Below are 67515 nucleotides of genomic sequence, written 5' to 3' on the forward strand. Positions count from 1 at the left end.
TCCCTCTTGTTTGTGGTTTGCACCCTGCCTAGTCTCTGTATTCACTCTGGACTTTATTAAACATATATTCTACTGACCTTTAGTCTCCTGCACCTGACTCACCCGTTTCCTGCTACCTTGAAATCCGTGACAATCCCCCTCATCAACATACACACAATGCCCCATAAGGACAAAGAAAAAACAGGTTTCTAGAATTTTAGCAAATTTATAAAAAATTAAAAAATTAAATATCACATTTACATAAGTATTCAGACCCTATACTCAGTACCTTGTGGGAGCACCTTAGGCAGTAATTACTGCCTCGAGTACGCCGTCATTGTAAATAAGAATTTGTTCTTTACTGATTTGCCTAGTTAAAAAAGGTTAAAATAAGAAAATATTTGGCACAACTGTATTTGGGGAGTTTCTCCCATTCTTCTATGCAGATCCTCTCAAGCTCTGTCAGTTTGGATGGGCAGCATCCAAACTGTTCTCTCCAGAGATGTTTGATCACTTTCAAGTCCGGGCTCTGGCTTGGCCACTCAAGGACATTGAGAGACTTGTCCCGAAACCACTCCTGCATTGTCCCTAGAATTTCTAAGCAAACGGCTGGAGGTAGGGCTTTCTCCTATAGAGCTCCATTTTTATGGAATGGTCTGCCTACCAATGTGAGAGACGCAGACTCAGTCTCAACCTTTAAGTCTTTACTGAAGACTTATCTCTTCAGTAGGTCCTATGATTAAGTATAGTCTGGCCCAGGAGTGTGAAGGTGAACGGAAAGGCTGGAGCAACGAACCGCCCTTGCTGTCTCTGCCTTGCCGGTTCCCCTCTTTCCACTGGGATTCTCTGCCTCTAACCCTTTTACAGAGGCTGAGTCACTGGCCTACTGGTGTTCTTCCATGCCGTCCATGGGAGGGGTGCGTCACTTGAGTGGGTTGAGTCACTGACGTGGTCTTCCTGTCTGGGTTGGCGCCCCCCCCCCCCCCCCCCCTTGGGTTGTGCCATGGCGGAGATCGTTGTGGGCTATACTCGGCCTTGTCTTAGGACGGTAAGTTGGTGGTTGGAGACATCCCTCTAGTGGTGTGGGGGCTGTGCTTTGGCAAAGTGGGTGGGGTTATATCCTGCCTGTTTGGCCCTGTCCGGGGGTATCATCGGATGGGGCCACAGTGTCTTCTGATCCCTCCTGTCTCAGCCTCCAGTATTTATGCTGCAGTAGTTTATGTGTCGGGGGGCTAGGGTCAGTCTGTTACATCTGGAGTATTTCTCTTGTCTTATCCGGTGTCCTGTGTGTATTTAAATATGCTCTCTCTAATTCTCTCTTTCTCTCTTTCTGTCTTTCTCTCGGAGGACCTGAGCCCTAGGACCATGCCTCAGGACTACCTGGTATGATGACTCCTTGCTGTCCCCAGTCCACCTGGCCGTGCTGCTGCTCCAGTTTCAACTGTTCTGCCTGCGGCTATGGAACCCTGACCTGTTCACCGGACGTGCTTGTTGCACCCTCGACAACTACTATGATTATTATTATTTGACCATGCTGGTCATTTATGAACATTTTAACATTTTAACATTTTGACCATGTTCTGTTATAATATCCACCCTGCACAGCCAGAAGAGGACTGGCCACCCCTCATAGCCTGGTTCCTCTCTAGGTTTCTTCCTAGGTTTTTGGCCTTTCTAGGGAGTTTTTCCTAGGGAGTTTTTCCTAGCCACCGTGCTTCTTTCACATGCTTTGCTTGCTGTTTGGGGTTTTAGGCTGGGTTTCTGTACAGCACTTTGAGAATATCAGCTGATGTACGAAGGGCTATATAAAAATAAATTTGATTTTGATTTGATTGTCTTGGCTGTGTGCTTAGGGTCATTGTCCTGTTGGAAGGGAAACCTTCACCCCAGTCTGAGGTCCTGAGTGCTCTGGAGCAGTTATTCATCAAGAATCTCTCTGTACTTTGCTCCATTTATTTTTCCCTCGATCCTGACCAGTCTCCCAGTCCCTGCCACTGAAAAGCATCCCCACAACATGATGCTAACACCACCATGCTTCACCGTAGGGATGGTGCCAGGTTTCCTCCAGAAGTGACGCTTGGCATTCAGGCCAAATAGTTCAATCTTGGTTTCATCAGACCAGAGAATCGTTTTTCTCATGGTCTGAGAGTCTTTTAGGTGCCTTTTGGAAAACTCCAAGCGGGCTTTCATGTGCCTTTTACTAAGGAGTGGCTTCCATCTGGCCACTTTACCATAAAGGCCTGGTTGGTGGAGTGCTGCAGATATGGTTGTCCTTCTGGAAGGTTATCCCATCTCCACAGAGGAACTCTGGAGCTCTGTCAGAGTGACCATCGGGTTCTTGGTCACCTCCCTGACAAAGGCCCTTCACCCTCGATAGCTCAGTTTGGCAGGGCAGCCAGCTCTAGGAAGAGTCTTGGTGGTTCCAAACCTCTTCCATTTAAGAATGATGGAGGACACTGTGTTTTTTAGGATCTTCAATGCTGCAGAAATGTTTTGGTACCCTTCCCCAGATCTGTGCCTCGACACAATCCTGTCTGGGAGCTCTATGGACAATTCCTTTGACCTCCTGGCTTGGTTTTTTCTCTGACATGCACTGTCAACTGTGGGACCTTATATAGACAGGTGTGTGCCTTTCCAAATTATGTCCAATCAATTTAATTCACCACAGGTGGACTTCATTCAAGTTATAAAAACATCTTAAGGACGATAAATGGAAACAGGATGCATCTGAGCTAAATTTCAAGTCTCATAGCAAAGGGTCTGAATACTTATGTAAATAAGGTATTTCTGTTTTTTATTTGTAATACATTTGCAAAAATGTCTAAAAACCTGTTTTCGCTTCATCATTGTGGGGTATTGTGTGTAGATTGATGAGGAATTTATTTGATTTCATCCATTTTAGAATAAGGCTGTAACATAACAAAATGTGGAAAAAGTCAAAGGGTTTGAAAACTTTCAGAATGCACTGTATATGTGTGTATTGTATGCTCCGTTTATCATTCCCTCCATCCTGAACAGTCTCCCAGTCCCTGCCGCTGATGTATGTATGTATGTCCTGAAATGCCTTTCCTTTTTAAGGCAATTAAATGGAATGTTCTGTGCTCTTAATGGAAAGATACACATTTTGAAAACAAGTCCCCTCACCTGCATAAAAAGCAATGCCTGCAGCCAGAGAAACAGCCCCACAGACCCACAGCTGGCAGCAGGAGTCATCCTGACTAATCATCAGTTTATTTGAATCACCTCGCAGCAATTACCCTCTCTCGTCTCATCTAAGGAACTCAGGCTCACCACGGTGCACTGCCCTACAGCATAATGAAATTAATAGATTACAAGTTGAAAGAGGATTGCAAATGGGGGCTCTTTGCAAAACATGTAGGCCAGGGAAGGAAGGAAATAGAGAGGGCAGAATCATTGAAGGGTTGCATATCTATTACATGTAATAGGCCCTTATATATGGGCGCACCTCCTCATGGAGAATTCTGTTTGACTCTTGACAGGCAGGGTGTTTGAGCCACAGTTTAGACATATGACAGGAAGAGAATACCCTATGTACTGATGCCCCAGACGCATATGTCATTTACACATATTCCATATTGATTCCCTGAATATTAGTGCAAAATGAGACATGTCTTACTTTAATAGTCAGTTGCATGTTTTAAACAGTTGAAGAAGACTTCATCAATGTGAGGAGAAGTACAAAATCTTGTGAGCTGCAAGCCCACCGGTTGATCTAACAGCTCAGATTCCTGGTCAGCAATTACATATTGGTCATAAAAAACTCAGAAGTCTACATACTATTTTCATATATTAAGGTTAATCAAATTAGATCAAAATACATAATGGGCAGCCAATTCACTACAATTGCTGCAAGGCTACTTGTGCACTGTTAGTGATGCTTGTTTGAATCATTCCTACAGAAACAAATCTACATTGTAGGTTATTAATATGTGGTTACCATTTTACCATGCAATTTCTGGGAAAATATCTAGTAATTTCTATGTGGAAAGAAAGGACTACCTTCCTTAACCTACAATAGTTTTGCTCTGAAAGAAAGATAACTCATACCTTGGAAGTAACCGTCAGAACTTGCGCTATCCGTGGTGCTGATGTCTTGTGTAAAATGCTACATGCTTCGACAGTCAGCTCCTCTCCTTATCTGATGTATTCATTCTCTGCACGGATAATGGAGAGGCTTCTAATGAATGAACACAAGGGCTGAATGGTCCATTTTCAATGTCAGAATGGGCAGCAGATGGACAGCACAGTAACCGTGAGATGGTTAAATGGTTTGAACTTCATTCATGTGTAGATATTGGCAACATGCAGCTTTCTACAGTAACCATGGGATCATAACATACCATATCTAGAGGTTCATGGCAGCTGGGGGACACATCTCCCACACCACAGCGGGCTGGTGACGCATCGGGGATGGCCAATGCAAATGAGTATGCTCCCTCATTCCCTGCCTTCACGTTTTGTAACGCTCTACTCTGCCACGGAGAGGGAGAGAGAGAGTAGGGAGAAAGAAGAGGAGCCGAGAGACAATTTTTAAAGATCGTTACAATACAAACGCATCTTCACTTCTTTAGGATATAGAATAGGAAATAATGTTCTAAATCTTCAGAGTACGTGGGAGAGAGATTCGATCCTGATAGCTTTCTGTATGGTTAAACGCAGTTCCAAAAGGGTTCCACATCTAAGGTAGGCTAAATGGTATTCAGATTTGTATTTTATCACAATGATTCTAGCTGAGTAAATGTGCGCTTTGCAACTTGTTTTGATTAATGACTGGTGTTTAATAATGTTGTTATGCATTATACATTACTCTTAGATTAAAGCTGACAAAAGCATAGTTTATTACTTTCCAAGGGGCAATATTCTCGAAAATGTGGCCACTTTATACTTAGAAATTACTGACAATGTTGACCAGAGTTAGAGAAACTGGTAGTTCCCGAAAGGATAGATGCAAATTCCATGTTGTGGTGGAAGCCTAGTGTATGTGCAAACTGTTGCTTCCCTTGGCTGGCCTGGTAGCTTATTATTTCCAAGAATCCCACGATGAGGTAGCCTGATTGTCCCAGAAGGTTATATCTATTGAACTGGGGATAATGTTGGAACAGTGGAAAAGTCATTCAATTGGAATTAGTGGCAATAAAAGTACAAAAAGAAACTGTCATGACAATAATTCTGTAATATGACATCTGGTCCAAATGCTGTATTTGTGCTGAAGGTCTAGAGATAATAGGACAGCGAAATATCTAATGTTAATGGATATCTTTAGCCTGTCATGCACTACCTGGCATTTATCCATTAGGCTACTATTACAGAATTAGTGGTGGTTGGCACTACCACTGTCTGCCCATAAGATTCACACAATGAGACAACAACGCCCCAGGTCTGATCGGCCCTAACAAAGAGAATTAAAGTGAACTCATCTAATTTAACTGATCAGGGTTTTGATTCCAGGCCAGTTTAGTTGGGCCCCTGGATCAGGGTTGAAGTTAGATCCGTAGAGGGCAATAAATAGCCTAAATACTTGCACCCACTGCTGCCTTTCATGTGGCCAACCTGTGGCTTTCATTTAAGCCGTAAAATCTTAAAAGGTTTTCCACTGTTTAGTCTTAATTTGCGTGTCATGCACAACCTGGCAGTCCTCCATTAGGCTATTATTATAGAATTATAGAAAAAACGTGTCTAAAGTGCTGTTCACAAACAGAATCAAACATAATAAGCAAGATTGTATAAAGCCTACACCAGTGGCGAACCTTGACTATTAGAGTAGGACCAGTGGGGGAAAATAATCTCCAAAGCCATCAAACTTCAAATTCATAAACCAAGATAAATAACAGAAACATCATCACTTAATACGCATTACATTATATCTAGCTCTCATGCAGGAGTAGGAATGCTTTTTGATGACATCATGAATTAATCAAACAGGCCTGAGCAACGCATCGGCTGTCACTCATGCTACCAGCAACAACAACAACAATCACTTAAACAACCTGTGGTAGCCTAAAGGCGCCCGCTTGCTTCCCATCCAAAACAGTTTGTGCATATATTATGACGACATTTTGTGATGTTTTTGTTCGTTTCGGTCTTTGACAAGGGTTTGTTCATGCACACAACATTTTTTCCTGAGACAAGCCAAAGTTCAGTAGCCAACGTCCACGGCCCTTCGTTGGTGATTGGTCAACAGTTGGGATTCTTCAATTAAGTATTTGTTGTCATTCAACGAGAGACGACACGTTTTCATGCAAATTTTTTCACTTGAGAAATACTGCACCAAACATTTTATTTAGAAAAATCGCGTGACAAAGACCTCAGCAAAAACGTCAAAATTAATTACTAATTATCTTACGTTAAGTCTGATTATTTTGAGGACGCGTATACTGGCTATGGCATCGCAAGAGGGACAAACAGTACTATTGCCGCTATTTTCTTTTATTCAAGTGGAGGTTCAAGTGGAGGGAGTATGCGAGGCACAGACATTCACTTCGCCAAGCCGAGTTCTGCTAGGAGCAAACTGAACCAGGTAGCCTTTACACCATCATTATCACACTATCACAAATAGCCTAGTAATGACAACAGCGACACATCAAAGATGACAGGCGTGTGGTGCTGAAAGGACAGCGACCGTAATCTGCTCACTCCGTTTAGGATAGAACACTTTATGTAAAACACACAGACACGACCGATAGAAAGAAAGCAGTCACACACAGCATACTGTTAAAAGAAACCCATTCATAATAACCCTGTAAGCCCCCAATCATAACAAAAACACAACCATTAAGCATTTACTTATCAAAATGTGTAACTATTACTTCCCATTGCAAACCTATTTTATCACGTTCAGCGCACAAAATAACCTGTGATCTAAAGTTTAAATGCAACAATGTTTCACACACATTATTTTCAAAGAGAGAGCTAACAGCATTCGACCTAAAAAAAAAAACAGTGCTGCTCACCAAATTATGATAATTTGATACTTAACTTCTTGTTGAAAGTTAATCTTGAAGGACGATGTTAAAAAGCGACCGTCCCTAAAAGCAACTTCTAATTTTGAAAATGACCTATGTGGCATCTATATGAGTCAGAAACATTTATTATGTTGTCAAAATTGACTACCAAGTGTAAATAGGATAATTTTGGTCATGAAGTCAGTCTCGTCCAAAACTGAGATTTGCAAGATGATAGAAAAAAAGGGTGTGTCACGGTACTGTAACAGTTTTCCTTCGGTTGGGTTTCTTTCAATCCTGCCTACATGCCCATAGTTGGCAACACCCAAGTAATCATCAATTCGGAACGCAGCTGCACAGCAACCCGATCTTAATGCCCATGGTCAGCTTGGTTTGACATTTGATATCCCTATGGTGCTAGTTAGGGACCATCAGTAAATTACACAATATTTAAAAATGGCAATAACTCCAAATTTCAATGACAAATAAACTATAAATTGTAGAAATTAATATACAAATCTCTATATATATTTTTAAAAGCTTTTATTTAAATGAGTCACCATTGAGACCAGGGTCTCTTTCACAAGGGAGCCCTGCATATACAAGTCATAGATCAATTCAAAATCAAAATCAGTAAAAAAAACTAACTAAAATACAGCACAACAAACAATCAAGAAAAACAGCCATATTCCCCAATCAATATTTTGTATTGCCCAAGCAGCATCAGAGCAACCAATTGCAGTTTATTTTGCAGTTGGCTCCAGCAATGAGGTGCATTAAAACTAAAAGGGGATTTACCTAATTTGGTGGAGAGGAACCTCAAGAGTTAACCAACCCTGTGAGCAGGTTTGGTATTTCATGTTTCTTTTTAAATACTATAATAATGAAGTTAGGTAAGTTGGAAGCTTGTTTAGTAAGCAAAGAGGGAGTAATGAATTGATCTATGGGACTTTTTTATTTCATCTTTATTTAATTAGGCAAGTGAGTTAAGAACAAATTCTTATTTTCAACAATGGCCTAGGAACAGTGGGTTAACTGCCTTGTTCAGGGGCAGAACAACATACTTGTACCTTGGGGATTTGAACTTGCAACCTTTCAGTTACTAGTCTAACACTCTAACCACTAGGCTACCCTGCCACCCCAATTTAATGAGGACCAGCCAAACTTTTGATACAGGATGCAGTGGTGAGTATTAAAACTGCCAACAGTGATAAAACAAATGGCGCTATGGTAGACGGCATCCAGATTGCATCCAGATTGGTGCTGCAATCTGGTATATGATGTCACCATAATCAAGAACTGGTAGGAAAGTTGACTCTACAATCTACTTCCTGATATTTAGGGAGACAAGATCTATTTCTAAAAAAGAAGTCTACTTTAAATCCTAGCTTTTTAACTAGCTCATCCGTATGTTTTGTAAACATTAAGTCTTTGTCAGTGCAAATGCCCAGATATTTGTAGGCGGGAACCCGATCAATGGGAGAACCATCCAATGAATAAATATGTAGATCATCTGAAACATTCTTGTGAGAACTAGAGAACAACATGTATTTAGTCTTGCCCCTATTAATTACCAGTTTTAAACCAACCACTGCTTTCTGTAACGTAACAAAGTCAGATTGTAGCTCTAACATAGCCTGGTCAACAGTTGGGGCAATGGCAAACATAACAGTGTCGTCTGCATACAGATGAATATTAAAGGATTTAACAGATAGACCAATATTATTTATGTCAATAGTAAAGAGAACAGGTCCAGTACCGACCCCTGCGGTACACCTTTTATAATATCCAGGAAACTTAACACCATCGGAGATCACACATTGAGTCCTGTCTGACAGATAATTTTCAAACCACTTGCAAGAAGCCTGATCCAGGCCTATTTCAGTCAACCTTTGAATAGGAACGTGATGGTCAACGGTATCAAACGCCTTGGAAAGGTCTATAAATATGATCCAAGTAATTTAACACATCCTGGAAAACAAGCATAGCAGCTGAAACTGTGCTATGTCCAGGTCTAAAACGGATTGGTGCACATTGAGAATAGAGTGAGAAGTTTAAAATGTTCCTAGCTGAAAGTTAGTCAGGGATTCTAAAACTTTGTAAAGGCAAGATCATTTGGAAATTGGACAGTAAAAATCAGAAGGATTTCCTCCTTTACGTAGAGGGAGGACATGTGCCGCTTTCCAGATCTTAGGGATAACATCACATCAAATCAAATCACATTTTATTTGTCACATACCCTCTATGGGACCGGCGGGACGAATTCGTCCCACCTACGTAACAGCCACTGCCAGCCTGTGGCGCGATTTTCAAAATCTTCAAAATCCTATTACTTCAATTTCTCAAACATATGACTATTTTACAGCCATTTAAAGATAAGACTCTCGTTAATCTAACCACACTGTCCGATTTCAAAAAGGCTTTACAACGAAAGCAAAACATTAGATTATGTCAGCAGAGTACCAAGCCAGAAATAATCAGACACCCATTTTTCAAGCCAGCATATAATGTCACCAAAACCCAGAAGACAGCTAAATGCAGCACTCACCTTTGATGATCTTCATCAGATGACAACCCTAGGACATTATGTTATACAATACATGCATGTTTTGTTCAATCAAGTTCATATTTATATCAAAAAACAGCTTTTTACATTAGCATGTGACGTTCAGAACTAGCATACCCCCCGCAAACTTCCGGGGAATTCGCTAACATTTTACTAAATTACTCACGATAAACGTTCACAAAAAGCATAACAATTATTTTAAGAATTATAGATACAGACCTCCTCTATGCACTCGATATGTCCGATTTTAAAATAGCTTTTTGGTGAAAGCACATTTTGCAATATTCTAAGTACATAGCCCAGGCATCACGGGCTCGCTATTTAGACACCCGGCAAGTTTAGCACTCACCATAATCATATTTACTATTATAAAAATGTCATTACCTTTTGTTGTCTTCGTCAGAATGCACACCCAGGACGTCTACTTCAATAACAAATGTTGGTTTGGTCCAAAATAATCCATCGTTATATCCGAATAGCGGCGTTTTGTTCGTGCGTTCCAGAAACTATCCGAAATAGTAAAGAAGTGTCGCGCGCTTGGCGCAATTCCTGACAATAAAATTCAAAGTATTCCATTGCCGTACGTCGAAGCATGTCAACCGCTGTTTAAAATCAATTTTTACGTCATTTTTCTCGTAGAAAAGCGATAATATTCCGACAGGGAATCTCCTTTTCGGCAAACAGAGGAAAAAATCCCAAAGGCGGGGGCGGTCGGGGTCACGCGCATAAGCTAGTGTCTCTTGATGGGCCACTTGAGAAAGGCGATAATGTGTTTCAGCCTGGGGCTGGAATGACGACATTCTCTTTTTTCCCGGGCTCTGAGAGCCTATGGACGACGTGGGAAGTGTCACGTTAGAGCAGAGATCCTTAGTAAATGATAGAGATGGCAAAGAAGTTCCAGAAATGGTCAGACAGGCCACTTCCTGTAAAGGAATCTCTCAGGTTTTGACCTGCCATTTGAGTTCTGTTATACTCACAGACACCATTCAAACAGTTTTAGAAAATTTAGGGTGTTTTCTATCCATATGTAATAAGTATATGCATATTCTAGTTACTGAGTAGGAGTGGTAACCAGATTAAATCGGGTATGTTTTTTATCCAGCCGTGTCAATGCTGCCCCCTAGCCCTAACAGGATACACATGGTTAGCAGCTGTTAATGCGAGTGTAGCGAAATGCTTGTGCTTCTAGTTCCGACCATGCAGTAATATCTAACAAGTAATCTAACCTAACAATTTCACAACAACTACCTTATACACACAAGTGTAAAGGAATGAATACGAATATGTACATAAAAATATATGAATGAGTGATGGCCGAACGGCATAGGCAAGATGCAGTAGATGGTGGCATTTATTACATCAATTTTTGCATTATTAAAGTGGCTAGAGTTGAGTCAGTATGTTGGCAGCAGCCACTCAATGTTAGTGATGGCTGTTTAACAGTCTGATGGCCTTGAGATATAAGCTGTTTTTCAGTATCTCAGTCCCCGCTTTGATGCACCTGTACTGACCTCGCCTTCTGGATGATAGCGGGGTGAACAGGCAGTGGCTCGGGTGGTTGTTGTCCTTGGTGATCTTTATGGCCTGGAGGGCAGGTAGTTTGCATGTTGTGCAGTGATGCGTTGTGCAGACCTCACTACCCTCTAGCCTTATGGTTATGTGCGGAGCAGTTGCCATACCAGGCGGTGATACAGCTCGACAGGATGCTCTCGATTTTGCATCTGTAAAAGTTTGTGAGTGTTTTTGGTGACAAGCCGAATTTCTTCAGCCTCTTGAGGTTGAAGAGGCGCTGCTGTGCCTTCTTCACCATACTGTCTGTGTGGGTGGACCATTTCAGTTTGTCCGTGATGTGTACGCCGAGGAACTTTCCACCCTCTCCACTACTGTCCCATCAATGTAGATAGGGGGCTGCTCCCTCTGCTGTTTCCTGAAGTCCACGATCATCTCCTTTATTTTGTTGACATTGAGTGTGAGGTTATTTTCCTTACACCACACTCCGAGGACCCTCACTTCCTCCCTGTAGGCCGTCTTGTCGATGTTGGTAATCAAGCCTGCCACTGTAGTGTCGTCTGCAAACTTGATGATTGAGTTGGAGGCGTGCATGGCCACGCAGTCGTGGGTGAACAGGGAGTACAGGAGAGGGCTGAGAACGCACCCTTGTAGGGACCCAGTGTTGAGGATCAGCGGGGTGGAGATGTTGTTACCTACCCTCACCACCTGGGGGCGGCCCATCAGGAAGTCCAGGATCCAGTTGCACAGGGCAGGGTCGAGACCCAGGGTCTCGAGCTTAATTACGAGTTTGGAGGGTACTATGGTGTTAAATGCTGAGCTGTAATCGATGAACAGCATTCTTACATAGGTATTCCTCTTGTCCAGATGGGTTAGGGCAGTGTGCAGTGTGATGGCGACTGCGTCGTCAGTGGACCTATTGGGGCGGTAAGCAAATTGGAGTGGGTCTAGGGTGTCAGGTAGAGTGGAGGTGATATGGTCCTTGACTAGTCTCTCAAAGCACTTCATGATGACGGAAGTGAGTGCTACAGGGCGGTAGTCATTTAGCTTAGTTACCTTAGCTTTCTTGGGAACAGGAACAATGGTGGCCCTCTTGAAGCATGTGGGAACAGTAGACTGGGATAAGGATTGATTGAATATGTCCGTAAACACACCAGCCAGCTGGTCTGCGCATGCTCTGAGGATGCGGCCGGGGATGCCATCTGGGCCTGCAGCCTTGCGAGGGTTAACACCTTTAAATGTTTTACTCACGTTGGCTGCAGTGAAGGAGAGCCCGCAGGTTTTGGTAGCGGGCCGTGTCAGTGAGCAAAGAAGTTGTTTAGTCTGTCTGGGACTGGTTTTTCTTTTGTAGTCCGTGATTGACTGTAGACCCTGCCACATACCTCTCGTGTCTGAGCCGTTGAATTGCGACTCCACTTTGTCTCTATACTGACGCTTAGCTTGTTTGATTGCCTTGCGGAGGGAATAGCTACACTGTTTGTATTCGGTCATGTTTCCAGTCACCATGCCCTGATTAAAAGCAGTGGTTCGCGCTTTCAGTTTTGTGCGAATTCTGCCATCAATCCACGGTTTCTGGTTGGGGAATGTTTTAATAGACGCTGTGGGTACAACAACACCGATGCACTAGGTAATAAACTCGCTCACCGAATCAGCGTATTCATCAATGTTGTTGTTCGAAGTTATGCGGAAAATATCCCAGTCCACGTGATTGAAGCAATCTTGAAGCGTGGAATCAGATTGGTCGGACCAGCGTTGAACAGACCTGAGCGCGGGTGCATCCTGTTTTAGTCTCTGTCTATAGGCTGGGAGCAACAAAATGGAGTCGTGGTCAGCTTTTCCGAAAAGAGGGCGGGGGAGGGCCTTATATGCGTCGCGGAAGTTAGAATAACAATGATCCAGGGTTTTGCCAGCCCGGGTTGTGCAATCGATATCCTTATGGAATTTAGGGAGCCTTGTTTTCAGATTAGCCTTGTTAAAATCCCCAGCTACAATAAATGCAGCTTCAGGATATGTGGTTTCCAGTTTACATAGAGTCGAATGAAGTTCTTTCAGGGCCGTCGATGTGTCTGCTTGAGGGGGAATATACACGACTGTGATTATGATCGAAGAGAATTCTCTTGGTAGATAATGCGGTCGGCATTTGATTGTGAGGAATTCTAAGTCAGGTGAACAAAAGGACTTGAGTTCCTGTATGTTGTTATAATCACACCACGTCTCGTTAATCATAAGGCATACACCCCCTTCTTCTTCTTACCAGATAGATGCTTGTTTCTGTCGGCGCGATGCGTGAAGAAACCAGGTGGCTGTACCGACTCTGATAGCGTGTCTTGAGTGAGCCATGTTTCCGTGAAACAAGGACTGTTACAGTCTCTGATGTCTCTCTGGAAGGCTACCCTTGTTTGGATTGCGTCTACCTTGTTGTCAAGAGACTGGACATTGGCGAGTGGTATGCTCGGGAGCGGTGCGCGATGTGCCCGTCTACGAAGCCTGACCAGAAGACCGCTCTGTCAGCCCCTTCTATGGCACCATTGTTTTCGGCCGCCGGCTGGGATCCGATCCATTGTCCTGGGTGGTAGGCCAAACAGAGGATCCGCTTCGGGAAAGTCGTATTCCTGGTCGTAATGTTGGTGAGTTGATGTTGCTCTTATGTCCAATAGTTCCTCCCGACTGTATGTAATAAAACCTAAGATTTCCTGGGGTAACATTGTAAGAAATAACACATAAAAAAAACAAAATACTGTATAGTTTCCTAGGAACACGAAGCGAGGCGGCCATCTCTGTCAGTGCCGGAAGTTAAATCTACATCAGAAACAATTGTGAAGTTAAAAATATAGGTCAGTGGTTCTGCAATAAGTGGGGCAGAGAGCTGCAGTATGAAGGGATCAAGTGAATCAGCCCCTATGTTGTTGGCACTTAGTACATCATAGACATCAAAGGTTTGAAATGAAAATAAAATATGGAAGTATGTTAATCCATCATTCTGTACAATCTGTTCTGAGGTGACTATCCTTTCAAACAGGTGGCCAGCTGAAGCAAAATGGTTATTAAAAGCATCACAAATTTCAATTTTGTCTAGAATGGGACTAGAGGCTGTCAAAACCTACTAGGGCAGGTTTTGTTTCAAAGATTTGACCACTTTCCAGAAAGGGGCTGGATTACCACCACTCTCTGATACACAATTCAAGAAATATAGTATGTTGATTTTTGTTTTTAACCAAGGATAAACCTCAATTTTTCAAATGTCTTAATGGCTACCAATCAGACGTAGAATCAATCCGTCTAGCCTTAAACCAAGCAAAATGTATTTCCTGTAATTTCTCAGATAGTTTATGCGGAAACCAAGGATTACATCAGTCTTTAACCCTTAGTTTTTTTGTTTGGCACGTTTATCTGCAACAGAAATAAAAGGTAAATTAAACAATGAAGGGCCTGATCCGAGTCAGTGATAGTTGACACAATCCCCCAGTCACTCAACCCCAGCTCAGAAAAAAATGTTTTGCTCATTAAAATTCCAAAAATGTCCCTTTGTAATAATGCGTGAGCGAGATTTAGGAAGTTTAATATGTCTTATACAAGCAATGGAACAAAGGTCACTGAACTAATTGGCAAATATCCTGTTGGTTGTAAACTTATGAGGGAAATTTGTTAGAATAATATCTAATAGATTATTCAGTGTTTAAATTTGGGGCGAGTTGGTTTAATTATCAGCTGAGTTAGATTTAGCTCAGTGCAAATATCTTTCAGCCCATCAGATACTGGAATCAACCAGTCTAGATTAGGATCACCCACTATCAGTAATTCAGATTGAGCATAGTTATCCTGTTAGGGCTAGGGGGCAGTATTGACACGGCTGGATAAAAAACATACCCGATTTAATCTGGTTACCACTCCTACCCAGTAACTAGAATATGCATATACTTATTACATATGGATAGAAAACACCCTAAATTTTCTAAAACTGTTTGAATGGTGTCTGTGAGTATAACAGAACTCAAATGGCAGGTCAAAACCTGAGAGATTCCTTTACAGGAAGTGGCCTGTCTGACCATTTCTTGAACTTCTTTTCCATCTCTATCATTTACTAAGGATCTCTGCTCTAACGTGACACTTCCCACGTCGTCCATAGGCGCTCAGAGCCCGGGAAAAAACAGAATGTCGTCATTCCAGCCCCAGGCTGAAACACATTATCGCCTTTCTCAAGTGGCCAATCAAGGGACACTGGGCTTATGCGCGTGACCCCGACCGCCCCCGCCTTTGGGATTTTTTCCTCTGTTTGCCGAAAAGGAGATTCCCTGTCGGAATATTATCGCTTTTCTACGAGAAAAATGTCGTAAAAATTGATTTTAAACAGCGGTTGACATGCTTCGAAGTACGGTAATGGAATATTTAGAATTTTATTGTCACGAATTGCGCCATGCGCGCGACACTTCTTTACTATTTCGGATAGTGTCTGGAACGAACGAACAAAACGCCGCTATTCGGATATAACGATGGATTATTTTGGACCAAACCAACATTTGTTATTGAAGTAGCAGTCCTGGGTGTGCATTCTGATGAAGACAACAAAAGGTAATCAAACTTTTATAATAGTAAATATGATTATGGTGAGTGCTAAACTTGCCGGGTGTCTAAATAGCGAGCCCGTGATGCCTGGGCTATGTACTTAGAATATTGCAAAATGTGCTTTCACCAAAAAGCTATTTTAAAATCGGACATATCGAGTGCATAGAGGAGGTCTGTATCTATAATTCTTAAAATAATTGTTATGCTTTTTGTGAACGTTTATCGTGAGTAATTTAGTAAAATGTTAGCGAATTCCCCGGAAGTTTGCGGGGGGTATGCTAGTTCTGAACGTCACATGCTAATGTAAAAAGCTGTTTTTTGATATAAATATGAACTTGATTGAACAAAACATGCATGTATTGTATAACATAATGTCCTAGGGTTGTCATCTGATGAAGATCATCAAAGGTGAGTGCTGCATTTAGCTGTCTTCTGGGTTTTGGTGACATTATATGCTGGCTTGAAAAATGGGTGTCTGATTATTTCTGGCTTGGTACTCTGCTGACATAATCTAATGTTTTGCTTTCGTTGTAAAGCCTTTTTGAAATCGGACAGTGTGGTTAGATTAACGAGAGTCTTGTCTTTAAATGGCTGTAAAATAGTCATATGTTTGAGAAATTGAAGTAATAGGATTTTTAAGGTTTTGAAAATCGCGCCACAGGCTGGCAGTGGCTGTTACGTAGGTGGGACGCAAGCGTCCCACCTAGCCCATAGAGGTTATACAGTAGGTCAACAATTTGCTAAGAGCACATATGGAGGCCAAGGGAGGGCGATAAATTCCCATTAGCGTCAGATGGGCATTCTTACCAAGTCCCACGTTTAGGACTAGACATTCACATTTCTTAGGGACAAAGGTGGTGATGGTTACAGAAACATTTAACTCTATCAGATGCATGCCAACTCTATCAGATCTAAAAACATTATAGCCAGTCAGATACACATCAGAGTCCAGCATAGACTTCTTTAGCCAAGATTCAGTTATAACCAGAATGTCCTCATTGGTTTGAGATGCCTGAGTTACAATACAATACATTTTAGAAATCAAACTTCTGTCATTTACAGTACATGAATCAGACCAAGACTGCAGCTGCAGGATTTCAGATCAGACAAAGTTTCTAAAACAAACATGCCATGTTCAACAGTTAACTTCCTACTAGAAAATACCATGGGGTTAGCTTGAATTGGAATAGATGCATTATGCCTATGCCTCGAACTATGCTCAGTTGGCAACCCCTTATTTGAAAGCATTTAATGAGACAACTAAAAGAAGTGCAACATGAAAATATTGTCCGATTTACATTATGTAATTTATTTATCGGTCCCTAACTAGCCCCAGAGATAGGCTATCCAATGTGAAATCAACTTTGCCATGGTCGCACACCAGCCAGCAGAAGCTAATTGGCAAAATAAGTTGGCTAGCAGTAGCTAGCCTAGGCGACTTCAAGACACAATACCTGGTTAGACTGTTTCAGGTTATCTACTGTCGAAGGGTGAGTGACTGTAACTGTGTACTGTTTTGGCAGAGTGAACGTACAACCGCTTGCCACGTGCGAACACCCACATTAAACCATCCCCCAAGACAACTCTTGTTTAGCTTTAGTCATGGCCGCTGCATTTCACTCTGAGTGGTTGTTTTGGGCCCTGTACAGGGCCATTTGAAAGCTATTTGAAAGCTACAGGCCTTGTCTTTATGGAAATCAAACTCAAATATTACTGCTGGCAATGTCATAAAATGTCTTTAGGAGCTTTGCACACCTGGATTGTACAATACTTGCACATTATTCTTAAAGAAAATCTTCAAGATCTGTCAAATTGGCTGTTGATCATTGCTAGACAGCCATTTTCAAGTCTTGACATAGATTTTTGTCAAAACTGTAACTCGGCCAAGGCACTTAGGAACATTCAATGTCGTCTTGGCAAGCAACTCCAGTGTATATTTGGCCTTGTGTTTTAGGTTATTGTCCTGCTGAAAGGTGAATTTGTTTCCCAGTGTCTGTTTGAAAGCAGACTGAACCAGGTTCTCCTTTGGGATTTTGCCTGTGCTTAGCGCTATTCCATTTATTGTTATCCTAAAGTCTTTGCTGATGACAAGCATACCCATAACATGATGCAGCCACCACAATGCTTGAAAATATGAAGAGTGATACTCAGTGATGTGTTGTGTTGGATTTCAACCAAATATAACACTTTGTATTCAGGATATAAAGTAAATGTCTCCCACATTTTTTGCAGTTTTACTTTAGTGCCTCGTTGCAAACAGGATGCATGTTTTGGAATATTTGTATTCTGTACAGGCTTCCTTCTTTTCACTCTGTCATTTAGGTTGTATTGTATTGTGGTCTTTGTGCTTGAATCTGTTCTTGAAATTCATTGCTCAACTGAGGGACCTTACAGATAATTGTATGCGTGGAGTACAGAGAAGAGGTAATCATTCACAAATAATGTTAAACACTATTATTGCACACAGAGTGAAACTTACTATGTGAAACTTACTATGCAACTTACTATGTGACTTGTTCAGCACATTTTTACTCCTGAAAAATAGATTTGCCAAAACAAAGGGGTTGAATACTTAACTGAATACTTACTGACTCAAGATATTTCAGATTTTCATTTTCAATGAATTTGTAAAAATGTCTGAAAACATAATTCCACTTTGACATTATGGGGTATTGTGTGTAGGCCAATGACATAAAATCTCAATTTAATACATTTTAAATTCAGGCTTTAACACAACAAAATGTTAAAAAGGTCAAAAGGTATATCATTCATGTTAGACAAAAAGAAATTGCACAAGCCCTGCACATTTAAAATGGGTGTGTTCCTATGAGAATTGTTGTATGTTTAGAGCGCCACGATTAGGTAAAAGACCTGACAATTGTATTATTATACAGTTGAAGTTGGAAGTTTACATACACCTTAGCCAAATACATTTAAACTCAGTTTTTTACAATTCCTGACATTTAATCCTAGTAACAATTCCCTGTCTTAGGTCAGTTAGGATCACCACTTTATTTTAAGAATGTGAAATGTCAGAATAGAATTAGAGAGAATGATTCATTTCAGCTTTTATTTCTTTCATCACATTTCCAGTGGGTCAGAAGTTTACATACACTCAATTAGTAGTTGGTAGCATTGCCTTTAAATTGTTTAACTTGGGTCAAATATTTTGCGTAGCCTTCCACAAGCTTCCCACAATAAGTTGGGTGAATTGTGGCCCATTCCTCCTGACAGAGCTGGTGTAACTGAGTCAGGTTTATAGGCCTCCTTGCTCGCACACACTTTTTCAGTTCTGCCCACAAATTTTCTATAGGATTGAGGTCAGGGCTTTGTGATGGCCACTCCAATACCTTGACTTTGATGTCCATAAGCCATTTTGCCACAACTTTGGAAGTATGCTTGTGGTCATTGTCCATGTGGAAGGCACATTTGCGACCAAGCTTTAACTTCCTGACTGATGTTTTGAGATGTTGCTTCAATAAATCCACCAAATTCTCCTGCCTCATGATGCCATTTATTTTGTAAAGTGCACCAGTCCCTCCTGCAGCAAAGCACCCCCACAACATGATGCTGCCACCCCCGTGCTTCACGGTTGGGATGCTGTTCTTCGGCTTGCAAGCCTCCCCCTTTTTCCGCCAAACATAACGATGGTCATTGTTTCATCAGACCAGAGGACATTTCTCCAAAAAGTATGATCTTTGTCCACATGTGCAGTTCCAAACCGTAGTCTGGCTTTTTTATGGCGGTTTTGGAGCACTGGCTTCTTCCTTGCTGAGCGGCCTTTCAGGTTATGTCGATAAAGTACTCGTTTTACTGTGGATATAGATACTTTTGTACCTGTTTCCTCTAGAATCTTCACAAGGTCCTTTGCTGTTGTTCTGGGATTGATTTGCACTTTTCGCACCAAAGTACGTTCATCTCTAGGAGACATAACGTGTCTCCTTCCTGAGTGGTATGACGGCTGCGTGGTCCCATGGTGTTATACTTGTGTAATATTGTTTGTACAGATGAACGTGGTACCTTCAGGCATTTGGAAATTGCTCCCAATGATGAACCAGACTTGTGGAGGTCTACAATTTGTTTTCTGAGGTATTGACTGATTTCTTTGGATTTTCCCATGATGTCAAGCAAAGAGGCACTGACAAGGTAGGCCTTGAAATACATCCACAGATACACCTCCAATTGTGTCAATTAGACTATCAGAAGCTTCCAAAGCCATTACATAATTTTCTGGAATTTTCCAAGCTGTTTAAAGGCACAGTCAACATAGTGTATGTAAACTTCTGACACACTGGAATTGTGATGCAGTGAATTTTAAGTGAAATAATCTGTCTGTTACCAATTGTTGGAAAAATTACTTGTGTCATGCACAAAGTAGATGCCCTATCCGACTTGCCAAAACTTTAGTTTGTTAACAAGAATTTTGTGGAGTGGTTGAAAAATGAGTTTTAATGACTCCAACCTAAGTGAATGTAAACTTCCGACTTCAACTGTATATATTTGTTTTATCCTTTTGGAGCAGTAATTGTTGACAAATGTTATCTCAAATCTAAACTTTCAAATCTCTTATTTCCCAACTTGGGGACGATTGGGGAGACCCATTTGTTATTGGTCTATTAACAGATTCACTGCATGGTAATGTCACCATAGAAATCCCAAACTCTTGTGTAGATTATATTTTCAACCAGCAACTATCAGGAAATAACACCAATCTATTTTTGTTCACCTTTTTACAGTGTTCGTTTCATCAGCTGTTGTACCAAATGATTCAAAACACAGAAAAAAATGAATTTTTACTGCACATTCTCCTCAATAACACTTGTGGCTGCAGCCGCATCACACCTATGTTCCTAGCCGCGCACTACAACAAAAGCTACGTAGACTGTTGGAAAACTAAGCTAATTCTTATGCTCTCAGGAGTTACATGTCTAGGCCTTCTAGGCATTTGAGATTTCCCTGTCACAAAATTCTGCCCTAATACAGTTGATTGGCAGATGCCTTCTGTCTAGATTCGGAGAGCCTATCCAATGGCTGACTTAGCTAACTAGATTTTTCTCCCTAGAGACCGTCAAAGAAAAATCCTGATTGGATCTTTTTGTTTTTGCTTCAGCGTTCCCTTTTCAAAACAAACTGAAGAAATTATATCAGAATATCAATTAAATGATAGAAAATCTGAAATAGAAGTTATTAAAAATAATAAATAATTTTATAAATCCTTAGGCCTTCTCTGAAGCAGTGGAGGCTGCTGAGGGGAGGATGGCTCATAATAATTTCTAGAACGGAGCAAATAGAATGGCATGAAACACATAAAAACCATGTGTTTGGTACCATTCCACCTATTCCGCTCCAGCCATTACCACAAGCCCATCCTCCCAAATTAAGGTGCCAGCAACCTCCTGTGCTCTGAAGGCGTAGAAGGCCCTTATGATTTCCAACTGACCTATACTCTCTTTGAGTATTACAGGTCACAGCTAAACACTTAATTCACTGCTATACATTACCAAAATACTGAAAAGAGTTTATTATTTTTAACACCCTCCTGCATCACATTATTCTCCAATCTCCATGGTAGAGTTTAACCTGTGTAGGTGGAGGAGCAGAGGGCTCGGAGATCTGTGAAGCGACTAAAGCACGTGTCAAACTCATTCCACTAAATGTTAAGTGGCAGCCGGTTTTCACTCCTCCCTTGTACTTGATTGATGAATTAAGGTCACTAACTAGTAACTCCCCTCACCTGGTTGTGTAGGTCTTAAATGAAAGGAAAACCCAAAACTCTGCAGAAGCTAGGCCCTCCATGGATTGAGTTTGACACTGCTGGATCAAAGCACATGAGTCAATATCTCCCCCAACCAGACTCTTCCCAGGGCAGGCACTCTTCTACAATTTTTTCTCATGTAAAGCCCTTGATTTATCCATATTTTGAAAGTTAAAACTCTATAGTCGGGTCACATGTGTGCTATGATAATCTTCTTTCATTGGAGCCAACCATAAATATCCCCCCTCAAGACAGTTTTATCACGTCATCATTTCCCACTGTGGTAATAGTGTATCTAGTGAAATAATCTATTAGGAACTTTATTTAGATTTGGAAGCTGCAGGCAGATATTAACATGTTATCTGAGAGCACTACTACTTTCAAAGGAATAGTTCACCCAAATTATAAAATGGCATATTGGTTTCCTTAACCTATAAGGTATGACAGCAATCCATGCTTTGGTTTTGTTTACAGCTGGCACTGTTTCCAAAACATAAAAAAATGTGTGACATAGATCCAATTCATGGTACCTGTGTTAGTATTTTTCGCTCATCATGTCCAAATCATCTATAAGTGACTTAATTGAGCTACCTAATCAATTTGAGATAATTTAGGATGATTTGGACAAAAAATGCTAAGATACTGTAGGTACCATGACTTGCGTTGGATTTGTGCCACAAGTGCTAAAACGTTAGCATTTGGATTGCTGTCGTACCTTGTCCATAGACTGCTTACAGGGTAAGGAAACCAACATGAAATTTGTAATTTGGGTGAACTATCCCTTTAATGCTTTTGATGTGGGTCACAAATCCAATTGAAAATGCTATTGAAAATCACTAATTTCCATAACTCTCAATCCGAGTTGCCGCTTAAACATAATTGGTTTGATATGGTACAAATTGTCAAAAGATGGTTCACAAACCCATGTCTGTGGAGCTTTACAAATGTACCAACACACTGAGGAGAGTCAGGGAAACAAGAACATAATACAGATGGTGCTGTGATACTGTCATGCTGCCAGTGTAATTGAGGCAGAATGATGGATATTTTCTAAGCCAAGACAAGCGTAAAGCTGAGAAACTGTTCTGTAGCTAACAGGAAGATAACCTCTTCCCACACACCCTCTGACACCAGATATAATATCACACCAGGTTCAGAGGAAAGACAAACAACAAATAGCAAGGGAAATGACTTTATGCTCACTGCTCTAGAACAGAAAAACAATCTTATATGTCAACATGAACTGTAGATCTAATCCACAAAGCATTTGTATATACGTTTCCCTTGTATATTCTATAGGGGTTGTATACAAAGATAATTATATTCTGCCTATTAAAATCTTATTTGCTTCAATTTTGTTGCCCAAGGTGAAACTACTGGCTTCCAGGGTTTGCTGGCTGTTCTGTTGCCTTGGAGATTACTGTAAAGTCTGGTGCTGCTGTGACTCATCTGAGGGATCTGATTACACAGTGGTCTTTTTGGTCTCCTGTCCAGAGGCATGGCTATTAAGCGCGGAGCCTCATTAACCATCTGAAGCTGCAGCCAGGTAGCCTACCTACTGTCACTGGACTGATGGGCTTATAATGAAGCTGTAGATCCCTCACCCCTCTCTCTGGAATGGTGGCTCACTAAGGATCAAATAGCCACCAGCTGGACATTGGGAATGGCCACGCCCCTCTACAGGCTGTGTTGCTTCCTGCGGCGAGCTCAGATGCTCCTCCTCTTCTTGGGTATCGCCTACCTGATGGCAGGGAGCATTCTGCTGCTGCAGCGCTCCAGCCTGACCCTGAGGACCACCCAGCCACCAGGCAGTGCCAGCCTCTCTTCTCTCATGGCACTGCCAGCGCCTCCCACAGCCGTGAGGGCTGCCCCCGGCCTGGGGATGAGGGCGCGCTCCAGATGGGCAGCCCCCCAGGGCGTGTTGGGTGGTGGAATAGGCATCAAGATGGGGCGGCACTGGCCCACATCCCGGCACCTGGGGGTCCAACATCTGCACCGCCGCTGGTTCCACGGTCTGATGCCAGACGCACAGGAGCAGAGGGGTCCTCTACAAAGCAATACCAGGCACAAAGGTACCACCTACCCACTGCAACATTGTTTACTTTATTGCCAACATAGGTATAGTTTAACCGCTGACTGCATACCAGACCTGGTTTAAATAGTATTTGTTCCAGACTCACTGACAGGACTGAGAGCCTAAAATCTGTTGCAAACCTGTGTCACCATCACTTCTCAATAGTGTTGTACTAAATTATTAATATTGTTGTTTGAATGGATATAATATGGCTTTTCATTAACTGCTTTGTTTTGACATGGCAAGGGACCTACATGGGCTGCTTCATGCATGATGCCAATGATCAAGCCCTGGGGGGAACCGTATTGTATGACCTGCGCAAAATGACCAGTTCTTTGTGTCAAGACACCTGCTCAGAAAGGTAATGAGTCTGGAACCATGGAGAGCTGCGGCTATTTGGTTAATTATTCTGTCTCAGTCGCTGGGATGAATAGATCCTGTGTTCCAATGGGGAAGAATGGTGGTGTGTGTGTGTGTGTGTGTGTGTGTGTGTGTGTGTGTGTGTGTGTGTGTGTGTGTGTGTGTGTGTGTGTGTGTGTGTGTGTGTGTGTGTGTGTGTGTGTGTGTAGTGGAAGGCCAGATCTGCGTTAGAGATGCAGAATAAGATTTAATGGGTATTAGAGGAGTGTTAGTATACATTCAAATTATTGACAAAACTGCATAAATCAATTTATGCCAAAACCAGCAGTGCAATATTCCACAGTACGTTTAGACACAGGAAATGATTGCCACAAAAACAATTAGCCAAAGCAAACAGAATCAATCCATGTGGACTGCTGGGAGGATATTCAGCCAGAATCATATGCCTGCTGAACCTTTCCTCCACCCACGTGGAGAGTAGAGTCATGCTTTTAGCTGTCAACATTGAAATAAAGCACAAATAAAAGTCTCGGAAATGTTTGGTGGAGCTCAAAGCAAATGCAAAAAGGTCATTTTGAATAGGTCCTCTCTTTCCAAGGAGAGAGGATAAAGGTACTTGAGGTAGGATGACTCATTTCGCCCTTGGGATTAGAAAGGACCTCCATCATCCACCCAGAGCTATTACTGTGATCTAGTCAATGGTGAAAACTGTTACCAGCCAGCACCACAGAGCAATGAATGCTGTGCTTCTCCGCTGCCTGCCCTGATTGATTCAATTAAAATGTTTAGTATTTATTCACATGCTGGCCTGGGGTTATGCAATCTGGTGTCCTTTGGGGAAAATTAGCCCAAGGCTAATGATGGTTAAAGACAGCCCTGGGCTAAGGCACTGAGGTGAGAGGGTCTGTGTGTTTGTGTGTGTGTGTGTGTGTGTGTGTGTGTGTGTGTGTGTGTGTGTGTGTGTGTGTGTGTGTGTGTGTGTGTGTGTGTGTGTGTGTGTGTGTGTGTGTGTGTGTGTGTGTGTGTGTGTGTGTGACCTATGTGCTCGTCTCCTCTCTGCAGTGGGTACCGATTTGCAGGTCTGGAGTACGGAGCAGAATGTCACTGTGGTAACCACATCAGCAGCTCGCGGGCCCAGGAGGAGGACTGTAGCCTGGTCTGCAGGGGGGAGAGAGGCGAGAGGGGAGTCCCCTGTGGGGGTGTGGGGCGCCTCTCAATCTACAAGGTGGAGGAACAGCTCCCGGGACAGAGGAAATGTAAGTACACTCAATCAGGATAGAGCACTGGCTGATTGAACGGCTGTAATACTTTACTAATCTCTGATCTTAACTTTTTTTGTACATAATGTTTCCGCCGTCGTTTCCTATGATCATCAGAACAGCTATTACTAACCTCGATTTGGAGGAGGACTTCCATTTCAGGCCCAACTCCCCGGCACCTGAAAAATTTGCGTGCTTATTCCCCTCCTGTACTCCCTGTTCACCCACGACTGCGTGGCCGCACACGACTCTAACACCATCATTAAGTTTGCCGACGACATGACGGTGGTGGGCCTGATTACCGACGACGATGAGACAGCCTATAGGGAGGAGGCCAGAGACGTGCCAGGACAACAACCTCTCCCTCAACGTCAGCAAGACAACAGAGCTGATCGTGGTCTACAGGAATTGAAAGGCCAAGCACACCCCATCCACATCGACTGGGTTGTAGTGGAGCAGGTCGAGAGCTTCAAGCCCCTCGGTGTTCACATCACTAAGAAATAATCATGGTCCACACACACCAACACAGTCGTGAAGAGTGCACGCCAACGGCTCGTCCCCCTCAGGATGCTGAAATGATTCGGAATGGGCCCTCAGATAATCAAAAGGTTCTTCAGCTGCAACATTGAGAGCATCTGAACTAGTTTCATCACCGCTTGGTATGGCAACTGCTTGGCATCCGATCACAAGGTGCTTCAGAGAGTAATTAACCAATAGCTACCCGGACTATCTGCATTGACCCTTTTTGCATTGTCTTTTGACTCATCACATACGCTGATATTGCTGTTTATTATCTATCCTGTTGCCTAATCAAATCAAATCAAATCAAGCTTTATTTCTACAGCACATTTCAGACATGGAATGCAACACGATGTGCTTCACAGGAAAAAACTAATTAAAACAATGACAATATTTACTACACAACAAACATAAGAGGATAAAAAACGAAAGAATAACAATAAAAACTGAACGACTAAAAAGCACCCTAAGGAAAACAAAGCTAAAAAGGTGTGTTTAAGATTTCTTTTACAAATGTCCACAGTTTCGGCCCCCATCAGGTTCTCTGGCTATGCCAGAGGCTGGGGACATAGTAACTAAATGCTGCCTCTCCATGCCTCTTGGTCCTAGGCTTTGGGATAGTTTAAAGGCCAGTGCCAAAGCACTTGAGGGACCTACTGGGTACATAACGTAAAAGCATGTTTGACATGTATTGGGGTGCACAATCGTGGATTGATTTAAATAGAAGAATCTTCAAATTAATTCTAAACTTACAGGCAGCCAGTGCAGAGACCTTAAAACCAGTATTATGTGTGCTCTCCGTCTGGTCTTGGTCAGGACCCATGCTGCAGCATTCTGTATGTTTTGCAATGGCCAATGGCTTTCTTGGGTAGACCAGACAGGAGAGCATTACAGCAGTCAAGCATGTTTGTAATAAAAGCATGGATGAGTCTCTCTCTATCAGGCTGGGAGAGAAATCCTATTGCCTAGTCACTTTATCTATACCTATATGTACCTCAATTACCTCGCACCCCTGCACATCAACTCGGTACTGTCACCCCGTGTATATAGCCAAGTTATCATTACCCATTGTGTATTTATTCCTCGTGTTATTGTTTCTTTTTTTCTATTATTTTTAAAAATGTGTCACTGCATTGTTGTGAAGGGCCAGTAAGTAAGCATTTCAGTGTTAGTCTACATCTGTTGTTTACAAAGCATGTGACAAAATACAATTTGATTTTAAAATTTGATTTAGCAATTTGAAAAGTTGATAATAGGTAGATTTCTATGGCCAATGTTTCCTTTAAGCTTGGCAGTGTAAGACTATGCTTGTAGATCATTTGCAATTATCAATACAGAGAAACAGAGGAAATACATTCAAGGAATGTAGCTATGTTTATACGATGTGGTCTGATGTCTGCATACCTCTATTCTACTCACAGTCAGAAACGTCCGCTACGGTGGCTGCTTCAAGGTTCCAAAGAACACCACCAACACCTTCCCTGTCTACTCCTTTCAACCAAACTCCACTTCACAGACCTGCATCGAGACCTGCACAGATAAGGTTTGATTCTGTTCCCAAAAAGAAACTCTGAAAATCACTGAACCATTTATTTCATCTTCACTCCCAGCCCAGACCCCAGTCTTCCTCACACAGACCTAGGAGTGAGGTATCATCGATCATGGCCTGTCTGCTCCCTGGAGATGGGAGATGGGAATGGCATGGCTCTGTGTGATTGAGAGCCTGGAACACCATTTGACTGTTTAAGGTTTAATGTCCCTCTAAGGAGAAATAGATGGGCTCTGGAATCAGTCCTTCACGCTGAATGGGTGCATCAGTTGGGTCAAATCAAATCAAAGTTTATTGGTCACGTACACAGATTAGCAGATGTTATCTCAGGTGCAGCAAAATGTGTGTGCTTCTAATTCCAACAGTGAAGTTTTTAAAAATAAATATCAGTACAAGCAATGTCAGAGACAGGAATATAAATATATAGAATACAGTACCAGTCAAAGGTTTGGACATACCTACTCATTCAAGGGTTTTTCTTAATTTTTTTACTATTTTCTACATTGTAGAATAGTAGTGAAGACATCCAAACTATGAAATAACACATATGGAATCAAGTAATAACCAAAAAAGTGTTAAATATATTTTAGATTTTAGATTATTCAAAGTAGCCACCCTTTGCCTTGATGACAGCTTTGCACACTCTTGGCATTCTCTCAACCAGCATCACCTGGAATGCTTTTCCAACAGTCTTGAAGGAGTTCCCACATATGCTGAGCACTTGTCAGCCTGTAGGTGTGTTGGGTCATTGTCTTGTTGAACAAAATTATAGTCCCACTAAGTGCAAACCAGATGGGAAGGCATATCGCTGCAGAATACTGTGGTAGCCATGCTGGTAAAGTATGTCTAGAATTCAAAATAAATCATTGACAATGTCACTAGCAAAGCACCCCCACACATCACACCTCCTCCGTTCTTCACGGTGGGAACCACACATGCGGAGATCATCCGTTCACCTACTCTGCGTCTCACAAAGACACAACGGTTAAAATCAAAAATCTCAAATTTGGACTCATCATACTAAAGGATCGATTTCCACCAGTCTAATGTCCATTGCTTTTTTGTTGTTGGCCCAAGCAAGTCTCTTCTTCTTATTGTTGTCCTTTAGTAGTGGTGTCTTTGCAGCAAATCGATCATTAAGGCCTGATTCAAGCAGTCTCTTCGGAACAGTTGATTTTGAGATGTGTCTGTTACTTGAACTCTGTGAAGCATTTATTTGGACTGCAATTTCTGAGGCTGGTAATTCTAATGAACTTATCCTCTGCAGCAGAGGTAACTCTGGGTCTTCTGTTCCTGTGTTTGTCCTCATGAGAGCCAGATTCATCATTGCGCTTGATGGTTTTTGCAACTGCACTTGAAGAAACTTTTGAAGTTCTTGAAATGTTCTGGATTGACAGACCTTCATGTCTTAAAGTAATGATGGACTGTCGTTTCTCTTTGCTTATTTGAGCTGTTCTTGCCATAATAAGGACTTGGTCTTTTTACCAAATAGGGCCATTTTTTGTTTAACAAAGCACACCGGTTAATTCCAAATCAAAACACATTTTATTGGTCACATATACATGGTTAACATATGTTATTGCGAGTGTAGCGAAATGCTTGTGCTTGTGCAGCAATATATAACAAGTAATATCTAACAATTCCACAACAAAAATGTAATACACACACATCGAAGTAAAGAAATGGAATAAGAATGTATAAAAATATGGATGAGCAATGTCAGAGCAGCATAGTATAGAATACAGTATATACATATGAGATGAGTAATGCAAGATATGTACACATTGTTAAATTGGCAATATTATAGTGACTAGTGTTCCATTTGTTAAAGTGGCCAGTGATTTCAAGTCTGTATATAGGCAGCAGCCTCTCTGTGCTAGGGATGACTGTTTCCACCTTCTCCTCTGCTGTCCCGTCGATGTGGATAGGGGTGTGCTACCACGATCATCTCCTTTTGTTTTGTTGACGTTGAGAGAGAGGTTATTTTCCTGACACCACACTCCAAGAGCCCTCACCTCCTCCCTGTAGGCTGTCTCGTCGTTGTTGGTGATCAAGCCTACGACTGTTGTGTCGTCTGCAAACTTGATGATTGAGTTGGAGGCGTACATGGCCATGCAGTCATGGGTGAAGAGGGATTACAGGAGGGGGCTGAGAACGCACCCTTGTGGGGCCCCAGTGGTGAGGATCAGCAAAGTAGAGATGTTGTATCATACCTTCCCTACTTGCGGGTGGGCCATCAGGAAGTCGAGGACCCAATTGCACAGGGTGGGGTTGAGACCCAGGGCCTCAAGCAATGGGTACTATGGTGTTGAATGCTGAGCTATAGTCAATTAACAGCATTCTTATATTCCTCTTGTCCAGATGGGATAGGGCGGTGTGATGGCAATTGCATCATCTGTGGACCTATTGGGGCAGTAAGCAAATTGAAGTGGGTCTAGGGTGACAGGTAAGGTGGAGGTGATATGATACTTGACTAGTCTCTCAAAGCACTTCATGATGACAGAAGTGAGTGCTACAGGGCTGAGAACGCCGTCCGCGAATGTTTGTAAGAAGTCATAGAACGAAGTCTCTCGGACATTCGTTTTCCGTTTTATAAAATTCTCAAATGTTTGTCATTTTTCCGCTGCCCCTAGTAAGGGACCATACATTTGCACTATGGAGTTTCTCATCAACCATACAGCAAATTCCAAAATGTTCCCTTCATGTATGGAATGACTACTCTGTTTGTATTCTGCCATATTCCCAGTCACCTTGCCATGGTTAAATACGGTGGTTCGTGCTTTCAGTTTTGCGTGAATGCTGCCATCTATCCACAGTTTCTGGTTAGGGTAGGTTTTAATAATCACAGTGGGTACAACATCTCCTATACACTTCTTGATAAACTCAGTGACAGTTTTGGTGTACACATCCATATTATTCTCAGAGACTGCCCGGAACATATCCCAGTCCGCGTGATTAAAACAATCTTGAAGCGTGGATTCCAATTGATCAGACCAGCATTGAATAGTCCTTAGCACGGGCGCGTCCTGTTTGAGTTTCTGCCTATAGGAAGGGAGGAGGAAATGGAGTCGTGGTCAGATTTGCCGAAAGGAGGGCGAGGGAGGGCCTTATATGCATCCCAAAAGTTAGAGTAACATTGGTCCAGTGATTTTCTAGCACGAGTGCTACAGTCAATATGCTGATAGAATTTAGGTAACCGTTTCCTCAAATTTGCTTTGTTAAAATCCCCAGCTACAATAAATTCAGCCTCAGGATATATGGTTTCCAGTTTGCATAAAGTCCAGTGAAGTTCCTTGAGGGCCATCGTGGAATCGGCTTGAGGGGGGATATACACGGCTGTGACAATAACCATAGAGAATTCTCTTGGGAGATAATACGTTCAGAAATTTATTGTGAGGAATTCTAGGTCAAGTGAACGAAATGACTTGATTTCCCTTATGTTGTTTCAATTACACCATAAGTCGTTAATCATGAAACATACATCCCCGCCCTTCTTCTTCCTGGAGAGATGTTTATTCCTTTTGGCACGATGCACTGAGAATTCATGTGGCTGTACCAATTCCGAGAGCATATCCCGAGAGAGCCATATTTCCATGAAACAGAGTATATTACAATCCCTGATGTCTCTGGAAAGCAATCCTTGCCCTGATCTCGTCTACTTTGTTATCTAGGGACTGGACATTAGCGTGTAATATACTCAGAAGCGGTGGGTGGTGTGCGCGCCTCCTAAGTCTGACTAGAAGACCTCTCCGACTCCCTCTCCTCCGGCGTCATTGTTTTGGGTCGGCCTCTGGGATCAGTTCAAATGCCCTGGGTGGTGCGAAGAAAGGGTCTGCTTCGGGAAAATTGTATTCCTGGTCGTAGTGCTGGAAAGTTGACGCCGCTCTGATATCCTCTTAGTTTTTTCCGGCTGTATGTAATAACACTTAAGATTTTCCGGAATAACAATGTTATAAATAATGCATAAAACAACAAAATACTGCAACACTTCCTAAGGACTAGAAGCGAGGCAGCCCCCTCTGTTGGAGCCATTTTGCAAATTGAAATGCATACCAGGTCATGAAGCTGGTTGAGAGAATGCCAAGAGTGTGCAAAGCTGTCATCAAGGCAAAGAGTGGCTATTTGAAGAATCTCAAATTTACATTTTTGTCATTTAGCAGACGCTCTTATCCAGAGCGACTTACAGTAGTGAATGCATTAAAAAAAAAAATTGTACTGGCCCCCCGTGGGTATCAAACCCACAATCCTGGCATTGCACACACCATGCTCTACCAACTGAGCCACAGGGAAGACCGTGGTCAGATTTGTTTAAATAAAATATATTTTGATTTGTTTAACACTTTATTTACTACATGATTCCATATCTGTTATTTCATAGTTGATGTCTTCACTATTATTCTACAATGTATAAAATAGTAAAAATAAAGAAAAACCTTTCAATTAGTAAGTGTGTCCAAACTTTTGACTGGTACTGTACATGTACTTATGTGTGTGTATATACAGTGTGAACAGTATATGAATAGAAAAGTTGTGTACAGTAGTAGTTATGTAGAATGAGCCATGAATAGAATATAGTTTAATTACAGTGCAATCAAAAAGTATTCAGACCCCTTCCTTTTTTCCACATTTTGTTACGTTACAGCCTTATTGTAAAATGGATTCAATTACATGTTTTCCTCATCAATCTACACACAATACCCCATAATGATGAAGCAAAAACAGGTTTTTAGACATTTTTGCAAATGTATAAAAATTCAACATAAACTGAAATACCTTACATAATTATTCAGACCCTTTGCTATGAGACTCGAAATTGATTTCAGGTGCATCCTGTTTCCATTGATCATCCTTGAGATGTTTTTACAACTTGATTGGAGTCCACCTGTGGTAAATTCAATAAATTGGAAAGGCACACCTGTTTATATAAGGTCGCACAGTTGACAGAGCATCTGGCTAGAACAGTGACTGAGGTTCAGGGCACTGGGCGGAGGCCGGCTAGTGGTGACTGATTAACAGTCTGATGGCCTGGAGACAGAAGCTGTTTCTCAGCTTCTCGGTCCCAGCTTTGATGAACCTGTACTGTCTCCACCTTCTAGATGGTAGCGGGGTGAACAGGTCTTGGCTCGGGTGGCTGAGGTCCTTGATGATGTTCTTGGCTTTCCTGTGACACCGGGTGCTGTAGATATCTTGGAGGACAGGCAGTGTGCCACCGGTGATGCATTGGGCTGACCGTACCAACCTCTGGAGAGCCCTGCGGTTGGGGACAGTGCAATTGCCTTACCAGGCAGTGATACAGCCCGACAGAATGCTCTCAATGGTGCATCTGTAGAAGTTTGTGAGGGTCTTCTGGGCCAAGCCAAATTTCTTCAGTCTCCAGAGGTTGAAGTGGAGCTGTTGCGCCTTCTTCACCATGCTGTCTGTGTGAAGGGACCATTTACGGATGTCAGTGATGTGCACGCCGAGGAACATGAAGCTTTTGACCCTCTCCATTGCGTCTCCATCGATGTGGATGGGGGCGTGCTCTCTCTGTTGTCTCCTGTAATCCACTATCAGCTCCTAAGTATTGTTGAGGGAGAGGTTATGATCCTTGCACCACTCTGCTAGGGCTCTCATCTCCTCCCTGTAGGCTGTCTCATCAATGTGTGTAATCAGGCCTACCACTGTTGTGTCGTCAGCAGCTTGATGATTGAGTTGGAGATGTGTGGCCACACAGTCATGGGTGAACAGGGAGTACAGGAGGGGGCTGAGCACGCGTGGCAGAGGTGTTGTTGCCTAGCTTCACGACTTGGGGTCGGCCCGTCAGGAAGTCCAGGACCCAGTTGCACAGGGAGGGGTTCAGACCCAGGGCCCTCAGCTTAATAATGCTTGGAGGGCACTATGGTGTTGAAGGCTGAGCTGTAGCCGAAGAACAGCATTCTTACATAACTATTTATCTTGTCCAGGTGGGATAGGGCAGTGTGCAGTGCAATGGTGATTGCGTCGTCCGTGGATCAGTTGGGGCGATATGCGAATTGTAGTGGGCCTAGGATGTTGGGTGAGGTGGTCCTCTGCTCTGCTCTGCTTTACACACAAATGGCTGGAAGAAATATCACAGCCTTGTCTATGTGATGATAATAGTGTATTTGATTTAGCCTATTCACTCTGTATGTGTTTGTACTTTGTGCTTTGTGTGTTTTAACATTAGCTTATCTTCCAGTGCCGTGTCAATAAACAAAGAGAACTGTACCAGCATATAACACAACTGCCTCTCTCCAGAGTCAGTCTCGATAGAAGTTGTAATTCCATATTGTGTGGAGGTGATGGGGGCTATACTGGGGCTATACAATATCGAATAGGAAAAATCTAAGACAACTTGTGCAAAAAACATCTGAACTTTAGAATCAAAGGAATCAAAGAAAATGGAGCAGAAGTGGTTCAGACATCTTATATAACCCACCCATCATGTCACTCAAGGGTAAAATCACATCCAATCCACCAGAGGAGGAATGAGTGACCAGTCATATTCCTTGCACTGTAAATTACTGCTTGAAGTTATGCCTCTGATGTTTTTTATTGATCCTGGTTCGGTTTCTACTGCAGGAGCTCCCACTGGCTGTGTTGAGGAAGCCACATTGTTACTGTGTCTGGGCCTCGTTTCTGTTTAGACTGAGTCAACGTTTGCCACTGGACCAGCCATGTCTGGAGACTAATGGCACAGAGCACACTGATGCATCCCCGTCTGACCAAGACTACTTCCAGGTCTACCAGACACCTGTACTTGGTGAGAGCCTTGAATAACCTTTAGTTTCACCGATACTACAGTCCAAGTTTTCAACCATAAAAAATATATGGACTTTATAATTCACTGCAACTGTAATTAAGCTCTTAGCAACAGCATGCTACAATACACTATCTCAGAGATAGATCAATGGCGTGTTTTTATGGCGATGATCAACCCTGCTGATTCTTCCTCATTCAGACTCTAGGTGCAAAGAGAGGACATTTCTGCCTGAGAGGTCTACCTCCCTGGTTGCTCTCTCTAGCTTCCCCGGAGCTGGAAACACCTGGGTACGCCACCTGATCGAGCTGGTGACGGGCTACTACACTGGTAGCTTCTACTTCGATGGCTCGCTTTACAATAGAGGTGAGGCTGTGAACACAGCTCGGGTGTTGTGATGGATAATAGCACATACTGTGAATGCTTGATGTTTCTCTACTGAAATGTATCATTGCATGTTTTTGAGTATGCGCAAAAAATTGTTATACCATGGAGCTCTCATAGAGAATTTCCAATGAATGCACTTGTACAGTACCTACAAATGGCAATAACAGCTTGAATGCTCTGTGACGCATAAGTTTTCAGAGGTTTGATCATCTTGGGTATCTGGGTTTTTCTACCAGGTTTCAAAGGGGAGAAGGACTACTGGAAGAGTGGGCGTAGCATCTGTGTTAAGACACATGAGAGTGGACAGAGAGAAATAGAGATGTTTGACTCTGCCATCCTGCTGATCCGTAACCCCTACGGTTCCCTCATGGCAGAGTTCAACCGGAAGTGTGCTGGACACCTGGGCTATGCCACAGACGCACAGTGGAGGAGCAAAGGTAACACCACACAACAAGCACAACAAGCACAGTGGTTAGGGAAATGGACTGGGGGTTATGTGGTAACTAAGGAATGCAAAATGATTAAGGCATATAAAAAAAACAAGATTTGGGGATTTTGGTCAACTGTTTGCCTTGAACAAAAGTCTGTTTCAAACAGACGTTCATGACTGGTGACAAATGTTCACGTCAGCTGCTATACCTCGCTGCATAGACTCTGAACGTGAGATGTCAGCATAGTCTCCACACATCACACATTGATAAGATACACTACATTACCAAAAGTAGGTGGACACCTTCTCATCGAATATCTCATTCCAAAGTCATGGGCATTAATATGGAGTTGGTCCCCCCCCCCCCCCCCCCCCCCCCATTGCTGGTATAACAGCCTCCACTCTTCTGGGAAGGCTTTCCACTAATGTTGCAGGGACTTGCTTCCATTCAGCAACAAGAGCATTAGTGAGGTTGAGCACTGATGTTGGGTGATTAGGCCTAGCTCACAGTCGGCGTTCCAATTCATCCCAAAGGGGTTTGATAGGGTTGAGGTCAGGGCTCTGTGCAGGCCAGTCATGTTCTTCCACACCAATCTCAACAAACCATATCTGTATGGACCTCGCTTTGTGCATGGGGACATTAGCATGCTGAAACAGGAAAGGGCCTTCTCCAAACTGTTGCCACAAAGTTGGCAGCACAAATCATCTAGGATGTCATTCTATGCTGTAGCGTTAAGATTTCCCTTCACTGGAACTAAAGGGCCTAGCCCGAGCCATGAAAAACAGCCCCAGACCACTAACTTTACAGTTGGAACTGATTCATCCGTCAGACTGCCAGATGGTGAAGCTTTTCAATTCAAATCGAATACAAAAGGTGTAGACGTTACAGTGAAATACTTACTTACAAGCCCTTAACCAACAATGCAGTTTTAAGAAAAATAGCCACCCCCAAAATAAATAAAAGTAACAAATAATTAAAGAGCAGCAGTAAAATAACAATAGCGAGGCTGTGTACAGGGGGTACCAGTACAGAGTCAATGTGCGGGGGCACTGGTTAGTTGAGGTAATTGAGGTAATATGTACATGTAGGTAGAGTCATTAAAGTGACTATGCATAGATAATAATAGAGAGTAGCAGCTTAAAAGAGAGGGGGGCAATGCAAATAGTCTGGGTAGCAATTTGATTATATGTTCAGGAGTCTTATGGCTTGGGGGTAGAAGCTGTTTAGAAGCCTCTTGAACCTAGACTTGGTGCTCCAGTACCGCTTGCCGTGCGGTAGCAGAGAGAACAGTCTATGACTAGGTGGCTGAAGTCTTTGACCATTTTTAGGGCCTTCTTCTGACACCGCCTGGTATAGAGGTCCTGGATGGCATACCTCTATACCACTACCCTCTGTAGTGCCTTGCTGTCGGAGGCCGAGCAGTTGCCATAACCAGGCAGTGATGCAACCGGTCAGGATGCTCTCGATGGTGCAGCTGTAGAACCTTTTGAGGATCTGAGGACCCATGCCAAATCTTTTCAGTCTCCTGAGGAGGAATAGGTTTTGTCGTGCCCTCTTCATGACTGTCTTGGTGTGCTTGGACCATGCTAGTTTGTTGATGATGTGGACACCAAGGAACTTTAAGCTCTCAAACTGCTCCACTACAGCCCCGTCGATGAGAATGGGGGCATGCTCGGTCGTGGAAACCCATTTCACGAAGCTTCCGATGAACAGTTATTGTGCTGACATTGCTTCCAGAGGCAGTTTGAAACTCGGTAATGAGTGTTGCAACCGAAGACAGACGATTTTTACATTCTACATGTAACCGATGTGAAATGGCTAGCTAGTTAGCGTTGGTGCGCGCTAATAGAGTTTCAATCAGTGACGTCATTCGCTCTGAGACCTTGAAGTAGTTATTCCCCTTGCTCTGCTTTTGTGGCGCAATGGGTAATGATGCTTCATGGGTGTCTGTTGTTGATGTGTGCAGAGGGTCCCTGGTTTGAGCCCAGGTAGGGGCGAGGGATGGAAGCTATACTGTTACATTGATGCTGTTAATCCAGACCACTGGTTGCTGTGGAAAAGGGGGGTGAGTGTAACTGATGTGAAATAGTTAGTGGTGGTGTGCGCTAATAGCGTTTCAATCTGTGACGTTTCTTACTCTGAGACCTTGAAGTAGTTGTTCCCCTTGCTCTGCAAGGGCAGTGGCTTTTGTGGCACGATGGGTAACGATGCTTCATGGGTGACTGTTGTTGATGTGTGCAGAGGGTCCCTGGTTCGAGCCCAGGTAGGGGTGAGGAGAGGGATGGAAAATAAACTGTTACATTGATGCTGTTGACCTGGATCACTAGTTGCTGCGGAAAAGGAGGAGGTCAAAAGGGGGGTGAGTGTAACCGATGTGAAATGGCTAGCTAGTTAGCGTTGGTGCGCGCTAATAGCATTTCAATCAGTGACGTCACTCGCTCTGAGACCTTGAAGTAGTTGTTCCCCTTGCTCTGCAAGGGCCGTGGCTTTTGTGGCGCGATGGGTAACGATGCTTCGTGGGTGTCAGTTGTTGATGTGTGCAGAGGGTCCCTGGTTCGAGCCCAGGTAGGGGTGAGGAGAGGGATGGAAAATAAGCTGTTACATTGATGCTGTTGACCTGGATCACTAGTTGCTGCGGAAAAGGAGGAGGTCAAAAGGGGGGTGAGTGTAACCGATGTGAAATGGCTAGCTAGTTAGCGTTGGTGCGCGCTAATAGCATTTCAATCAGTGACGTCACTCGTTCTGAGACCTTGAAGTAGTTGTTCCCCTTGCTCTGCAAGGGCCGTGGCTTTTGTGGCGCGATGGGTAACGATGCTTCGTGGGTGTCAGTTGTTGATGTGTGCAGAGGGTCCCTGGTTCGAGCCCAGGTAGGGGCGAGGAGAGGGACGGAAGCTATACTGTTTCATACGTGCTTCGGCACTCGGCGGTCCCGTCCTGTGAGCTTGTGTGGCCTAACATTTTGCGGCTGAGCCGTTGTTGCTCTTAAAAGCTTCCACCTCACAAAAACAGCACTTACAGATGACCGGGCAGCTCTAGCAGGGCAGAAATGTGATGAACTGACTTGTTGGAAAAGTGGCATCCTATGACGGTGTCATATTGAAAGTCACTGAGCTCTTTAGTAAGGCCAGATTGCATTGCTGTGTGCTCAATTTTATACACGTCAGCAATGGGTGTGGCTGAAATAGCCGAATCCACTAATTTGAAGGGGTGTCCACATACTTTTGTATATAAAGTGTACCTATTTTCCCCCTCTCCTCTGTTTACTTCAGAATGGCCAGAGTTTGTTGACAGCTACGCCCCCTGGTGGGCATCCCACGCTCTGAGCTGGCTGCAGTTTGGCCGTCGGCTGCTGGTGGTACACTACGAGGACCTGCAGAGGGCGCTCTTCCCCCAGCTCCGCCTCCTCACTTTGTTCCTCAACGCCACCATGATGGAGGAGAGGCTGATGTGTGCCAAAAGCAACCAGGACGGACACTTCAAACGCTCTGGGGGGGCCCAGCGGCCTTCCTTCGACCCCTTTACAACAGAGATGAGGAGCACCATCGATTCCTACATACTCAAGGTGGACCAGGCCCTGAGGGACAGGAACTACAACGGCCTGCCACACAAATACTAACCCAGATGATCACCAGCTCATCCACACTACAGCCCAAAAGGACATGACAACAACTGAAGGGGGAAGGTGCAATCTCTGCCACCACTCCAAGGGGAGTTGTCCAGTCAACTAATTAGCATGGTTGGGTGAAAGTTTTTAGATGTGTTGAAGAATTCTGTGAGCTACAAATCATTTCCAGAAGAGTGGCTCAGAGGGAAGGTGACTGTATGAACACACCAATGATGCACTTGACATTGCCAACCCACTGTGAATGGCTGCAGAGAGTTGTGGAGTAACAATGAGTTAGACTTTAGTGTGAACTGTCAGTTTCACTGGGATGAAAACATTGCTGAACATTACAGCTCCTGCTGAAAGTGACACATTCCCCTTTTTACTGCAGGCATTCAGAGTATGGAACAATTTCCTGTCTGCACAAACAATTCCATCAAGCATTGTAGACTGTGAGGCCTTTAGCTTGTAATGGAATCTTTAGGTCGTTTGAATTTGTTTTGGATTTTTGTGATGTTTAATATCAGTTTTACTGATAGAGGGCGGTTAAACAGAAAACATGCCATCCAACAATGTAATCTGGTGGTTGTATTGGACTTTTGCTAATTAAATGTCCTATGTTTAGCTCTATTGTCAGGTTTTCCATTATTGGTTGAATGATGACTCATATCTTGTTGTGGTAGTCAGTGGGTAGTGAAACTGAGGTGTTTGGTCTTATGCAGGCTTTTTTGTTTGTTTGTGGTTGTATCAGTTTGTAAGTGGCTTCCATTTCTCTGAGAGACATAAAGTGACACTGTACTGGGTAAACAGCCCATTCGTAGCACTGTGTACCATATCTTGTACAAATTGTGGCTGGTCTAATAGCTTTGGTCTAATTTGGTCTAGTAGCTTTCCCATGTTTATAGGGGAAAGTGTACCGCTTGAGAATAGAATATGGACACTTGAGTGCAAGATATTTTCCCAAATTATAATTTTTAATTGCATGCTTAATGTTCAGTCTGTTACTGCAAACAACAAGTCAACACATTGGGAAGATAATGGCCAGAAAGGTATTTGAAGATAGACAAACAAACAATTGGTCATATTAATGAATCTAAAAACTGGATCCATGCACAGACAGACGGCAGCACTGGCATCTGTTTATGTAGATTAGCGGCATAGTTGTGGAACAAAACAAACACAGACTAATTAGAAAATAAATATGGTGCAATTCTCTGGCTGTCTGCCATTGTGTTTGGCTGATGACAGACTATAAAGAATTTCACACAAAGACAACGGAAAACTAATCAACTCATTGAACCCTATCATTTAAATTAGAATTTGTTGAGTTTTTTGGGGTGTGTTACAATGCATTTGCATAGTGATGTGGGCTCTAAGCCACTGAGTCAAGATGTTGAAACACTTCCTATCAAAACCCTCAGTGATACTATTAACCCATCTGTCAAAGGCTGAGTCTGTAACTCAGTCATTACAACATCTAACCCTGGCACAAGGGTGACAACTATAGTGTAACTAGCTCATTGAACTATAGTCAGCTCAATGCATTGCTCTCAATGTGTTTTCAAATGCAGCTTTTTTTCCGGAGGTGGAGTTCATTGGTTTAATCCAAAAGTAACAACTTTGGAACTATAAAATCAAGGCCTAGATTCAATCAGATCAAGTGTATTCCTGCGATAGCCGACACCCGCATAGATGATGTTTTGGCAGGGTCGGACGTGTAACTGCATTGGAGCTGTCAAATCGGTGAGCAGCTGCTCTTGATCATTGTTACGAAGCCACCCGCGTCCCACTCGCATTAGAAGTTCAGAACGAGAAAGTGTAGCTAATATAGAAACAATGACGCTCAAATTTAAAATTATTAAATGAAATAATGATGATTTCTATCAGCATAATCAAGAATTCCAGTGTTTGAACTTGTAAACAAGGCTACATGGCAATTCTATTAAAGCAACTCCGTGCAGCCACTGGCAATGTCCGATTTAGGTATAATGCCAGGAGCTGCTTGTGGATTTGATAGCTCTAACGCAGTTCCACCTCCGACACCGCCTAAACAACCGCTATGTGGATGTCAGCTAAAGCGGGTCTAATTTAATAGAGCCCCAAGTAACAGCTAAGTTCGAAGAGCACTGTCCACTATAAAGTCAAGGGTTTTGAATTAAAGCTGGAATCCTTAGTTGCAATATCTATTTTTGAACATTTAAATGAATTATACAGTGCCTTCCCAAAGTCATACCCCTTGACTTATTCCACATTTTGTTGTGTTACATCCTGAATTCAAAATTGATACAATTAATATTTTTATCAGTCATCTACACACAATACCCCATAATGAATAAGTGAAAACATGATTTTTAGAACATTTGTGAAATTTATTGAAAATGAAATACAGAAATATCTCATTTACATAAGTATTCACACCCCTGAGTCAATACTTTGTAGAAGCACCTTTGGCAGCGATTACAGCTATGAGTCTTTCTGTATAAGTCTCTAAGAGCTTTCCACACCTGGATTGTCCAACATTTTCCCATTATTATTATCAAAATCCTTCAAGCTCTGTCAAATTGGTTATTGATCATTGCTTGACAACCATTTTCAGGTCTTGCCAAAGATATAAGCAGATTTAAGTCAAAACTGTAACTCAGCCACTGAGGAACATTCACTGTCTTCTTGGTAAGCAAGTTCAGTGTAGATTTGTCCTTGTGTTTCAGTTTATTGCCCTGCTGAAAGGTGAATTAATCTCCCAGTGTCTGGTGAAAAGTAGACTGAACCAGGTTTTACTCTGTGATTGTGCCTATGCTTAGCTCCATTCTGTTTATTTTTTTCTCCTGAAAAACTCCCCATTCCTTAACAATTACAAGCATACTCATAACATGATGCAGCCACAACTAACTATACTTAAAAATATGGAGAGTGGAACTCAATAATATGTTGTATTGGATTTGCCCCAAACATAATACTTTTTATTCAGGACAAGAAGTTACTTTGCCACATTTTTTGCAATATTAGTTTAGTGTATTGTGGCAAACAGGATGCATGTTTTGGAATATTTGTATTCTGTACAGGCTTCCTTCTTTTCACTCTGTCAATTAGGTTAGTACTGTGGAGTAACTACAATGTTGATCCATCCTCAGTTTTCTCCTATCACAGCCATCAAACTCTGTAACTGTTTTAAAGTCACCATTGGCCTCATGGTGAAATCCATGAGTGGTTTCCTTCCTCTCTGGCAACGGAGTTAGGAACGACGCTTGTATCTTTGTAGTGACTGGGTGTATTGATACACGATCCAAAGTGTAATTAATAGCGTCACCATGCTCAAAGGGATCTTCAGTGTGTTCTTTTTTTCATTTTTACTCATCTACCAATAGGTGCCCTTCTTTTCAAGGCATTGGAAAACCTCCATTGTGTTTGTTTGAAATCCATTGCTCAACTGAGGGACCTTACTGGTAATTGTAAACTCAGCAAAAAAAGAAACGTATTTTCAGCAAACATAACATGTGTAAATATTTGTATGAACATAACAAGATTCAACAACTGAGACATAAACTGAACAAGTTCCACAGACGTGACTAACAGAAATGGAATAATGTGTCCCTGAACAAAGGGGGGTCAGTATCTGGTGTGGCCACCAGCTGAATTAAGTACTGCAGTGCATCTCCTCCTCATGGACTGCACCAGATTTGGCAGTTCTTGCTGTGAGATGTTACCCCACTCTTCCACCAAGGCACCTGCAAGTTCCTGGACATTTCTGGGGGGAATGGCCCTAGCCCTCACACTCCGATCCAACAGGTACCAGAAGTGCTCAATGGGATTGCGATCCGGGCTCTTTGCTTGCCATGGCAAGAACGAGCAGTATGGCTGGTGGCATTGTCATGCTGGAGGGTCATGTCACGATGAGCCTGCGTAAAGGGTACCACATGAGGGAGGGGGATGTCTTCCCTGTAACGCACAGCTTTGAGATTGCCTGCAATGACAACAAGCTCAGACCGATGATGCTGTGACACACTGCCCCAGAACATGATGAACCCTCCACCTCCAAATCAATCCCGCTCCAGAGTGCAGGCCTCGGTGTAACGGTCATTCCATTCAACGATAAACGCAAATCCGACCATCACCCCTGGTGAGACAAAACTGCGACTGGTCATGGAAGAGCACTTTTTGCCAGTCCTGTCTGGTCCAGTGATGGTGGGTTTGTGCCCATTGTCGACGTTGTTGGCGGTGATGTCTGGTGAGTACCTGTCTTTCAACAGGCCTACAAGCCCTCAATCCAGCCTCTCTCAGACTATTGCAAACAGTCTGAGCACTGATGGAAGAATTGTTCGTTCCTGGTGTAAGTCGGACAGTTGTTGTTGCCATCCTGTACCTGTCCCGCAGGTGTGATGTTTGGATGTACCGATCCTGTACAGGTGTTACACGTGGTCTGCCACTGCGAGAACGATCAGCTGTCTCCCTGTAGCGTTGTCTTAGGCATCTCACAGTATGGAAATTGTAATTTATTGCCCTGGCCACATCTGCAGTCCTCATGCCTCCTTGCAGCATGCCTAAGGCACATTCACACAGATGAGCAGGGACCCTGGGCATCTTTATTTTGGTGTTTTTCAGAGTCAGTAGAAAGGCCTCTTTAGTGTCCTAAGTTTTCATAACTGTGACCTTAATTGCCTACTGTCTGTAAGCTGTTAGTGTCTTAACGACCGTTCCACAGGTGCATGGTTCATTGAACAAGCATGGGAAACAGTGTTTAAACCCTTTACAATGAAGATCTGTGAAGTTATTTGGATTTTTACAAATTATCTTTGAAAGACAGGGTCCTGAAAAAGGGATGTTTCTTTTCTTGCTGGGTTTATGTGTGGGGTACAGAGATGATTTTTGAATGAGTGAGTCCATGCAACTTACTACGTGACGAAAATCTTTACTCCTGAACTTATTTAGGCTTGCCATTACAAAGGGGTTGAATACATGAGACATTTCAGCGTTTCCTTTTAAATTTGTTGCCAAAATTACATTTTGAAATTATGGATCCCCATTAGCTGCTGCCAAAGCAGCTCTTCCTGGGGTACAACAAAATTAAGGCCGTTTATACTATACATTCAAAGATTTCACAACACACTGTGTGCCCTCAGGCCCCTACTCCACCACATATCTACAGTACTAAATCCATGTGTATGTATAGTGCGTGTGTTATTGTGTGTGTATGCATGCGTCTGTGCCAACATTTGTTGCTTCACAGTCCTGCTGTGTGTAGGCCAGTGACAACATCTAAATGTAATGCATTTTAAATTCAGGGTGTAACATATTTTTTTTTGAAAAAGTCATGGGGTGAGAATACTTTCTGAAAGGCACTGTATAATATACTGCTCAAAAAAATAAATGGAACACTAAAATAACACATCCTAGATCTGAATGAATGAAATAATCTTATTAAATACTTTTTTCTTTACATAGTTGAATGTGCTGACAACAAAATCACACAAAAATAATCAATGGAAATCCAATTTATCAACCCATGGAGGTCTGGATTTGGAGTCACACTCAAAATTAAAGTGGAAAACCACACTACAGGCTGATCCAACTTTGATGTAATGTCCTTAAAACAAGTCAAAATGAGGCTCAGTAGTGTGTGTGGCCTCCACGTGCCTGTATGACCTCCCTACAACACCTGGGCATGCTCCTGATGAGGTGGCGGATGGTCTCCTGAGGGATCTCCTCCCAGACCTGGACTAAAGCATCTGCCAACTCCTGGACAGTCTGTGGTGCAACGTGGCGTTGGTGGATGGAGCGAGACATGATGTCCCAGATGTGCTCAATTGGATTCAGGTCTGGGGAACGGGCGGGCCAGTCCATAGCATCAATGCCTTCCTCTTGCAGGAACTGCTGACACACTCCAGCCACATGAGGTCTAGCATTGTCTTGCATTAGGAGGAACCCAGGGCCAACTGCACCAGCATATGGTCTCACAAGGGGTCTGAGGATCTCATCTCGGTACCTAATGGCAGTCAGGCTACCTCTGGCGAGCACATGGAGGGCTGTGCGGCCCCCCCAAAGAAATGCCACCCCACACCATGAGTGACCCACCACCAAACCGGTCATGCTGGAGGATGTTGCAGGCAGCAGAACGTTCTCCACGGCGTCTCCAGACTCTGTCACGTCTGTCACATGTGCTCAGTGTGAACCTGCTTTCATTTGTGAAGAGCACAGGGCGCCAGTGGCAAATTTGCCAATCTTGGTGTTCTCTGGCAAATGCCAAACGTCCTGCACGGTGTTGGGCTGTAAGCACAACCCCCACCTGTGGACGTCGGGCCCTCATACCACCCTCATGGAGTCTGTTTCTGACCGTTTGAGCAGACACATGCACATTTGTGGCCTGCTGGAGGTCATTTTGCAGGGCTCTGGCAGTGCTTCTCCTGCTCCTCCTTGCACAAAGGCGGAGGTAGCGGTCCTGCTGCTGGGTTGTTGCCCTCCTACGGCCTCCTCCCTGTCTCCTGATGTACTGGCCTGTCTCCTGGTAGCGCCTCCATGCTCTGGACACTACGCTGACAGACACAGCAAACCTTCTTGCCACAGCTCGCATTGATGTGCCATCCTGGATGAGCTGCACTACCTGAGCCACTTGTGTGGGTTGTAGACTCCGTCTTATGCTGCCACTAGAGTGAAAGCACCGCCAGCATTCAAAAGTGACCAAAACATCAGCCAGGAAGCATAGGAACTGAGAAGTGGTCTGTGGTCACCACCTGCAGAACCACTCCTTTATTGGGGGTGTCTTGCTAATTGCCTATAATTTCCACCTGTTGTCTATTCCATTTGCACAACAGCATGTGACATTTATTGTCAATCAGTGTTGCTTCCTACGTTTGATTTCACAGAAGTGTGATTGACTTGGAGTTACATTGTGTTGTTTAAGTGTTCCCTTAATTTTTTTGAGCAGTGTATATAACCCAAACATCACATATCTGTCATAAGACATGGCACCAAATTTGTAGAATAGCAGGAAATTTGCTTTAAAATGCTCAATTCTGTCTCATTGTAATGTCTAGAATAGCTATGAAACTGCAATTTTTTTCTCTAAGCCCCATGGCAAAATGTGTAGAATTGTAGGAAAGTCGGTGGAGTGTGCGGAGGAACGGGGTGATATGAGAGAACTTGGGAAGGTTGAAAACCAGGCGGGCTGCAGCGTTCTAGACAAGTTGCAGGGGTTTGATTGCACAAGCGGGGAGCCCAGCCAACAGAGAGTTGCAGTAGTCCAGACAGGAGAGGACAAGTGCCTGGATTAGGACCTGTGCGAGGTAGGATCGTACTCTATGGATGTTGTTGAGCATTAACCTCCAGGAGCGGGTCACTGCTTTGATGTTTGCAGAGAAGGACAGGGTGTTGTCCAGTGTCATGCCAAGGTTCTTGTACTCTGGGCGGGCGACACTGGAGTTGTCAACCGTGTTGGAGAGGTCTTTGAGCAGACAGGCCTTCCCCAGGAGGAGAGCAGTGCCTTCTTGTCGAGGTTGAGCTTGAGGTGGTGGGCCGACATCCAAGTTGAGATATTAACCAGGCATGCAGAGATGCATGTCGCCACCTGGGTGTCAGAAGGGGGGAAGGAGAAAAGTAGTTGAGTGTCATCCACTTGATAGGAGTGATAGGAGACCCCATGTGAGGATATGAGAGAGCCGAGTGACTTGGTGTATAGAGAGAAGAGAGGGCCTAGAACCTAGCCCTGAGGGACAACAGTAAAAAGTATGTGGTACAGACACAGATCCTCTCCACGTCACCTGTTAGGAGCAGCCTGCCAGGTAGGATGCAATCCAAGAGTGGGCAGAGCCTGAGACACCCAGACATGAGAGGGTGGAGAGGAGGATCTGTTGGTTTACGGTGTTGTAGGCAGCGGATACATCTAGGAGGATGAGAAAAGAGGATAAAGAGTCAGCCTTGGCAGTGCGAAGAACCTCCATGACACAGAACAGTCTTAGTTGAGTGACCCGTCTTGAAGCCTGACTGGTGAGGGTCAAGAAGATTGTTTCAAAGAGAGATAACAAGAAAGTTGAGACAGCACACTCAAGTATTTTAGAAAGAAAGGGATACAGGTCTATAGTTTGACGTCAGATGAGATGAGTGTTGGTTTCTTGAGGGGAGCAACTCGGGGCATTTTAATGAGGGAAGTGCAGAATGGGAGAAGGTCTCCAGAGATGGTCTGGAGAAGGGAGGAGGGAAATGGGGTCAAGCGGGCAGGTTGTCAAGCAGCCAGACCTTACTTGTTGCAGAATGTCATCTGGAGAGAGAGGGAGAAAGAGGTCAAGGCATAGGGTAGTTCTGTGTGAGAGAGACCAGTGGACTCAATAGGCTGAGTGAATGAGTAGCGGATGTCATCAACATTTTTTCTAAATGGTTAACAAAGTCATCTGCAGTGGTGGATAATTAAGGAGGGAGGAGAAGTTGAAAATGAGTTTCCTAAGGTTAGAGTCAGAAGCTTGAAATTTAGAGTGGTAGAAAGTGGCTTTAGCAGTGGATACTGAGGAAGATACGGTATAGAGAAGGGAGTGAAAGGATGATAGGTCCACTGGAAGTTTAATTTTCCTCCATTTTCACTCAGCTGCCCGCAGTCCTGTTCTGTAAGCTCGCAATGAGTCACTCAGCCATGGAGCAGGAGGGGAGAGCCGAGCTGGCTGGAAGGAAAGGGGACAGTGCGAGTCAAAGAATGTGGAAAGGGAGGAGAGTAGGGTCGAAAGAGGCAGAATCAGGAGATAGGAGGGAGAAGGATTTAGCAGAAGGGAGAGATGATAGGATAGAAGAGGAGACAATAGTGGGAGAGAGAGCGAAGATTGCGACGGTGCATGATCATCTGGGTAGCGGCTGAGTGGTTAGAGTTGTTGGAAAGGGAGACGAAAGGAAACAAAGTAGTGATCAGACACCTGGAGGGAGGTTACAGTGAGATTAGTAGGCGAGCAGCCTCTAGTAAACTATGCCCATTGTCTGGCTTGTGAGTTGGAGGATATTGGGAAAGGGTGAGGTCAAAAGAGACGAGGGGAAAGAGTTGTAAGGAAATCAATCGAGGGCAGACATCGCCAAGAACGAAGAGTGGTGAACCATCGTCAGGAAATGACCGTCAAGCTCATTGAGGAATTCTCCAAGGGCACCTGGTGGGCTTTAGATGACAATAATGCTAAGCTTGAGTGGACAAGTGACAGCATGGAATTAAAATGAGATGGACAGTTGAGAGAGGGAGAAGAGAAAATCTCCACTTAGGAGAAATGAGTAGACCTGTGCCACCACCGTGATGACCAGATGCTCTCTGACTATGAGAGAAAATAGTCAGATGAAGAGAGAGCAGCTGGGGGTGGCAGTGTTCTCTTGGGTGATCCATGTCTCTGTCAGGGCCAAAAAGCAAAAGGGACTGAAGGGCAGCATAGGCCGAGATGAACTCTGTTCTTTATCTCAGTTCCAAATGCTGCCAGAGACCCGGAATTCCACACGGATTGTGCGCGCAGGGTACACTAAATTAGAAGGGTTGCAGCCAAGGGGTGGGGAATGCCTGTAAAGCCTACATGGAGAGGTGCGAACAGGTATAGAAAACTCACACATAGATGACAAAGCTACAAAATACCAAAATTAGATAATCTGTAAAATGCTCAAGTGAGAGAGTGGTGTGGAGCTTTCCTCTCTTTCCTTCCTCGAACAACTCCGCAGAACTGTCTTTGTTTCGGCAATGGTCTTAGTTTTCCGCTGAGGAACCAGGGGAGACTGTAGAACTAACACTAATTGCTAATTGCCTAGCAGAGGTGGAGAGCACGCCTCCCTGTACTAATTGCTGATTGCTTAGGAGAGGTGAAACGACTCCCCCCTTCAATACAGCCACTGATTACCAAAACAAGACACAAATTGCCCTGCCCCTTGATCCTGGTTGATGTGTCAACAACTATCTGCAAATGATGAGCAGTCAGCAGTTCCCACACCAAGTAGGCCACTGGGAAGTCAAGCAGCACTTAAAGTAGATGGCCCTAGCTAGCAAAAATACAGTACTAGACAACAACAGATGAAGACAAAATAAATTACACTTTTCACTCCTGAAGATATCAGGACTCCTCTAGCTATAGAATTAAGTACTTTAAGAATATAACTTTAATGCCTCGTGAGCTTAGTTCAACTGTCATACCAAATCAGAACCCAAAATACCAGCTTGTTTTACTCCAATGTTTGTAAACAATGTAAATATAAACAAGCACAGTATAGCCTCAAAACATGGTTAAAATTATAATTTTGATATCATGGATGGTCAGTCCTTGCATCCATAGCTCAGTCTATGAATTTGAGAGTGGTTAGAATTCTCCAGGCTCACCCCTCCGCTTTTTACCAAAACACCGACTGGGTGACAGCGTTGTTATTGTTTCAAGGATTCTAGCTTTACGGATACTCTACTCTAAAACATTACAAAAGCATTTGGAGAAATGTTGCCCAGGGTAAGTCTAATAAATTATGCATCTTTGGAAAAAAGTAAAGTATGAGAAGCATTTCCCAGGGGGATGCAGAGTGAAGTATAGAAATTAATGATATCCAAACTTAAACCACCTTTCCTTATAACACTGACAGCTCTTAATTTCTGCGTCCAGAGTGACAAGTGTATAGTTGGCCATCATGTTGATTGCCTTACCTACTAGAACAGGTCTGTCTGTCATCTCACTGTTCTTTCTCTCAGCAACACTTTACAGTGTGAATAATAGGGTTAAAATATGTATGTGAAGGCATAATGGACCCCCTGTGTGGTAGCCTGCCAAACAGTTCTATTGGACTGACTGACTGTCTGTGTTGAATTGACGGACCAAACGGACGACTCCATCTGCTAAGTAGTATGTGACATTAAAACCCACAGGAACAGTCAACATGGTGACAACAAAACACAATCCCTTTCTCCACAGCCAGAGAGAGCATTTCCTTCTGTTTCTCACATTGTGGCTAAAGGATTCTTATTTTCATTGCAAATAGATTATACAAAAAAATATATTGGCCCATCTACCGCTTCGGAGGACAAAAGTAACTTGGTTTGAATTTGTTGTATTTATTTTGTTACATATACAGTGCATTATTCATGCCTTTTACATACATGTTACTTTTATACATAGTATTACATGACATACAGTACATATAGTTTGATATACACATTACACATTAAATGGTACTCAGGCATATTTGGTGTACATGATATGGTGTATTCGGTCTTGGCTATTACAGATCATGAGCTTTTAATCCCAGCCCTCAGCTACACTCAGCCCATCCCACCTATCTCCGTGGATCCCCCTCTCTTGATTTCCATGTGCATTTATTTTTCAACAGTGCTGTGATGTTTTTATAATCTCATAGTATCCACAGATTGTAAATTAAAGATCAATATTTTTGTTAAGAATATTATTAGATTATTGATTGACAATGGCTTTCCAAATTGCCCAACAGCACTATTTGTAGGGTTAGGTTTTTAGGTGAATGTTGTAATTTTTCAGCCAATGCTGAACCTGTGACCATAAACTAGCTACATGGGGGCAATACCAGAATAAATTATCTAATGACTATCTGTTTCTTCACAGCAAAATATGCAGAGCTGAATTGGTTGTATGCCCCATATACTGCACATAACATTCTGTTGGTGGCAATCATTTTTTATAATAATTTAAATTGAAGAACTTGTTGAAACAAGATTTGTTTTGTGTATCAAATAAACCATGTGCCATAGAATCTGAACATCGATAATCTCTCCCAGTTATTTTGCAACCTGCAGCTATCAACATTTTGGTCCTGAAATGAATCTGGTATATTTTTCTATTTATGACAATTTTTTCAGCAGATTTTGGTCTTTAATATAAGGCAGACAAACAAGTTCCCTACCTTCTCCCACTTCTCCTTGCCTCCTCCATTTTTGCGATAGTGCTGCAATCAGTTGTTTGTAACTTTGGATAGAGAAAACATTCCCATATATTTTGTTAGCTTCACGTGTGACATAACTCCACCATTCCTATGCATAATATCATGAATAAAGTTTTTTAATACCTATTATCCATAAATAATGTTAATAAAAATATCGATCAGTATATTTGATTTTAACCATAATATTTTGGGGAATATTTGTTCTGTCTTTTCTAGAGGATTAAGTTGAAATTGTAACCAGCTTTGTATGGCTTGTTTTAGAAATGGCGATACGTTGAACAAGGTGTAATTTCAATTAACCGAAAATTAGAGGTTGTAATCTGTAACCTTTAACAAAAGGTGAGCCGTTCTTACTAATCTACTGGATAACCTGATCGGGTTTAAGTATCATTTTTGTATGACCGAAGCTTTTAGTGAGAGGTTTAATGCATTAATATTTAATCATTTTAGCCCCCCAAACTCGTATTCATTATATACGTAAATATGCATGTTTAATTTTGTCTGGCTTACTGTTCCAAATAAAGTGAAAGCTAGCAGTAAAATCTGATTTAGTAACAGATAAAACAACACCTCAGGGCACAACACGGGCTGTGAAGAGACACACACACACACACACACACACACACACACACACACACACACACACACACACACACACACACACACACACACACACACACACACACACACACACACACACACACACACACACACAAATTGTAATATTGTATTATTGTAGTGTTGTAGAATTTATACTGTAAATGTGCAATAATGGAGTAATAATGTAATAAGTTATTGTATGATATATTGTTTAATTATGATGTAATTGTTTTATTCCTGTGTGGACCCCATGAAGAGTAGCTGCTGCCTTGGCCGAACAAAATAAAGTGAAATATTTTTTGCTTATATAAAAACAAGTAATCTGGAGTAGGCAGCGCCATAAGTAAATAAGTAAACTGTGATATGACTTAAGAGTTAATCAGTGTGATTTTTCCATAAAAAGGTATTTACCTCTCCATGGTTATAAGATCGTGTCTATTTTTGCTAGCTTTCTATAGGATTTAGTGTTCATTCATTTTGTCTACTTCACCATCAGACCAGTTTATTGGTAAATTAGAGGGTACTGTAAAAGTTAACAATCCAATATGTAATATGGTACACATCATAATTAGGAGCTCATTTCAATCAAACCCGCATTGCAGTATTTACGCAATAGATATTTTTCCAATGGTCAAATTAACTCAGACTGATATTGGGTACTGTATAAAAACCTACAACTATTGCCAGGGCAACTCCTTTCACAGGTATGCTTTCACTTTTCAGAATGATAAGTTTGGGCACGGGATGAATATTATAAAAATAAACACACTGTGTAAACATTGCTATGGCAAGTTTGAATGAATCCCAGCCTATGTTTCAGTCCAAATAGATAGAGAAATAGATTATCAACATCCTCAATGAGACCTTGCAGTAATCCAGATTATTGAAAACTTCAGTCATCGGTATACATTGACACTTTTAAGCCCTGGATTTTTAACCTCTAGATGTTATTGTTGGATCTGATTTTAATAGCTAACATTTTGATGGCCATAACAAATAGATATGGAGACAGTGGACAACCTTGTTTAACTTCTCTTGACAGCTTTTCACAGTACAGGATTCTCCATTTACAGTCTCTCATTCAGTCTTCATACTGATATATTTACTTATACAGCTGTATACACAAATCTATCAGTATGCAAATTTCCTCAAAGTCCGTACATATCCCCATTCCTCATTCGTAACAGCATTTATGTTGGTCTACAATACAGCAGGTACATTTAATTCCACAATGCCCATTATTTTAGCACCAAGGCAAAAATATTGTGGGAATATTTTTGAAGAAGTTGAGTAATATGAACTAGGTGAACCTAGACTCCCCATGTGTCAAAAAGTCAGGCCACTCAGCCTACAAAAAACTTTAGCAGGAAAAGCTCAAACCAAGTTTATTCACCCACTGGATCAAACAGCTGCAAAGACAAAGACATGTTAATACAAGCACATATATTTATACCGTCCTACTAGGAGGAGTCACCTCCTTGCATATTTAGATAGCCAACATCTCTGTTGCTAGTCAGGAACTGAATTGGTTCCTCTCACAGTGTAGTCATGACCCCGCCTCCTGCTAGAACCTTTGTGGGTATGTAAACGTGTGTAACAGGAATGTTCCTCCTCACTTCATCTGACCTGACCTCAAGCCGAATTCCTCACTCCTCCCTAATCTACAGCTGTCCTACCTTATTAGTAACTAAACCCAGACTGTTGCCATTTGCCTTCCTCCATAGGATCCATGAGATTTAATAATATGTTTGACAGAATTTAAACTTCCTGCCTCCCTCCATTGTCTCCCTCAGTAACTTTCCATACACCTAGTTCTTATCCACCCTCCATTGACCCCAACATATACATTCATTATACATGTAAAGTAATCAATAAGGTCTAGTATGGTAACATGAATAAGTGTATTTCAAGCTAGAATCCAACAGTTGGAATAAACGCAAATTAACGCATGGTAACTCAGACACTTCTATACTCATAATGCATTCATACAACCCTCTTTGGTCTCAACAGGCCCTTTTCAAATCCATAAACATTATTCTCCTGTGTGAAACGCGGAGCTGCAAAGTTACAATAGGTCGGTTACAACTGCCCTGAGGCAAATTAGACACAGCCTGTTGTGCTTCCATGGATGGCCAATGTTCCAGTGAAATCCAACCTTCGTCCTTTATCGTCTCTCTCCTCTCCCTCTCCCCAGAAAGTTAAATCAGCATGTTTGCAGCAAAATGATAAAGATAAGCCACAAATACAGACAAAATAATACAACTGTTAGATGTGGGCTGAATCTTCCTTCTTTGTTGCTCAGAGTATCATCACCCAGACAGATTGGCAATAAAATAATTTTATGATAACCCGTCTGAATGAGCAGTCGCTATACTGGGCTGTAAATATATTCCTTACGCAAGTAGAGTTTGAGTAGTAGGCTGGTCAGCATAGTGTCAGCTTTCACTGATAGAATAAAACCAAACAGAATCTTTAACTCATCAAATGAAAAATAAATAAAACAATCTCCTTATTACATGAGCAACTCGTGCTAAAACCAAGTTGACTGTACTGGATTTTTGTCATTTTGGAATGGGGTGGGGGCTGTCATTATACAATGCTTTATTGAATAATTTGGTCATTGCTGCCATGGGAGCCCTGATGGTGACAGGCTAAACATGTATTGTGACTATCATAAATCACTCAAAGTTTAAATCTCAGGACAAGGTGTCCAGTCACGCTTACGCCTATTTTACCCCCCACACAGGTAATACCAGGAGAGACGGACGGTTGAGCAATTTGACCAACATTTAGGCTGTCACAGCTGTCGAAAGGCGCGGACCAAAGTGCAGCGTGGTTGTAGTTCCACATTTTATTACATTTGTGAAACTTTGCAATACATAAATAACTGAAAATGACAAAACAAACCGTGACGCAGAGAGAAACAAACACTACTCAAAATATAATCACCCACAAAACCCCTACTTAAATATGATCTCCAATCAGAGGTAACGAGGACCAGCTGCCTCCAATTGGAGATCAACCCAAAAAACAACAACATAGAAATAGAAAAACTAGAACTTAAACATAGAAATAGAAAACATAGAAAAACACAAAACCCCTGTCACGCCCTGACCTACTCTACCATAGAAAATCACATCTTACTATGGTCAGGACGTGACATAGGCTCCATTTTATGGATTTAAGAGCTCAACTATTTGCTCTGGACCTGACACAATGAAGAAGAACCCAAACGTATTGCTCTGTTAATTTAGTATCAGTTCAAGTCAACAAAACACTTGTCTAAGAACATTCAAGACAGACCTTTATGGAAAACTCTATACCTGATATGAATAAAAACTGTTTCTAACTGATATTACCTTAATAACAACAGAAGCAGTGAGAACTAAGAAAAGCATTTTTCTCTCAGAGGTGAGCTTTACTGAAAGCCTCTATACACACCTGTCACAGTTGTTATTACCACTATAAATGTATATTGCCACAATGCTTTTCCTTGCCTTCAGTAATATAATTCACCTGTTAATGGGGCTTGAGTGAACAAACACTCCCCTTTTACTGCCCATGTCTATCAAAGGGGATTACCTAGTCAGTTGTACAACTGTATGCATTCAACTGAAACGTGTCTTCCACATTTAACCCAACCCCTCTGAATCAGAGAGGTGCAGGGGGCTGCATTACTCAACGTCCATGTCATCAGTGCCCGGGGAACAGTGGGTTAACTGCCTTGCTCAGGGGTAGAATGACAGATTTTTACCTTGTCAGATTGGGGATTCGATCCAGCAACCTTTCAGTTACTGGCCCAACGCTCCTACCCGTCAGGCTACCTTTTCTTTCTGTGATGTAGTGGTGGCCGTGCCTCAGACCTGACTCTTATGAACTATATGCAAAGATTATTTTGTATTTCTCAGGAATGCAGAATTATCTCTGCTGCTCTCACTATCCCCCATTCTGTCACACATCTGGGAAGCAGAGGTTATGTTGTGTTGACATCCATAGGTCTGATGGTGTGATTGGAAGTTAACTTTACAGTCATGCTATTGGTCAACAACTCATATTTTGAATCCAAACAGTCAGATGTTATAAGAGGGTCTCAGACTAATTGTGTTGTTCTCTTTTGTTCCTGACCTGCTGACCTATACTGACTGTCTCTCTCTATACTCCCTGCGGACTTTCAGGCCATAAACTCTCTCTCTCTCTGATCATGTCTAGAATGTGATTGCTTTGTTAATGCCAGTACTGCCTTGAAAATGATGGTTATGACTTCTATAATGTAATCACTTATTTTACAATGTAATTTAATATTTTCCTTTGACAATTATCAGACCGTTCATCATAGGGCCTGAGGCACTTAATGTGTTGTGAAATGTATTGTAATGTTCTTAAAATTGTAAAACTGCCTTAATTTTGCTGGACCACAGGAAGAATAGCTGCCTTGGCAGCAGCTAATGGGGATCCCTAATAAATAAAAATACAAATGACTGTAGCTCAACAATAGTCCTGCTTGCACATTGCTATTAATATGGAGTCATATAATTCAATTGAATAGGCTTTGTTCATGTTAATTGCATAGTCATATTACGGGTCGAAGGTGAGGTATAAATGTACAAAATATTCCAGCACAAGTAGTGGGTTATGATAGCACTCAAATCAAAGTTAGCAATCCTCTGACATTCTAACAATCATTCTGTCACGTATACTCCCTCTCCGGCCTCTAGGTCATCAGGCTGCTGATTATCCCGCACTCCTGTCACTATCGTCTCGCGCACCTGCGCCTCATGACACTCAGCTGGACTCCATCACCTCCTTGATTATCTTCCCTATATCTGTCACTCCCCTTGGTTCTTTCCTCAGGTGTTATTGACTCTGTTTCATGTCGGTGTGTTGTTTGTGTTTCATGTTTATTATTTTGTTTATTTATTAAAACACTCACTCCCTGTACTTGCTTCCCGACTCTCAGCGCACTCGATACACATTCAAGATTAACATCTATTAAGAATGCTATTTTCTGATGATTATTCCATATTGGAATTTGGCCTCTAGGTACCCTCTCTAAAGGGCCATCCACACCAAGGATGATAACTACAACGATAACTATAACGATAAATTATACAAAACTATAAATGTTGGCAAGCATCTACACCAGCGGACCGTTTAAGAATACTATTTTCTGATGATCATTCCCTATTGGAATTTGGCCTGTACTGTAGGTACCCTCTCTATAGGACCATCCACACCAAGGATGATCACTATAGCAATAACTATAATGATAAATTATACATAAAAATACTGAACAAAAATAGAAACGCAACATGCAACAACTTCAAAGATTTTACTGAGTTACAGTTCATAGAAGGAAATCAGTCAATTTAAATGAATTCATTAGGCCCTAATCTATGTATTTCACATGACTGGGAAGGGGTGCAGCTATGGTTGGACCTGGGAGGGCATTGGCCCACCCACTTAGGAGCCAGGTCCATCCACTGGGGTGCCAGGCCCAGGCAATCAGAATGAGTTTTTCCCCACAAAAGACATACTCCTCAGCATCCCCCCTCCTCAGACGATCCCACAGGTGAAGAAGGTCCTGGACTGGCGTGGTTACACCGGTTGGATGTACTGCTAAATTCTCTAAAACAACATTGGATGTGGCTTGTGGTAGAGAAATTAACATTTAATTATCTGACAACAGCTCTGTTGGACATTCCTGCAGTCAGCATGCCAATTGCACGCTCCCTCAAAACTTGCACAAAACGGCACATTTTAGAGTGGCCTTTTATTGCCCCCACAAGATGCACCTGTGTAATGATCATGCTGTTTTCAGCTTCTTGATATGCCACAGCTGTCAGGTGGATGGATTATCTTGGCAAAGGAGAAATGCTCACTAACAGGGATGTAAATACATTTGTGCACAAAATTTGAGAGAAATAAGCTTTTTGTGCATATGGAACATTTCTGGAATCATTTATTTCAGCTCATGAAAAATACGACCAACACTTTACATGTTGCATTTATGTTTTTGTTCAGTATATAAACTTTGGCAAGCATCCACACCAGCGGATAACACACCAGGGGACATTATATTACATTTCACAACACTTTTCGTTAAGTGTGTGACCTCAAGGCCCTGCTCTACTGCCACATATCTACAATAATAAAATCCATGTGTATGTGTGTGTAGATTGCGGGTGTTAGCATGTGTATGCGTGCGTCTGTGGCTGTGTGTGTCTCTGCTGTTCCATAAGGTGTATTTTATCTGTTTTTTAAATCTGATTCTACTGCTTGCATCAGTTACCTGATGTGGAACAAGTTCCATGTTGCCATGGCTCTATGTAGTACTGTGCGCCTCCCATAGTCTGTTCTGAACTTGGGGATTGTGAAGAGACCTCTGGTGGCATGTCTTGTGGGGTATGCATGGGTGTCCGAGCAGTGTGAAAGTAGTTTAAACAGACAGATCAGTTAATTCAGCATGTCAATACTTGTTACATAAACAAGTAGTAATTAAGTCAATCTGTCCTCTACTTTGAGCCATAAGAGATTGACATGCATATTATTAATGTTAGCTCTCTGTGTACCGTGTGGCTCAGTTGGTAGAGCACGGTGTTTGCAACGTCAGGGTTCTGGGTTCAATTCCCACGGGGGACCAGTATGGAATGTTTTTAAATGAAATGTATGCATTCACTACTGTAAATTGCCCTGGATAAGCGTGTCTGCTAAATGACTAAAATGTAAATTTAAGGGCCAGCTGTGCTGCCCTGATCTGAGCCCTCTTTGTGGCACTTGACCACATGACTGGACAGTAGTCCAAGTGAGACAAAACTAGGGCCTGCGGACCTGCCTTGTTGATAGTGTTGTTAAGAAGGCAGAGAAGCGCTTTGTTATGGCCAGAACTTCTCCCCATCTTAGCTACTGTTGCATCAACATGTTTTGACCATGACAGTTTACAATCCAGGGTTACTCCAAGCAGCTCTTTGTGTTGTAATGATTTCACTAGCTGTAGTAGCTGATGTTTATAGTGTTGAGTCATCCGCATACAGACACACTGCCAGTGGTATGTCATTAGTAAATATTGAAAAAGTACAGCTGCCCTGGGGAATGCCTGATTCTACCTGGATTATGTTGGAGAGGCTTCCATTAAAGAACACCCTCTGCGTTCCCAAGCCAGCTGTAGTAACCATCGTGGATGATGAATGGGCCGGAGTATCAGACAGCCTCACGGTCAGATGAAGGGGAAGCTCTGAGGATCTGAACCCGAGGTAGAAGCCACCAGAGAGGGAGACAGAACAGAGGACGAAGGCGCAGGTACCTCCGAATCTAATCTCTAATCGGAAGCCCACAGACTTATCTGCCTGATTCCAGCCTTCCTGAAGCACCCCCAGATCATCACTGATCTTCCACCAAATTTCACAGTGGGTGCGAGACCTAGAGAAGCCTACAAGCCACAGTGTCTCGCACCCACTGTGAAATTTGGTGGAGGATCGGTGATGATCTGGGGTCTGGGGATGCTTCAGCAAGGCTGGAATCGGGCAGAATTGTCTTTGTGAAGGACGCATGAATCAAGCCACATACAAGGTCGTCCTGGAAGAAAACTTGCTTCCTTCTGCTCTGACAATGTTCCCCCAACTCTGAGGATTGGTTTTTCCAGCAGGACAATGTTCCATGCCACATAGCCAGGTCAATCAAGGTGTGGATGGAGGACCACCAGATCAAGATCCTGTCATGGCCAGCCCAATCTCCAGACCTGAACCCCATTGAAAAACCCTGGAATGTGATCAAGAGGAAGATGGATGGTCACAAGCCATAAAACAAAGCCGAGCTGCTTGAATTTTTGCGCCAGGAGTGGCATAAAATCACCCAACATCAATGTGAAAGACTGGTGGAGAGCATGCCAAGACGCATGAAATCTGTGATTGAAATTCAGGGTTATTCCATCAAATATCAAACACATTAGTATTGTGTTGTTTAAAAATTAACATGAACTTATTTTCTTTGCATTATTTGATGTCTGACAACAGTGCATTTTTTTTGTTATTTGACCAGTTGTAATTTTCTGCAAATAAATGCTCTAAATGACAATATTTTTATTTGGAATTTGGGAGAAATGTTGTCAGTAGTTTACAGAATAATTTTATTTATTTTTTTAAATATATATACACTGCTCAAAAAAATAAAGGGAACACTAAAATAACACATTCTAGATCTGAATGAATGAAATAATCTTATTAAATACTTTTATCTTTACATAGTTGAATGTGCTGACAACAAAATCACACAAAAATAATCAATGGAAATCCAATTTATCAACCCATGGAGGTCTGGATTTGGAGTCACACTCAAAATTAAAGTGGAAAACCACACTACAAACTGATCCAACTTTGATGTAATGTCATTAAAACAAGTCAAAATGAGGCTCAGTAGTGTGTGTGGCCTCCATGTGCCTGTATGACCTCCCTACAATGCCTGGGCATGCTCTTGATGAGGTGGCGGATGGTCTCCTGAGGGATCTCCTCCCAGACCTGGACTAAAGCATCCGCCAACTCCTGGACAGTCTGTGGTGCAACGTGGCGTTGGTGGATGGAGCGAGACATGATGTCCCAGATGTGCTCAATTGGATTCAGGTCTGGGGAACGGGCGGGCCAGTCCATAGCATCAATGCCTTCCTCTTGCAGGAACTGCTGACACACTCCAGCCACATGAGGTCTAGCATTGTCTTGCATTAGGAGGAACCCAGGGCCATCTGCACCAGCATATGGTCTCACAAGGGGTCTGATGATCTCATCTCGGTACCTAATGGCAGTCAGGCTACCTCTGGCGAGCACATGGAGGGCTGTGCGGCCCCCCAAAGAAATGCCACCCCACACCATGACTGACCCACCGCCAAACCGGTCATGCTGGAGGATGTTGCAGGCAGCAGAACGTTCTCCACGGCGTCTCCAGACTGTCACGTCTGTCACGTGTGCTCAGTGTGAACCTGCTTTCATCTGTGAAGAGCACAGGGCGCCAGTGGCGAATTTGCCAATCTTGGTGTTCTCTGGCAAATGCCAAACGTCCTGCACGGTGTTGGGCTGTAAGCACAACCCCCACCTGTGGATGTCGGGCCCTCATACCACCCTCATGGAGTCTGTTTCTGACCGTTTGAGCCGACACATACACATTTGTGGCCTGCCGGAGGTCATTTTGCAGGGCTCTGGCAGTGCTCCTCCTTGCACAAAGGCGGAGGTAGCGGTCCTGCTGCTGGGTTGTTGCCCTCCTATGGCCTCCTCCACGTCTCCTGATGTACTGGCCTGTCTCCTGGTAGCGCCTCCATGCTCTGGACACTACGCTGACAGACACAGCAAACCTTCTTGCCACAGCTCGCATTGATGTGCCATCCTGGATGAGCTGCACTACCTGAGCCCCTTGTGTGGGTTGTAGACTCCGTCTCATGCTACCACTAGAGTGAAAGCACCGCCAGCATTCAAAAGTGACCAAAACATCAGCCAGGAAGCATAGGAACTGAGAAGTGGTCTGTGGTTACTACCTGCAGAACCACTCCTTTATTGGGGGTGTCTTGCTAATTGCCTATAATTTCCACCTGTTGTCTATTCCATTTGCACAACAGCATGTGAAATTTATTGTCAATCAGTGTCGCTTCCTAAGTGGACAGTTTGATTTCACAGAAGTGTGATTGACTTGGAGTTACATTGTGTTGTTTAAGTGTTCCCTTTATTTTTTTGAGCAGTATATATATATATATATATATATATAAAAGGTTCAATTGCTTTTGTAGACTATAGCTTTCCTTGGATTTCACGTGAAGAGGAATAGTGGAGAGGCTTGCATAGCCTATTGCCTATTATGCACGGGAACAGTTGGAAGAGAGAGGCTGGGGATGTGTAGCTGAACTAAGAAGCTATATATTAGCTATATATTAGGCCATTCATTAGATAAATAGTAGGGCTATAAATATTTACCCTTCAAAGTGCAAGAAAAAAAAGTTCACAGATTATGAAATGGCAGATGTGCATTCCTCCAGGTTGTGCTCTGCAGTCCCAGATACACAAAGCTCCACTATTGATTAGGTCTACGTTTTTAGACAAGACAATTACTCTACTTAGGCCACAACAACACAATGCAATGAGGGATGTATTATTGTTATCAAGTGAGTACACCATTTTGTCTATGGCTGTAAACTGCAGCGATGTCGGCTAATTTGAATAACCAAAATCATGCCGAAATGAATGCGTACAGCCTAGGCCTTATTATGCTGTTATCGGTCTATTCTCGACAGTTTACGAGGTCCAGAACGGCATATTAGCATGCCAGTCATAGTGTGTATTTTGTCAGGATGTGTTGGTGTTATTAACAGATAGAACTACCATTGGAAAAGAAGGCTTTCTCATAGGCTGTTTGTCATGGATCATCATTCTCCCAAGTCATCCCAAAATTAATGTGGCCACCAATATGCTCACACATGCCCAGTTATTCAGGCAAACTTACCTTGTGTTCAACCTTCTCGCCGAGCAGCCTCGTGCACCTAGAAGTAAGAACACTTCAACGGAACATGTTTTTGATTGGTTGTCAATTGTTTTATCGTCGGCGGGACAGGGAAGAAATCGCTCTGAATGTGATCCAAACGATAGCGCTCGTTATTGTTCTTCACTCTTGTTGTAGTGTGAACGCCCCTGTTCAAGATTTTTTTTGTATCGTTATAGTTATCTCTATAGTTATCTTCCTTGGTGTGGACAGCTGTCACGCCCTGACCAGGTGAACTCTGGTATTTTGGTCAAAGTGTGTCATGTTGGGTATTTTTCCTTGGTTGGTTTTCTATGTTTGAGTTATAGCCTTGTGTTAGCTCTATGTGGGTTATTTCTATGTTGGGTTCTGTCGATTCCCAATCAGAGACAGCTGTCGCTAGTTGTCTCTGATTGGGATCACATTTAAGTTCCTTTTTTCCCCCACGCTGTTTGTGGGGTGTTGTCTCTTTGATTTTGAGCAGCTAACGTATCGGCATTTTCTTGAGTTTTGTGTACGTGTTTATTTCAGTGTAAAAGAATAAACATGTGTTCGCTCCCAGCTGCGTTTTGGTCCGCTTCCTCGTCACCCGACGACGATCGTTACAACAGCCCTTAAGACCAGAGATCATCGTAAATGGTTTTAATGCAAAAGTGAATAAAATAATAATTATACACTTCTATTTTTGCAATTTCAATTACATTTATCAAAAACTCATATACCAACAATACATTGCGGCTTTGGCGTCAAGAAAGGAACAGCCTGCTGGTGGCTTTGGTGATGGAGGTGAATCAGGTAAGTCGGTACTAAAGTGCCCAAAGAGTTTTGTCATGTTATGTTGCTAGTAGATGAAAAAAACGAAGATAAGTACACCATGCAAAATGAACTGGCCCTCTTGGATCTAGCATGGTTTTGGTGGATGGAATAATCCAGCAAGCAAGCTACAACAACTGCATCAACACAGCACATTTTGCTGAAATGAATGGTCAAATACCAATTGGATTAATGTCTGTTTATTTTAAGGTATGCCTTTATTTTTGCTGAACTGACGGAGCTTTATTGGCTGATATAACTTAAAGGGTATGATGGTAGCCAATGTTTGTGTTTGCCATTATACCTCGATTTACTCTTTGTTACTGCTGCTAGTAACGTTAGTAACGTTAGCACCCAATTTAGCATCTGGCTAGCTATAGCTACTATTTGCCAACAACAGAGTTTTAGCCAGTTTGGTTATAGACGTTCAATGTCAACTATGATGGTTAAGGTTTATCTTGATTTTGTGTAACAGTACAATAAATGCTGATGTGCTGAACCGCTAATAGGTGATGTGTTTCAAGGCTTCTAGTGGTTACCATGGGTCGAAAAGGGGCTATGCTGAAAGCCTGCCTGCTGTATAAGTGCTAAAAAAAAATATTGCTGATACATCATAAAGAAATCACAGGTTATGGTCAAATTATATGTTGTCTTTATTAAGAGTGTCAAAATATTTTTTTTAAAACAATGAGGACTAGGTATGATGTGGGTCTTTACCGTCTTATGTGGACAGTGGCTCCACTCCTGTTGTGGATTCACACGCTTGTTCTTCTCTTTGCGTCACTTTTTTAAATGCTTTTCCGACATGACTTCAGTCAAATTCAGATAAAAATAAATTTCTCCCAAAATACAAATGTAAAGTGATATGTCATATTGGGACTTTTAGTTTGAAGGATGAAACCAATCAGAATGTTTAACAGTAATTCTGCAATCGTCCCTTTAAGTGATAAGGTTGTTTAAAATGTATAGTCTATTCAACCCCAAGGTCTCAGCCTTGATTTAATGCTTGAGTGCACAGAAGGATGAAAGAGCGAACAGATAAGAAAAGAGTATTTAGTTCTGTCCTCACCTCTGGAGGGTGGTAGGTTGCTGTGAACTTCGTAGAGAAACGTGTCTGTCTCCCCATATGCATGTCTGTCTTTGTCTATTAAACCTTGAAATATAGAAGTTGTTAGCCTTATCTTTTGCATCCGGCATTTCTCCACACCTTGACCAGTTTTCAATTCCTAACACATCACCACCACAGAATCAACAGAATTTCAATCTACTCCCCCATCTCCGGCCATAAGTGACAGCCATTTGAGTGCTTCCTCTGAGATATTCAGACTTTGTGTTCTCTCAAAGCTGTTTATTAGTCCTTAACCCAATCTTTCTGAATAGCCTATCTTTATTGAAGCCCTCTGAGTAGAAAGGAAAAGGTAAATGATGTAGGCCTTATGTCAAAAAGGGCTGTGCTGAAACACATTGGCATTTTGATTGCTTGTCTATATTTAACAATTTCTTTAGAAACGCCAAGATAATAGTATTTTTAAACTCAAACTTGTTGCCTTCTAGTATGCCTTGAACATCCAGAAGAAAGCTGTTAAACTACTGAATATATTGTTGTTTTTTACAAAGTGGTTGGTTTACTTGGAAAAGGCGACTTTTGTGTCATGTCTTAAACAGTGGACATACACTTAATTAACGGAGTGCAGTGGATGAAAGATAGTGTTAAGACCTTGAATCCTATCTAATAATGACCTTGATCTTTCCAGAACACTTTGGCAAGCATTCTATTTCATCACCACATTCTGTCACTATGAAAACGTGTTTCATTCTATATGACCAGCCTTTCATTCCATAGCATGATAACCTCGAAAAGGTGCTAGTCAGAGTGAAAAACCAGTGGCGCCGCGGACTACAGTGGAAAGCAAGAGGATGTAAGACACCCTAATTTAAATAGAATGCACTGACTGTTAATTGATTCAATGAAATTCCCACCTGAATTGATAAATGGATGAAAACAAAATGTATCACTTCTTTAACAAAATAAAATGAGCATAGCATTTGTCAAATGTAGCGACGGAAAATAGAATTCCCATTCAAATCCCTTTTCCCTAAAGCGCTATTGGCCATGAAAAGTATTTGCGGCCAGAAAACTTGCGAATGGCCAATCGTGCATAGCATGCACAAGTAGGCAGTGGAATGGACGGCATCCATAGCAGACAGAGTAATTGTGTGCACTGAACCCAGCGGACCTCATTTTCTCTCTGTGTGCACTGAGAGGCATCAGAGCAGTTTCATCTAAATGCACTGAGATTGCCTCTGTACCAGGGAAAGTCACAGGACATTATGACTCAAACACAATGGGCGTCCTCTCTCCCTATTATGGATCCTCTCTTTATTAGGGGATGTAGGCCTACTTGGCTAATGGAGCAGCCCGTCTGAGCCACATGTTGCTCCATTGGAAGATATCCATACGCACTTTTAATGATCTCATGTTTTCACACTTCTATGGTATATTGAACAATAGTTTGCATCTTGCTTATTAGGACATTTTCAAATTACATCTTTGAATAGTTGCTTTTCATTTATGGACCAAAGGCTTTAATTTCTGAACAGCTGATGATCACTGTGGTCTCTGGATTGAAGAGGGTGCTGCATTGCTACCACCTACTGGAATAGTGAAGTTTCTACAACCATTTGTGCAGGTACAAGTCGAATCTGGGTACAAGGCATGTTACCGTCTCCAGCTGCTGACCTCTGACTGACAGCACTGACTATCTGGGCCGGCCAGCTCCAGAGTTGTTTGGTCGTTCAGTTGTTGTGATACCAACGTGTGCAATACATCAAAATGTCTATCAAAGGGTCCCACATCATTCCATGTAGGCCAAACCAAACAACCATCTCTTTCTCCACCACATGGCTGCCAAACTAGAAATTTCAGAGTAGCCTTACATTTACATTTTTAGTAATTTAACAGACTCTCTTATCCAGAGTGACTTACATTCATCTCTAGATGAACGTAAGTGCATTCATCTCTAGATAGCTATGTGGGACAACCACATATCTCAGTCATAGGAAGTACATTTTTCCTCAATAAAGTAGCTATCAGGAAAGTCAGTGCTAGTAGGGGGGGAAAAGGTCAACTGCGAGTGTAAATTCACAAAGGGTATTTTGGGGGTGGGTGCTGTGGGATTACTTAAGATACTCTTCGAAGAGGAAGGGTTTTAGATGTTTTCGGAAGTTGGGCAGGGACTCTGCTGGTTCCACCATTAGAGTGCCAGGACAGAGAAGAGCTTTGACTGGGCAGAGCAGGAGCTGCCCTCCCGTAGGGCCAGAGGTTGCAGAATGTAGTACCCGGGTTGGGGTGTAGGGTTTGAGCATAGCCTGAAGGTAGGGAGGGGCAGTTCCTCTTGCTGCTCTGTCGGCAAGTACCATGGTCTTGTAGTGGATGTGAGCTTCAACTGGAACCCAGTGGAGTGTGTGGAGGAGCGGGGTGACATGGGAGAACTTGGGAAGGTTGAACATCAGGCGGGCTGTGACGTTCTGGATAAATTGCAGGGGTTTGATGGCACAAGCGGGAATCCCAGCTAACAGCGAGTTGCAGTACTCCAGACGGAAGAGGACAAGTGCCTGGATTAGGACCTGCGCCGCTTCCTGTGTCAGGTAGGGTCATATTCTACAGATGTTGTAGAGCATGAACCTGCAGGATTGAGTCACTGCTTTGATGTTTGCAGAGAATGACAGGGTTTGGTCCATGGTCACGCCAAGGTTCTTTGCACTCTGGGAGGGGGATACCGTGGAGTTGTCAACCGTGATGGAGAGGTCTTGGAGAGGGCAGTTTTTCCCCAGGAGGAAGAGCAGCTCCGTCTTGTCGAGGTTGAATTTTAGGTAGTGGGCTGACATCCAAGCTGAGATATCTGCAAGGCACGCAGGGATGCGTGTCGCCACCTGGGTTTCAGAAGGGGGGAGGAGAAAAGTAGGCAGCGTTGTCAAAGGAAGCGGATAGATCTAGGAAGATGAGAAGACAGAGTCAGCGCAGAGAGCCTCCATGACACTAAGGAGAGCAGTCTTGGTTGAGTGACCCATCTTGAAGTCTTTTTTTTTTAACCTTTATTTAACTAGGCAAGTCAGTTAAGAACAAATTCTTATTTTCAATGACAGCCTAGGAACAGTGGGTTAACTGCTTTGTTCAGAACAACAGATTTTTACCTTGTCAGCTCGGAGATTCATCCTTGCAACCTTTCGGTTACTAGTCCAACGCTCTAACCATTAGGCTACCTGCCGCCCGTTTGACTGGTTAGGGTCAAGAAAGTTCTGAGAGAGATAGTGAGAGAGTTGGTCAGACAGCATGGTTAGGGTCAAGAAGATCGTTCTGAGAGAGATAGCGAGAGAGTTGGTCAGACAGCATGGTTAGGGTCAGAGACCTGATTAATTCGAGAACCATCTAAGCTCGTAAGTGCACGAGTATTTTCAACCAACTTTTTGAACCTATTAAAATTCATAAAATGTGTTTTCTTTGCATTTGAAACAAGTTTCATCTGTATAAAAGACCCTTGTAATATCTTAAAATCTGTCTCCAATAATGATAATGCTTGGTCAGCCGTTGAAGCGATAGAGTACATGACAGTGTCATCAGCATATAAATGAATTTGACACTTTCTTATCTCATCACCGATATTGTTTATGTAGAGAGTGAATAGTAATGGACCAAGTATAGAACCTTGTGGGACCCCTTTAACCAACTCCAATGGCTCCGAGTGGATGCCGTTGACTCTAACAGCCTGACTTCTATCCTTAGATAGTCATGAAACCAACGACAGGCATCCAATCCCAGTCCTATTGACGACAGCTTACCCAAAAGTATTGCATGGTCTACAGTGTCAAAAGCTTTCAATAAATCTATGAACAAGGCGGCACAGTACTTTCTATTATCTAGGGCATTAGTAATATCATTTACAACATGTACAGTGGCCGTAATAGTACTGTGTTTAGGTCTGAAGCCAGTTTGATTACTAGAAAGAGTATTGTTAACAGTTAAATAAGATTGTAGTTGCCTATTCACCAATGACTCTAGAATTTTAGCCAAACAGGAGAGCTTAGAGATGGGCCGATAATTATCCAATTCACTACCATCACCTCCCTTGAGGAGTGGTAAAACAAAAGCTGTTTCCCAAGATTTAGGAATTTTTCTTATGACAAATGTTTGATTAAAGATATGCGTCACTACACTAGCAATAATAGGTGCTGCACACTTGAGTAAATATGGATCGAGATTGTCAACGCCTAATGAGTTCTTAGAATCTATCGCAGATAGTGCAGATAAGACCTCATCTTCTGTGACTTTTTGAAAATTAAAAACCGGCTTACTGTTTTCCACATCAGCTGAAGGCCGAGGGACTGAAACAATAGACCGGTCAGGATCATGTTGGCCATTTTTTATTTCAAAAAGTAAACCAGCAGAAATAA

The 67515-nt window shown here is 42.6% G+C and overlaps 1 protein-coding gene across 1 annotated transcript; it reads left to right on the forward strand.

Moving 5' to 3' along the window:
- Positions 1 to 22708: 22708 nt before the first annotated feature.
- Positions 22709 to 38962, forward strand: LOC106568063 (sialate:O-sulfotransferase 1). The gene is made up of 8 exons (XM_014138067.3): positions 22709 to 23406; positions 23655 to 23769; positions 24831 to 25024; positions 26968 to 27089; positions 33675 to 33855; positions 34054 to 34218; positions 34476 to 34676; positions 37940 to 38962. The coding sequence occupies exons 1-8, from the start codon at positions 22998 to 23000 to the stop codon at positions 38284 to 38286; spliced, it is 1734 nt and encodes a 577-aa protein (XP_013993542.2). The 5' UTR covers positions 22709 to 22997; the 3' UTR covers positions 38287 to 38962.
- The last annotated feature ends 28553 nt before the right edge of the window (positions 38963 to 67515 follow it).

The sequence above is a fragment of the Salmo salar genome, chromosome 13 (assembly GCF_965601325.2).
Source record: "Salmo salar chromosome 13, fSalSal1, whole genome shotgun sequence".
Lineage (NCBI taxonomy): Eukaryota > Metazoa > Chordata > Actinopteri > Salmoniformes > Salmonidae > Salmo > Salmo salar.

Excerpts from the sequence above, each read along its gene's own strand:
- LOC106568063 (XM_014138067.3), top strand. The coding sequence starts at position 22,998 with ATGGCCACGCCCCTCTACAGGCTGTGTTGCTTCCTGCGGCGAGCTCAG. Across the intron at positions 34,219-34,475 it reads TGGCTCGCTTTACAATAGAG|GTTTCAAAGGGGAGAAGGAC; the intron begins GTGAGGCTGTGA and ends TTTTTCTACCAG. Across the intron at positions 34,677-37,939 it reads CGCACAGTGGAGGAGCAAAG|AATGGCCAGAGTTTGTTGAC; the intron begins GTAACACCACAC and ends TGTTTACTTCAG.